Source organism: Schistocerca piceifrons, chromosome 1 (assembly GCF_021461385.2).
Source record: "Schistocerca piceifrons isolate TAMUIC-IGC-003096 chromosome 1, iqSchPice1.1, whole genome shotgun sequence".
Classification (NCBI taxonomy): domain Eukaryota; kingdom Metazoa; phylum Arthropoda; class Insecta; order Orthoptera; family Acrididae; genus Schistocerca; species Schistocerca piceifrons.
The window spans coordinates 612391545-612463633 of NC_060138.1; positions in this window are offsets into that span (position 1 = coordinate 612391545).

Here is a 72089-nt window from a genome sequence, read left to right on the forward strand (position 1 = left end):
CGAAGTAAATTGGCCGGCCGCGGTGGTCTAGCGGTTCTAGGCGCTCAGTCCGGAACCGCGCGACTGCTACGGTCGCAGGTTCGAATCCTGCCTCGGGCATAGATGTGTGTGATGTCCTTAGATTAGTTAGGTTTAAGTAGTTCTAAGTTCTAGGGGACTGATGACCGCAGATGTTAATTCCCATAGTGCTCGGAGCAATTTGAACCATTTTGAAGTAAATTGTGAACGTTGCGTGATATGAAGTGCGATGTTCCACTTGAAATATCCACAAAAATAAATTGCTGCTCTTTTCGGAAGAAAATAACTGTTCACTGAAAATTATTCTGCTTCCTAGCACACCTGACAATCCCTACTACAGATTGTTTGCTTAAGAATAGAAGGTGAGATCTCTCTTAAATGCTGTTTTTTGCGATTGGAGTATTGCCGTTCTCGAAAGAAAATACAAATCAGCAGATGCAGTAGCTAAAGATAAATAACTACTCCAAATTTTTTGCTTGTCAGATATAGTTTGTGTCTTTGTGTGGCGCAAGGTGAAACACACACAACAAATTCTTTACAACTTTGCTAAAATCATGGAGCTGGGTTTTTCTTGAAAGAAAATTGTTCTGGAGAAATCATACTTTGATTATGAAGGAAAAGAAAGGACATCGAAAGATTAACAATTATAAATTCTCTCATTACAAAAATTACAAACCAACTTTTAAAATTCCTCCAAAATCTTCTCCTTCAATACAAAGAACAAGAAAGTAGTATAAATGAGTTTTCGTCTCCACAATAAATTATTCCAGATAGTTTCTCTCAGATTCATAAATAACAGACGTCTTTCTCTGACAAACTCAACTGCTCGATGCTTAGCCTCAAATAACTATGACCCAGCGTTGCACAACTGACTGAACAGCAAGTCTACCACAGATAAAGCCAAACTCGGATACGAGGGTATTATTCACTACTTATGCAGTGCGCTCATTCATTTTTGTCCTAGTACAGTAAAGGTGGATTATTTACAATAGCAGGAAACATATATTAGCCTAACTCTATCTATCTGCACTAGACCTCCTCCAGTCTTTGGCCCCCCCCCCCTCCCCCCTCGCACCCGCGATTTCTCGTCTCCGGTCTCCGTTAACTCAAAACTAGCGTAAGATATTGTGTATCCTACGAACGACACCCTTACTCTGCCGGAAACGGTACATGGTGAGGCACTAATCTATCACTGAGTTTAGTAAAGCACGACAAGTACGCATTTTCATATCCCGTGCTACAGTCATATATTTCTTAAAAGACAGTTGCATTTTCCAACTCGGCTGTATTATAATCAGTCATGTGCTTCAACGATCAGCTAACTTCAAGAATGTGCCATTTTGAAGTACTTACTAATATCATTATATTTCATACAGTCACCCTATGTGAGTGCGTAAGTGTATCGTATATGTATGTATGACAGACATCAACTATATGCGCTCATTCACGGTGACTTCATAAAACACGAATATATTAGTAAGTACCTGGAAATGGCACATTGACGAAATCGGCTAATAATGCGAAATAAATTGTGATCCTAACACAGCCGAAGTGGAAAATGGAACTGTATTTTAATTAAACAGGATCAGTCTAAGGTATTCCTTTTGGTCAAGCATGATTCCTTGGATCAGCCGCGCACAGAGACTGGTATATGTTGAAAAAGAAAAGGAAATGCAGCAACCAACCGCAAATCCAGTCTATATGGCGTTGCAGATCTACATTTCAGCTATTGAATAGCTATCTTCAGAGAGTGTAAAGCGAGTCATATAGACGCGCTAAGCTTGTGACAACACACTTTAGTATACAACTGGCTATGTATATCTGAAAGTCGTATAGCATGTGTTGTCACAAGCTTGTCGAGTCTGTATGATTGAGCATAAACGCACTGAAGATAGCTGTTCAACAGTTGATATCTAAATGTGAAATGAAATACACATTGGATTTTCGACTGATTGCTGAATTCCTTTTCTTTCCGTGAGTTTCGTTTTACTGTTTCTTAATTTTCATAATTATACTCCAATAAGGTGTTGTTCTTTGTGAGATGAATATGGAGTCCGCATTCCAGATTCTCCACCCATCTGAAAAAAGGGAACGATGTTTATGTGAAACAAATAATAAACGAGCAACGAAGGGTAATTAACGACCGAAAAAAACACTGTTCATTACTGTTTTCTAGGGAGGTTGTGGTCAGATGCACTTTATTATAGGCCTATATCGCTGTCAGTCTCTTAGAGATTTGTTTATCATGTTTATCCTCAAGTATTATGACATTCCTGGAAAACAATCCACTCTTTAAAAGTAACTTGGATTCAGCAAAGAGAGATTTTGTGGTATTCAGCTGGTTCTCTCTGTTCGTCCTCGAGATCCACAATGCTGTAGACAGCGGCACTTTCGTGTTCCTCAACTTCAGGAAGGAATTTGAAATAGTCCCGCAGTGTCATTTAGTGGAACAAATACGAGCTTACCGAGTATCGGACCAGATTAGTGGTTGAACTCAAGACTTCGTTGTAGACTGTACTCTACACGTTGCTCTTAACGAAAGAAATTTGACATATGTAAAGGTAATTTTTGTGGAGTCCTCTGAGGAAACGAAATACGATTGTTTACACTATATACACGTTGCAGTTCCTTAACGTGACCACCTGTCAAAAGCTAGAATAACCAAATTTTCATCGCGGACATGCATGAAGAGTCAGTGAGGTTCTGGAAGGTACCGACAATTGGAGTTGAAGCTGAGGAGTTTGGTGTCCAGTGAAGTGCAGTAAACTCTTCCTTGCGCTCTTCGAACCACCCATATACCCTTTGAGTTGTGTGACAAGCTGTATTGTTCTGCTGGTTGAAGCCTTTGTGTCGAGGGAAAACAAAATGCATGTATGGCTAAACATAGTCCCCAATGATAGATGCATACCTGTGGTGATCCGTTGTGACTTCCAGAATGACTATATCACCAAGTGAACGCCACTCCCAAGACCATAAGTTCCCTTCTTTCACCTGGACTCTTACGACAGTTCATACAGGGCCACGTTCACTAGCAGCCAAATGCCCGATGGACCTGATTCATCTGAAAAGGCCAGCTGTCGTCACTTAATGGGCAACCTGTTGAGGTACTGGTGTGCAAATTCCACCCTTCGTCGCCGATGACGTTGGCATGGTCGCATGAGCCAGGTACCTGCTGCGGAGGCCCATACGGTGTAACATTCGCTGGACGGTCGTTCAAGAGACATTGTTGACACCCGCTTGGGTACTAACTTGCGCAACAGTTGCATATCTATTCGCCGCTACACATCTCCGCAGCCGTCGTTCACCATTCTCATCGACGGCCAGTGCTGCACTACAGCTGCCTCGGCGTCGGTGTTGGGCAGCATCCTGTTGCCATGCACAGTGTACTTTAATCACGGTAGTACACGAACAGGTTACAAACGTGTTCGTTTCGGAAATCCTTCCATCCTTTGTCCGAAAACCGAAGACAATGCTCTGTCAGACGTCAGATAAATCGCAAATTTTCCACATTAAGATGACTACACTGTTTTCCTAGACCGTTACACGTTTTATGGAATCTCCACTGCCAATGGTGCAGCGTACCGTCTGTGAGTGGTTACAGCACGTTGACATCGAACACAGCCGCTGGTGAAATTAATACGACTGTACATTATGGACATCATGTGTTCTCGTCTGTTTTCCTTCATGTGAAAGTACAGTGGTGCTCAACAGGACACTGATCATCCACACATGTCTCTACGAACTGCTGTGTAATGCAGAGGTATTCCTTTGGGTCAGCAAAATACACGCACCTGTGTGCAGCAGAACAAGTATGAAACCAGCTCGGACATCTGCTCCCTTCCCCCAGGATACTGAAGACCAGTTACATCTGTGGATCTGCATTCCTCCAGTGAGGACACAATTCTTTATGACACTCTTCCCAACCAATTCGCTGTATGCATCCAGACCGGAGATGGTGAAGCATCATACTGATAGTGGGCTCATAAAAAATTGTTCAAATGGCTCTGAGCACTATGGGACTTAACATCTGTGGTCATCAGTCCCCTAGAACTTAGAACTACTTAAACCTAACTAACCTAAGGACATCACAAACATCCATGCCCGAGGCAGGATTCGAACCTGCGACCGTAGCGGTCACGCGGTTAGAGACTGAAGCGCCTAGAACCGCACGGTCACACCAGCCGGCGTAGGCTCATACAGCAAGTTCTTTGTCAATCTGACTCGATTTTGCAATGACTACAGTAACATTAGGGACGCTCTCAACACGTTTCGTTTTCCATTCCCCTTCTGGGGAAGCCTGGAAGCTTTAGAGTTCCCTCACGCTGTGTATAAGTCTTCATCACTTTTAAGGAGGCACGAGTTTTTTTGTGTCTTTTAATCTCATGTTTTCTTTGTGTAGGAAATTATTGCCGGTTTCATTATTTCATAGCCCATTGAGCAGAACATGGAGATACAGTCGAATTGAGGTCATAATCAAGGTTAGAGATGGTGTGTCATGCAGGTAACTAATTTTACGTTCAGTGAGCTTACATTTGGGAGCTACTTTTAGCAGGCCGGCCGTAAGTAGCCGTGGGTCGCCATAGGGGGAGTCGCCTCCCTGCGGAATCCGGTGCCCATGTGAGCAGGGGTCTCCGTTTGCTTTCACATCCGGCCGTCTGGCTCATCAGCCTCCCCCTTGTGTCTCTGCCCGGAGGAGGGGTGGAGGTGGGTGGAGGAGGTAGCGGTCAGTCGTGGGGCCGAAGAGGGATCTCTGCCCTCCAACCGCCACATTCGCCCCCTTCTTCCACCTACACAAAAGGGGACCTGACGGGAAAAAGAAATTTTTCACCGGCGCGTCGGATGAATACCTGGCATACATTTTTTATTCGCACGAGAGCGCCTCGGAATGACCGCGCAAAGCTGCTAACGAACCGCTATTTCATTCGCTGAGCCCATTGTGCCGGCATTGGTGCCGCGTGCTCGCACCTATTCTGCCTCCCCCGACCTCCACACGGGCGCAGGGTTTGACACTCCTCGCGTGTACGCAAATACGCCGCGCAGCAGCGCATTTCTCGGTTCAGCGATAGGGACAGCGCTTACTGAACTGGAAATTTTCCTCGCAGGCGAATGCTAACGTGGAGATGCGGAGGTGTATTTTGAATAAAATCATGGTTTTCATTCCATGTTGTGGGTGTACTTACAAAGCTTAACTACAAAAGACATCAAAAGTACCGTAATAGTACATTTTCTAAACGTCGTGAATGATTTCGAACATTGAGGTCTGTGACTAGTAAGTGGAAACGATGTTCAGTTCTTTCGCTTTACTTCTTACTAAGTAGTTCTTTGGTATTAATTTTATACTTCACATATTCATATTGATGAATCGCAAGCCACTTGACGTTGTGTGACGGACGGTACTATCTGATCCTCACTCCACTGTTCTACACAAATCACGCGTGGGAAGAATAATTGTTGGTAGCCCATGGCATTAACTCTAATAGCTAGGATTTTCTTGTTATGCTATTTGCGAGAGACAGATGTGAATGGAGGTAATACACATAAAAATGCTTTGCATCACCCCGGTTTCCAGAACTCCTGAAGACAGACGTTGATTGTGTATATTGTATCACAGACACAGTCCTTTTGACTGTTCAGAGATGTCACCAAACCCGCCCAAAGATGTAAACAACCATGCATGGGCAGCGTTTATTAGACGGAGGGGGCCCGACAGCCGATCAGTTCCAGGTATTCCACCAGGAAGGAAGTATACGACTCGTGTTGTCTGCAGTTCAACCATGCCTAGACGGTCAATATCGCAGTCCGATTGCGCCCACATTGTTACTTTGTACCAGGAAGGGCTCTCAACAAGGGAAGTGCCCAGGCGTCTCGGAGTGAACCAAAGCGATGTTGGCCGGCCTGGTGGCCGAGCGGTTCTAGGAGCTACAGTCTGGAGCCACGCGACCGCTATGGTCGCAGGTTCGAATCCTGCATCGGGCACAGATGTGTGTGATGTCCTTTGGTTAGTTAGGTTTAAGTAGTTCTAAGTTCTAGGGGACTGATGACCTCAGAATTTAAGTCCCATAGTGCTCAGAGCCATTTGAACCAAAGTGATGTTGTTCGGACATTAAGGATATACAGAGAGACACGAACTGTCGATGACATGCCTCGGTCAGACCGCCCGAGAGCTACTACTGCAGAAGATGACCGCTACCTACGGGTTATGGCTCGGAGGAGCCCTGACAGCACAGTCATCGTGTTGAATAATGCTTTTCGTGCAGCCACAGGACGTCGTGTTATGACTCAAACCGTGCGCAATAGGTCCCATGATGCGCAACTTCACTCCCGACGTTCATGGCGAAGTCCATTTTTGCAACCACGACACCATGCAGCGTGGTACAGATGGCCCCAACACATGCCCAAATGACGGCTCGGGATTGGCATCACATTCTCTTCACCGATGAGTGTCGCATATGCCTTCAACCAGACAATCGTCGGAGACGTGTTTGGAGGCAACCCGGTCAGGCTGAACGCCTTAGACCCACTGTCCAACGAGTGCAGCAAGTTAGAGGTTCCTTGCTGTTTTGAGGTGGCATTATGTGGGGCCGACGTACGCCGCTGGTGGTAGTGGAATGCGCCGAACGGTTGTACGATACGTGAATGCCATCCTCCGACCGATAGTGCAAACATACCGGCACCGTATTGGCGAGTTATTTGTCTTCACTGACGACAGTTCGCGCCCCCATCGTGCACATCTTGTGAATGACTTCCTTCAGGATAACGACATCGCTTGACTAGAGTGGCCAGTATATTCTCCAGATATGAACCCTATAGAACATTCTTGCGATAGGTTGAAAAGGGCTATTTATGGACGACGTGACCCACCAACCAGTCTGAGGGAGTGGACAATCTGGACCAACAGTGCCTTGATGAACTTGTGGATAGTATGCCACAACGAATACAGGCATGCATCAATGGAAGAGAAGTGCTACTGGGTATTATGGGTACCGGCGTGTGCACCGATCTGGACCACTACCTCTGAAGGTCTCGCTGTATGGTGGTACAACATGCAATATGTGGTTTTCATGAGCAATAAAAAATGGGGAAATGATGTTTGTGTTGATTTCTATTCCAATTTTCCGTACAGGTTCCGGAATTATCAGAACCGAGGTGTGTAAAACTTTTTTTGATGTGTGTGTGTGTTATTGACACTTCCCGGAACGTGCTGTTTCCGAATTTCAATAGTAAACATCCCCATGAAGCACGGTTAGAGTTTTTTCAGCATCCCCGTAATGCTTTCGTGCCGATTTAAATATCTTGTAACGAAACCCACAGCTCCTCATTGGATGTTGTCTATCTCTTCTTCTAATATTGACTGATAACGGTCTCAGACTAATGAGAAATACACAAGAATCAGATCAACGAATAAATTGTAAGGCATTTCTTTCGCGGTGCATTACATCTTCTTACGCTTTTTCCAATGACGCTCAGTTTCACACACGTTTTTCCTTCAGCTTGGTTTATTCAGTCATTTAACTTTACGTCGCTCCTAAATATTTTACTGCAGTTACAGTTTCCAGCAATTTATCACCAATAGCGTCGTTGTGTACTAGTGGATTTACTCTCCTTTTTAGGCGCAGTAGGCTACATTTATTTGCGCTCAGTGTCACCAGCCAGGCCCTGCACCATTCATCAATTCTCTGAAGGTCTTTTGCAGTTCATTACAGTAGTTTAGCGTTGCTGTCTCCATATAGACGACTGCATCACATGCCTAATGGAGCTTCAGACTTTATTAACCACTGTACTTTCACATGAAGGATAACAGATGAGAACACATTATGTCTATAGTGTACTGTACCTTCAGAGTTTCCCGCAGTCAGTACCTGCCAAGTTGTACCCGATGGGTTTCCACATCATAGCGTCAGCTCTGGTGTGTTTCTCCAAAACTTTGGATGCTGTACTCGGCAGCGGTGGTCATTCATAGTAATGCAATAATGCAGTCCACTACTGAACACAATGTGCCGTCATTCAAAGCCGTCCTTGCTTCTTGGTCATGACACCACTTCAAATTGTTGTTTGTGCTGGGACGATAACGACGGTCTATGCATGAGACGGTAATTCCCTAGACTGACTGCTGATAACCCTAGCCTATGATGTGGCATGACACAGAAAGTAGCAGGAAATCGATTACTTTATCCTCCATACCAGGGGCAGACGTGAAGCGATTACGATGTGCTTCGTGTTCAGTTTGGGGATTCCCACATGTAATGGTCGCTCGTGGTCGGCCGAAATTGTCCCATGTAGTCCAACATCGGGCCACTATCACATCTAACTGCCCCACATATCTGGATATTGCATCATTCGACCAGCTGGCCATACGAAGATCCACAATAAAGCTCCTTTAAAACTCTGTTTAGTTACTGAAAATACTGTATCACTCCAGTATATGAAGCCACTGTGTACTTCACAGCGATCATTCCACATCTGACGCTGTTAGCGCCTTTCATACACCCACACCAGGCATTGTGATAACAGACGAACAACACTGATGTACTCTGGTGACCGTTCGATCTGTCACATAGGTTTTCAGCTTTAATTATTTACATATGCAGTGATTACATGAATGTGTATGAATTTATATTGACATCTGACTATATATTTCTGGTGCTTCTCTTTTTTTCTTAGGCAGTATAGTTTGCTAATATGATTAACATGAGTAACAGTGGCAGAACATATAAACAAAACTAGCGGAGAAACCCGGCGCTGCCCTAGCATTTATATAATACTGCATGTCCACGCCCATAACAAACAGCGTCTGGCCTTCTGCTTAATGTTAATGTACTTAATGTTTACCTCCTGAACTTTATGTCGCAAAATTATATAATTTTGTAGGTACATTCAGCGGCATATGGGGATACTGCCTGAGAAATTTATTGCGAATAGAGTTAGTAGCAAAGAACCAATAAATTTAATGCCATGCACGATGCGACAGTTTTTCACGCACCTGATAGTTTATGGTGTCATATCGTACAGTAATATAAATCTCGCACTTGCATTCAGTGATATATGTTCATACAGTCCGTAAAATGTGTCGTGAATACAGATAGTAGTAAAGAAGTAATTAGTATGTACGGAGTGCTTTTGAAGACATGAGGGCTGGGAAGTTTTACCCTCTAGAAATATCTAGAACATTCTAGAACATTCGAGAGAACATTCCAGACAAATCTATAGTATTCGAGAGAATTCCACAGCACTCAAGAATGTTCCGGGATGTCCTGGAATGTTTGGGAATGGTATGGAACGTTCAGGAAAATTCCAGAATGTTCAGAAATATCCAGGAACATCCCAGATTATGTTGAACAGTTCAGAACACTATCGAATATTGTGCAATTATCTGGAACGTTTTGGACGATACATAGCCTTTTTGGTATGCTCTGGAATTCGCCATTGGTGGGGCCACCTATTGGTAGGATCTTACTATATATACTCATACCAATTTGTTGCCCCGCCAGTGGCAAATTCCAAAACATACAAAAAGGCTTCGAGTGGTCCACAGTGTTCCAGAGCATTCCACAACGTTTTAGATGACCTAGAATGTTCCACAATGATCTGGGATGTTCCCAAACATTCTGAAATCTTCTCGAATGTTTCAGACTATGCCGGAAGATTCCAGAACACCCCAGATCATTGTGGAACATTCCGGAACTGTTTTGGATGTTGTGAAATGCTCCCGAATACTCTCGAACATTCTGGTATGTTCTCGAATAATCTCGAGTGTTCTGGAATGTTTCAGTAATTTCTAGAGTGCGAAACTCCCCACCCCTTATTTCTTCAAAAGCACGCCCATCAAGTAAAAACCATATAACGCTCTTGAACGTACCGGGACTCATTTCTGAATTTTAGCGGCATGCACATTGCATTCTTACTTTCATAATATATAATGATTAGCTTGACATCGTCATATAGATGTAATAATAATAATAATAATAACGGATATAAAAAAATAAAGCGGGCTACGGTGCCGACAGGGATATTATGTGAACGGCACTAGAGTTCTCAGAAAACTGAGTTGCAGCTACGACGTAATACATGTTTCTGCCGTAAATTCATCAGGTGTGGCTACTGTATATATTTCTGACATACGTTTGTGTAAAATTAAGTGAAAACGTAGAATTAGGTAACAAAGTATTCTAGATCTAAAGTGTGTTTTAAATTCTAGAGTGATAAAATGAAATACGGTACATTAAAAAAACATAATTGTGATTTAATTATTAAAAATGAAATGGATAAGTCAGAATATGTGATGCCAAGGAATTTAGCGGTAGTTTCAGGTAAAAGCCAAAACACACTCTAAGTAAAAGAAAAAAAAAACAGAAAGGAAACAAAAAAAAAAGAACGACGCATCACGAAAGAATTATCGGAATGGGTCGGCTGATTACAGTTTCAGAAACAACGGTTGATTTATGCAAGAGAAAGAGCTTCACAAACTCAGAAGTCAATGACGTGTTGATTCAACTCTGACCCTTAATCAAGCATTTATTCGGCTTGCCAGTGATTGACAGAGTTGTTGGATGTCCTCCTGAGGGGTATCGTGTCAAATTTTGTCTAACTGGCGCGTTAGATCATCACAATTGCGAACTGGTTGGAGGATTCATCCCATAATGCTCTTAACATTCCCAGTAATGTAGAGATCCGACGACCTTGCTGATAAAGGTAGGATTTGGTAAGCAAAAGCGGTAAGCCCAGGATGGACTGCCATGAAGGCTAACAAAAGCGGGACATAGAAAATCGTCGACGTACCGCTCTACTTTAAGGGTGACGCGAATGACAACCAAAGCTGACCTGCTGTAAAGTGAAATGGAACCGTAGTCCATCATTCCTGGTTATAGGGCCGAATGACTGACGACAGTCAGGTTGGTGACCCAGTGACGCCTCCAAACACGCCTTCACTGGTCATCTGGTCTTCAGTGATGAGTCCCACTTTGAGTCCTGATTGCCAGCGAAGACGTGTGGGAAAACACTTTGAACTGCGGTAAGATACTAGGTTGAGTGTTGCCCGCCAAACAGTGGAGATGGCAAAAGCCTTTTGGTTGTCATTCGCGGCACCCCTACAACACAACAGTACTTCGACGATATTGCAAGTCCAGATTTGTTGCTCTTCGAGGTGAGTCATCCTGGGCTTACATTTCAGCAAGGTAATACCCACCCGTACACACGCCGTTTAATCATGCTGCTTTTATTCATACTTTCCAGACCCTACGTTGGCCAGCAAGGTCATCTGATCTCTTAACAACTGAGAACGTTTGGAGTATTATGGGCGAGGCCCTCCAACCAGCTCGGCATTTTGACGATCCAACGCGCCAGTTCGACATACCTTAGCACTTTATCCCTCAACCAGTGTCAAGCCGAATAACTGCTTGCATAAGAGCCAGAGGTGGACCAGCTCGTCATTGACGTGCTCAATTCGTGAAGGTCCTTCTCTCGTACAAATCATCCAGTTTTTTCTGAAACTGTAATTATTTGTTCGTCTGTAGATGTCGACACATCTCTTGTCTCAGTGTGTATATCCATGAATGAAACGTAAGGCGCTAACTGAATTACATGAAAACGGTAAAATAATAAAAGAAACTGGACGGATAAAACATACACCAGCTGGAGCCAGCCATTCATCACTTGATCCTATGGAGTTACCAAATTTAGGGACTGTTCACTGCTACGTTTCACCCATCGTAGCAAATTTTCACAGATACGAGTTCATTCTACAGAAATGATATCGAGTGAGTTTGAGGGTAGACGACGTGCGGCAGGGTTTCTGAGTGTTCTTCAAATCAGGAACGTAAGTGTGCGTTCGTGAGAACAGAGCTGTTGTCATCCTGAAAGACGTGAGTATACTCACAGTAAACTCATAAAGAAAATGCAGAATAAAGGGCAACGTGTGATCTCCGAGAGTTTTGGAAGGAACCGCCTGGTTTCTGTTACGGTATCAGGAATAAATAAGCCCAAGCTTTGTTACGGAAGACACCCGCAAAATAGGACAGAATCACCTCTAGCCTGAGCTGCACCTCTACACATTGCGGGGTTCACACACACTGAGCCGCCAGTGCCCTCGGTGTCTTTCATCATTTGAAAAGAGGCAAAACCACGACTCGTCGGGCTACGCTATACGACTGCACTCACCTACGTCCAGTTTCTGTGTTTTTAGGCCCACTGAAGAGGAGCAGCTATATGCGCCGCCACCAGCAATAGCGAGGTACTGACGTGTCCGTTCAGTGGGGTTTGTGTTGTTCGCCCCTAAACTGGTTGTGACGGACATGTATTCACTGACATCAGGAATTCCTTTTGATATACAGACTTACAGTCGTTGACAGAGTATAATACAAGTTCTGTCCCCTGTCGCTTAGAGCGTTCCGCGACAAGCCTGTTTATAGTGCGTTACATGCTTTCCAGGGGTGTATCACTCTTAGAAACAATATTGGGCAGTCGCCGTCGACACCAAAGGATCGGGCAACTTCATTCACGCTGTGGTCATGGGTATGTCCAAACAGGTTCGTAGGCTTTTGCTATTCTACCATTTCGTCTCAACTACCCACCATACAGCACTGATCCTATACAATAGACAGGAACATACCACTTCACAGTCACGTGAAAGGGGGTACGTCCGTCTGGTACCAGCTCTACTGAAAGACGTACATTTATTTTAGTACATCTTTCATTAGAGAATATACATTATGCGATCAAAAGTATCCGGACACCTCCAAAAATATACGTTTTTCATATTAAGTGCATTGTGCTGCCACCTACTGGAAGGTACCTCAGTAGTCATTAGACATATTGAGAGAGCAGAATGAGGCGCTCCGCGGAACTCACGGACTTTGTACGTGGTCAGGGGATTGGGTGTCACTTGTGTCACACGTCTGTATGCGAGATTTTCACACTCCTAAACATCCCTAGATGCACTGTTTCAGATGTGACAGTGAAGTGGAAACGTGAAGGGACACGTACAGCATAAAAGCGTACAGGCCGACCTCGTCTGTTGACTGACGGAGATCGCCGACAGTTGAAGAGGTTGTAATGTGTAATAGACAGACATCTAGCCAGACCATCACACAGGAATTCCAAACTGCATCAGGATACACTGAAAGTACGATGAGAGTTAGGCGGGAGGTGAGAAAACTTGGATTTCATGGTCGAGCGGCTGCTAATAAGCCACACATCACGCCCGTAAATGACAAACGACGCATCGCTTGGTGTAAGGAGCGTGAACACTGGACGATTGAACAGTGGTAAAACGTTGTGTGGAATGACGAATCACTGCACACAATGTGGCGATCCGATGGCAATGTGCAGGTATGGCGAATGCCCGGTGAACGTCATGTGAGATCATGTGTAGTGACAACAGTAAAATTCGGAGGCGGTGGTGTTTCGGTGTGGGGGTGTTTTTCATGGAGGGTGCTTGAACCGTTGTTGTTTTGCGTGGCACTATCACAGTACAGGCCTGTATTGTTGTTTTAAGCGCTTTCTTGCTTCCTACTCTTGAAGAGTAATTCGGGGATGGCGATTGCATCTTTCTACACGACCGAGCACCTGTTCATAACGCACGACCTGCGGCGGAGTGGCTACACAATAACATGCCTGTAATGGACTGGCCTTCTCAGAGACCTGATCTGAATCCTACAGAACACCTTTGGGATGTTTTGGAACGCCGACTTCGTGCCAGGCGTCACCGACTGACATCGATACCTCTCCTCAGTGCAGCAGTCCATGAAGAATGGGCTGCCATTTTCCAAGAAACCTTCCAACACCTGATTGAACGTATGCCTGCGAGAGTATAAGCTGTCAACAAGGCTAAGGGTGGGCCAACACCATAATGAATTCCACCATTACCGATTGAGGGCTCCAAGAACTTGTACGTTATTTTCAGTCAAGTGTCCGGATACTTTTGATCACATAATGTATTGTCAACTAGGTACTGTATTATATTATTTTTATGTGTCATATTATCGTATTCTAGTTAGATCAATGCCTGTGGGAATTGATCTGTTGGGTATGTATTTTATTTTATCCTATCTTTCTCTTTATTATCAGCAGCTTCTATTTCATGAACACTTCCTTTCTTGCATGAAATCCATTCAGTTAGTTTGGCTGTGAGCTGAGGCGAATTTTCTGCACTCTCCGAGACTAGAAGTGCGGGGCTGAATGTATGGAATGCACAGGACAATAGCAGGACGTGTGGGGATCGAAGAACAAGAAAAAGTATAAAAAGATGGTGACGGAAGACCCCAGCTCTCTGTCTTGGCGTACGTGAGTTGGAGTGCGTAGGTGGAACGATATGTCCCGTTGAATTTGTGGCCGTTTGTTCCTTTGGTTGCTGGAAGTTTTCGGTAGAGGCTTACAGCGCGCTTTTGACGCGACCGATTGAGCTTTTTCTTTGCGCACGAAAGCTATGCCTATGATTGGGCGGAATATACAAGAAGAAGTGCTTAGTGCAGAGGGTGTTGCGGAGGAAACGGTGAGCTGCCGTATGGAAGCGTTCGAGATGCTGTTGGCCGGTGGGGTCATGCTGAGCTTCTGCACCACGAGGCTATGACGGTGATGCGCAATGCAACTGCTTTCGGGTATGTTGTGAGTTGCGTCGCGATCAGCGCTTATTAGCAGTCACAGTTCTGTGTATCAAACTCTTTGCGAATTGCTGAAATCTTTGCCACGTGCATCATAAGCTAAGTTCCTCACATCGCCCCGATTTAGGTTGACCAGAGTGTTCGTCCTTTTGCTTCAATAACTGTAACTAACATTAATTTTTTTCTCGCGTTGCAATTGTGCCGCGCAAATCGATTAACGAAATTGTAAGTTTATCAGCACCGCGATTCTCTGTAAATTAGTAATAGCAACTTCCACTCTTGTTCCTTGTGCTCAGCAAAGCTCAGCTCTGTCGCAGCATACTGAATCACGCACAGGCTCATAAAATCCTTTCCCCTGTGGCCACAGAGGCACCTCCCCTCTCCGTTCCCAATCACTTTGCCTACCAAATTAATATAAAGTCTTCGTTTCGTAAAGGACAGTAGCATTTAAGAACGGTGTCTGGCGCAATTCAAATTTCCTACACGTAAAACTAAACTAAACTCCGCCATAACACGCCATGAAGGCCCAAGGGTACCGACCGGCCGCCGTATCATCCTCCGCCCACAGGAATCACTGGATGCGGAGATGGAGGGGTGTGTGGTCAGCACACCGCTCCCGGCCGTATGTCAGTTTTCGAGACCGATACCGAGGTAAATGCTTGGAGAAATCTAAGGTCTTTATGTTCTATCTTGCGATAAAAATCAATCTAGGCGCTCAGTCCGGACCCGCGCGACTGCTACGGTCGCAGGTTCGAATCCTGCCTCGGGCATGAATGTGTGTAATGTCCTTAGTTTAGTTAGGTTTAAGTAGTTCTAAGTTCTAGGGGACTAATGACCACAGCAGTTAAGTCCCATAGTGCTCAGAGCCAATAAAAATCAAGTTCTTCAAGCTGCAAAATAGCGCAGACCGTGTACTCGAAGCTTTTTCATTTTCCAATTTTCTTGTCCTACGAATCCTCATTTATTTCCCAACAAGACTAGCGTTCTTTCTGTAGACGCACAAACTAATAAATTTCATGAAGAACGTAAATTTTTTTACGGGTACTTCAATGATGCTAAGAATTTTACATCCAGCTGTGTGCGTATTCTGTCCGAAGATGACATAAATGTTCAGCTGCAAGTAAGAAGTACACTTTCATCAAATCAGCATCCGTGAAACAGAGCACGGACTATGCTAAAAGTAGTGTAATTTTGTTGCTCATTCTAACGAATACTCACTTCATTTTCCTCCCTCTTATTGCTGGTCTTTAGAGAGCTCCTTATTAAGTTACAAAATCACTTGTACTCCTTTTGGTTCTTTAATATTTTCGTTTCCGTTTTCTCTGAAGTGAAAAGAGACGTAGTGCTTTCACAAATTCAATTTCTTGAAAATATTTACTGCCTAGTTAAAAACATTTTGTGCACTCATATTTCTGCTTAAAAAGATAAGATACCTCTCACTGCTGATTCAAAGGCGAAAGCATTGTCGCTGATGTACAGTGCCGATTAGCGATTGATTCTATTAGATGGCACTGCTGCTAAAAGTGACACTCCCTATTTCGCAGTCGGCATTTGCCCCGTGTTGTTTCGACCACATCATGCGCGCACATTTCCCTACTCCCCATCACGCCACAACTGCTCTGATCACGAGCAAAGAGCCTGAGCTGACACGAGTGCTCACGTTCACAGGTAGCGAGTAGTTAAGCCCTGTTCTACAGCGTGTTTCTAAAAGCAAAAGATTTTGGGGTGGATTTAAAATAAAAGTTTACCTTGGTGTCACCTGTAGGTTGGCAGTCGTTGTTCTTGTCGACAGTAGTGTGTCTCGGTCACTCGTTAATCACCCGAAGTTCTTAGAGTCAAGAGCGCAATAACACAGCAATAAAATACGTCTTGCGTTCTCCATTTCATATGGTGGAGTTCAGTTACAATAATAAGGCGTGATTTTCAACAATAGTAAGGCATTGCACCTTTTACAGCTCAAGATATTAGATGCAAGTACCAGCAGTTTCAAGACACAGTTTACGTAAAGGGAAATCGACAGATTGCCTCCTTGTAGTAATTCAAAACATAGATCAAATTCAACACACTATTAGTCAGCCATTCTGCGTTTGTCGGGCGTGTCTCGTGTCGATTTTTCTGTTTGATACCATATAGGGGTCATATCAAACTGTAGAATATGGTGAATTTATTCTGCACATGGAGATAGAAGATAACTATCTAACGCATTTAATACCTAGCTATTTCAGTGGAAAAGTGAACTGTCACTATTTAAGAGTATGGGAAACACAGTACCTACATGAAATAGCCGAGCATGGAAGAGACTCTGCAAAGCTCCGGGAATTTTGCGCCTTTTGGCGAGGAACACTACCCTTTCAGTTTTGCGGGAAGGATGTACCCGGCAGTGTTGGAGATATGGCTTCTTCCACAATTGCGGGAAAGTCCCAGAAATTTCGTGTTTCAACGGGACGGAGCACCTCTGCAGTGACACATACAAGTGAGAGCTTTCCTTGGCAGCGACTGCCTCGACGCTAGATCGTGCCACGGATCTTGCATTGCACCATCGGCTTCCTAGATTGCTTCATATGACGGTACATGATTTTTTCATGTGTGTGGGATACTTTGAAAGACTCTGTCTTTGTAAATCGCTTTCCATCGAGTTTGCGGCAACCGCGTCACCGCTGATCAAACGCAGTGCTTGCTCGCATAAGTATGGGACAAGGTTGACTACAGTGTGGATGTTTGTCGAGCTTCCGGTGGCGAGTGTTCTAAACATTTCTGAAACGCAAATTAACCTTTAACCTTACACATAACTGTAAAAATCTACCGCGAATTTGCGTGTCCATGAATGTGAAATACACCGAGGAGCCAAAGAAACTGGCACACCTGCCTAATATAGTATAGGGGCCTCACGAGCACGCAGAAGAGCTGCAACGGGACATGGCATGGACTCGACTAATGTCTGAAGTAGTACTGGATGGAATTGACAGCATGAATCATGCAGGGCTGTCCATAAATCCTTAAGAGAACCAAGGGGTGGAGATCTCTTCTGAACAGCACGTTCAAACGAATTCCAGATATACTCAATAATGTTCATGTCTGGGGAGTCTGGTGGCCAACGGAAGTAATTCAACTCAGAAGAATGTTCCTGGAGCCACTTGTAGCAAATCTCAATGTGTGGGACGTCGCACTGTCCTGCTGGAATTGTCCAAGCCCGTCGGAATGTACAATGGACATGAATGTATGCAGGTGATCAGATAGGATGCTTACATACGTGTCAGCTGGATGAGTCGTACCTAGACGTATCAGGGATCCCATATCGCTCCCACTGAACAAGCTCCACACCGTTACAGAGAATCAACCAACTTGAACAGTCCCCTGCTGACAAGTAGGATCCATGATTTCAGGAGGTTGTCTAAAAATCCATACGCGTCCATCCACTCGATACAATTTGAAACGAGACTCGTCGTACCAGGCAACATGTTTCCAGTCATCAACAGTGAAATATCGGTGTTGAAAGGCCTAAGCGAAGCATAAAGCTTTGTGTCGTGCAGTCATCAAGGGTACACAAGTAGGTCTTCGGCTCCGAGAGCCCATATCTACAATATTTCATTGGATGGTTCGCACGCCGATACCTGTTGATGGCCCAGCATTGAAATCCGCAGCAATTTGCGGAAGGGTTGCACTTCTGTCACGCTGGACGATCCTCTTCAGTCGTCGTTTGTCCCGTTCTTACACGATCTTTTTCCGGCCACAGCGCTGTCGGAAATTTGATGTTTTACCGCATTCGTGATAGTCACATTAAACTCATGAAGAAAATCCCCACTTCATCGCTATCTCGGATGTGTCCCATCGCTCGTGCGCCGACTATAACACCTCGTTCAATCTCACTTAAATCTTGATAACCTGCCATTGCAGCAGCAGAAACCAATCTAACAACTGTGTCAGACAGTTGTGTTATAAAGGCGTTGCCGAACGCAGCGCCGTATTCTATCTGTTTACTTATCTCTGTATTTGATTCGCATGCTTATACCAGAGCCTTTGGCGCTTTAGTGTGTAAACTCATGTTTTAAAAACAAACAAACAAAACTTGTATTTCTTTGTGTAAGTTAAAATCGCCTCAGCTATCTCTCTCCATTCATAGCTTCACATGTCACACGTATCAAATGTCAATCATTTCTATTACACTGGCTTCATCAGCGGTAACGAAGTTGTTGAAGTTTCAGCACAGTTAACCGGAACTGTACGGGAGAGTGTTTTACCTGAAGGATAGTGTACCGAGGAACACGTGGTGTTTCCAGGCCAGCATTTCAATCTAGTGGCTGATTTTAGAATCACACGAGTTAGAGACGACAATAAACTGTTTTCGGCATTTTCTACAGTTTATTTTGTTGTGCGACATGCTGGTGTGTTTGCGCGGCGTTTGTATATATTACACGTTCGATATATTTAAATGTTGTGCAATATATTGAAGCTCTTTGGAGGATACCACTAAATCTTCGGTTACAGAGTTTTATTGTGAATAAAATTCTGTACATTTTTAAAACTAGTTATATAACGTGTGGACAGTTAGGCCAAACTGCGTTAGCCGTGTACCGTCTTGTACTCGTACTTTGAAACAGAACGTCTTCTGCCATGGAACATGTTATATCTGCAAATGAACTTACTTTATTTAATGACTTAATACTTTCCCTTATCTTGAAAAAGGAAATTTGTGTTGGTTGCCAATAGTTTCTAATTTAGTGTTGTATTTAATTTGTATCTCGTTTTTGATCATGCTTCCTCTTGATTTCATTTCATTTACCGATATAAGTGCGTAGCAGAGTAATAATGTGATAGGCAGATTATTAAATACAGTACTGAAAAGATTTTTTCGATTACAACATCTTTAAATTTGAATGTTACGTTTATTCCTAGGTAGATAACCATGTTGTAAGTCGGGAAAGTTTTTCACATTTGGGAAAACCTTACTCGTTTTCTCCGTGAGATCAGTAGCACTGTAGACAGTAGCATTCGGGTTGATGCTGTGTTTCTTGATTTCAGGAAGGCATTTGTCTTCGTCTCGCTCTGCCGTTTAATGGAAAAGAGATATGAGCTTAACAAATATCGGGCCGACTTGCCACTGGATTCAAAACTTCCTTGTAGACAGAATTCAACGTGCCGTTCTTGACGGAACAGAGTCGACAAACACACAGGGTAACTTCCGGAGCACCCCAAGGAAGTGTGGTAAGACGATTACCGTTTACAGTGTATATAAATGCATAGAATCTGTCGGAAACTCTTTAAGACTGTTCGAGATAATGCGCTTATCAATAAAGAAGCAATGCCGGAAGAGATTATCGATTTGCAGAATGGCCTGCAGAGGATCAATGAATGGTGCGGGCTCTGGCAGTTGACCCTGAACGTAAATAAATGTAACATATTGCGTGTACATTGTAAAAGTCCACTATTGTACAGCTACACTACTGAAGACAAATTGGTGGAAACAGTATCTATTGTAAAATATCTAGGAATTACTGTTATTTAAGTAATTTTAAAGATCTGTTCTGAAATTATTTCCTGCATATGTTAATTATTTAATAGTTATATCTCTAGCATTACAAATAAATTCATATTTGACAACACCATGTAAAAAAAAAAATCTGTGAAGTGTTTACAAACATGTGTGTGCAAATGTGCCTTTTGAGTGAAGTGACTTGTACGAAAACGGCGGAGAAAAGAATGTTTGCCTTTGCTAAAATGTTAAACACGCTTCCCTCGGATTGTATGGTAAGTTTACATTGTTCATCTTTTCCACTATTTTGCACATATTTTCCGCATTCGACTTACGAAATTCATAACCTGACATTAAACCTTTTTGTGACAGCAATATGCATTTCGACTCATTCAAGAGAAAAAATAAAACATTTATTATGACAAATTACACCTGATGATAGACCCATCAGGTCCAAAATGCATCGTGTATTTAATAAAACGAGTCAAGTTGTGACCGAAGGTGTTTTTTAATTCAATACCCCCAATGTATTGAATACAGTCACGTTTTGAAGCTGCAAAATATGGAGAAAATTAAAAAGAAACCATGCTTACCTGTCGCCTGCTTGCTATTTGCTGTTGTTCTTTTGAGAAATCTGTATCAACGCTGTCAAGACGCCAAGTACGTGGATATTTTGTTCAGAGCCAAATGTTTTCCTGCAATTGTGCATTTATTATAAAGTCAAGTTATATCCAGACCAGTTACAGTTCAGTTCAAATTATATCCTGTTTAGTCAAAGGTTAGCATACGAAGTTAAGATGGATAACAGTTTATGGAGTGATAGTTTTGGTAAAATGTAGATTTTTTATAGAGTGGAAAGTAAATTTGGACTAAATTTCATACACAAACATATAGTGTGGAACTTACAATTCTTTTAAGTTATATAAATACATCTGTTCCTTTGTCTGTTACAATCTCTCCATAATTTTAAAATGTTTAAAGCTTTTTTTTGTTATTACTCTGAGAAGTAGTTTATACTCTAACATTTGAAACCATTTTACTCATGTTATTGATTTATCAGGTATGGATAATTATTGGAGTAGCTTAGTGATTAAAATTGTACTTAACCGAGGTAATAAAAGGTTAAGTATAATGGCTAATGTGTAATAAACATTTTTTTGAAATTCTCTATGTCGTATTTATGCAGGGTGCTGTGAGCACCACACCTTCCTAGTCATGAATGCTCACCTCACCATTAAAGATTAAACCAGTGGCAGTCAAATTGATCTATATGGCCAACTAGTGGGCCTTCTAAATATCGTGGTGAGTGGTGGCTGGACGGGGTTATAAAAATTTGGTCACTAGATTTTCATAAAATTTTGACATAAAGCATTCTGATAAGTAATTATTGTTATATGCCTTAACGTGCTGTAACTCTCTATTATAATTTTTATAAAGTACTTTTTCCTTTATAAATCTTCATTACCGTGGCACCGGCGGACGGTTAGAAAATTTTACTGGTAACAGAGATACAAAAGTGGGTGGTAGGGTGAAAAGGTTGACTACGCCTTCTGTAAAGATGCGTGAGTGGTGAGAGAAGAACAGTAAATAAGTGCGTTTACCACGAAAGGCAAGGCCAGACCGACGCACTGTTTCAGTCTGTGTGGAGGTTTAGCAAGACGCTGCAGAGATTCATTCTGGAAACAATAAAACTTTACCTTTATACTGGTACACGCTTGATAAATTCAATATAGGGAAACCGGAAAATGAAAATGCCAAATTCAACTGTGCATAAAATCCAAAACAATATTTCTCTTTCGAAAATATTTATCTTACATGGAGCTCGATAAGATAAATTTTTGTCATATTCATCATCCTAACCTAGGATAATTGAGTTTCAGGGGACAGAATTACAGAAATCATGTCTCAGCTTTCCCTTAGAAGAAATATGCTGCTAAATTTTCGGTGTTGTTCATGTCCAACAATGCTCGCGGATAGCCTTTATTCTCGTACAGACCTAGAGTAATTTCATAGTATATGGCATCATTCCTAGCCAAACGTATCTAGATTTGCTGAACTTCCAGACACGTCGCCCTCGAGACGATGCCCATTTTACTGTAGTGGGAAGGCATTTTTACTGGTCACATATAGCTCGTAGAGGAGATTCTGTAATATGTAATCCAAGATTCAAAAATCATATTACAATTATTCTCACCCCCTGGATTTCATTTTTTCACTTTGATTATTTCGTGAAAATATTCATCGACTGCGCTGTCTCTCTGGAATTAGGAACTGGGACTGCACGTCTTCGACTTGACTTATCAGAAGCACACTTTACCCAACAACTAGGGCGGATCTAAATTTTCCTTTTAAAAGGCTTTAGCTAATTGTAGATTTATTGGCCGAAGAAAACACGTCCTATCTTATGAACTTCTGCACATGGGGCCGCAGTTGGAGGCCTTTGGTCACTCGTTTACATGGTTCAAACGATTGTAGAGCTACTAAATACTTTACGAATTGAGGACGGAGGCGAATTGTTGAAGGAAGGGGTTATTTTGAGGTTGAAACACGTTTCAAATACTCGTCCTGCCATCTTGTTTTATTAATTATGATTTCTGTGGTTTCCTTAACGCCTGTTCCAGGCGTATCCTGCCATCACTCCGCTATTGTTGTGTAAATGAGCTAGCGCTCCCTATTCTAAGACATCGATGTACACGGGACTTTACATTTTAACCTTCTTCCCCTATGTTGTTTTGTAGCTCTATGTTACTGTTTCGTTTAAAATTTATTTTTATAAACAACTTCTAAACAGCAACGGAGACACAAATCTGTTTCCGTAATTCGAGAGGTTGGTGGATTTTTTTCCTAGCCTTCACGTTCCAGGTGATTGTAAAATGTATACACTTTTGCGTCAGTTGTTGTTTTCTTTGGCCTTCATTAAAGTTAATTAGGTTGAAAAGCGGAGTCGCTGTTGCATTGCAAAGGCAGTCACATGACATATTGTTTTTATATACCCCGTTCTTTGAGATGATAAGGAACGGTGCGAACCTGTGACCCGGGCCTGCCTTTGATGTTAAAGTCGCCTCTGTTCTTTCAGAAACAATGCTGGTGCGTGACACACACAGAGAAAATTTCATTTTCCAAGTAACCCAGTCTGTGATGCTCTCGAGTTAAGACTAAAAACAACAAAGCCAACAGTTTTTTCTTCTTTATGTATCCTTCACTCATTATGTTTTCGATGATACATTGTTGTTTACATGATGTGGAAATGCAGACAAACCAAAGAGGAATAAGGATTATATCTGGCTGAAATATAAGCATTTAGCCACGAAACTTTTGATCAAATTACTTAGGGGTGGAAATTCGAACCGTTAGAGGAAGCTTTCAAGGAATCGTCTCGTATTTCGCCAGAAATGACTCGGGAATCTCACAGACAACATAAATTTGAACAGTAAGACACGATATCAGATAAACACGTCGCACATAAAAGCGAACTCAAAGCGAAGGGCCCACAAGTAATGACGTTTCCGTCGATCAATGTGGTATCTCAGCTCTTTGCAGCCATTAAAAGAATTACATTGACACAGAACCTGTGTAGTTAACATCACGCATTTTTCGTAAAATAAAGTGATATAATGAAATTGATTCATTTAAGTCAAGAAATTAGATGGAGATCTGCCTCACCTTATGGAAAGCAGCAAACACCGTGGATGAAAAATAATACGAAATAAATAGACTTTGATTACGTTTTCAGTTTACCGGTGGAGGTATAACAAGGGAACTGTCCTCTCGTCACATACTTGAAGCCGACATCCGCCATGTTAGTAGCCTCAAACATTAGCTTCTTGTAAAAGTGTTTTGATAAAAAAGTATGCCAGCTTGCTTGATTTACGGATTATTAGTCGTTCGGAAAATAGTCTAAAGTGTAAAGGAATCACAATTCATTCGTAAGTGTACTCGTTCAAGTGATATTTTCTTTTACATACATGAAATTGAATTGCGCTGGTTACTTTTACTTAGTGGTTTTACTTCTGTATTTTGTCTATTTTGTCTATTTTCTATCTATAAAACTCTAAGACTACTCTGGCTGAACGCTGTGATAAGGAAATGTTGCCAACCATCCAGACATAGCAGTCAGCATTTTCGGGTAAAGAACATAGACGGAACATCAGTTTTGTCGAGCTGTATTAGGGTAAATTCCAAATCACGATAGTATCCTCTTCACATCACATGCTTAGCTTCTTGATTATTACAAAAGTGTAACAAAGAAGAAGTTACATTAAGGGGGCCAAATGCATAGTGTTACGGGTTTTAATATTCGTTTAAGAGAAGAAAACCCTCTTAAAATGCTTTCCTGGCACTGTATTATTCAAGAAGGCACTTGAATATTTACTATTTAAAACAATCGTTGCATAGACACGACAGAAATTAAGAACAAGAAGCAGCTGTAAATAGTAGTTTTCTAATGTTTCGGGGCTAGTATCATGGTGACACCGGTTTCAGTGCAATGTACAGCGTTAAGTATGTAGCACCAAATCCATAACTTGACCGATAGTCAGGGACAATCTAAGATCGAGCGCGGCCCGTAGCATTACTTAACTGCGAGGCTTCTGTTGAGATATAAGTACTCATTTTTTAAATGTATAATGTAGCTGCACATAAATTGTCAACGTTTCATATGACTAATTTAAACATTGGCTTGCATTTTACGAATTATAAGTCTGTCCGTTCGAGGCATCATCAAAAAGCAAAACGGGATTTTGTAACTTCGAATGTATTTTTTGTTGCTGTATTGGTAAAACTCTCGGAAAAGTATCTGCACCGTTTTAGACATTTTGGGTATATAGTCTGTTATGAGATTTCAAAAAGAATTCATTTTCTTTCACTGTGCGACCAATTACTTATTTAATAGAAAGTCAAATCAGAGAGTTTCTATTAAATTTTGCTACAAGAACGAAATAAAATGCAGAAAAGCTTTAGAAATGTTTAGTATTGGTTTGAAGTCTGCATGAGTAAAAAAAGAGTTTGGGAGCGGTCCAAGCGCTTCGGACGAGGCCTTGGAGACGATGAAGATGAAGAGCACCGCAATATATTATCAACTGATGAACTAAATCTGCCAGGAAGTTTCATATCAGCGCACACTCCGCTGTAGAGTGAAAATTTCATTCTAGAAACTGATGAAATAGTTGAAAAAGTGAAAAAATTATAATGAACGATTGCCGAATTATAATCAGTGAAGTCTCTGAATTTCGGTCTTATAAAAATGGGAAAATGGGACTGCAGCTGGTCAATGAGTTGCAAAAAACAAATATCCAACAGCCGTGAATTTCTGGAATAATTTTTTTACACTACCAGTTCCGGGGCCTGAAGACAGTGCAAATGAGGCACCGAAAATGATAGCGTCGGTGATGTTGCTGGTAGATCAGTAGGCTCGAGCAGTTAAATTTTTTTCGGGTGTTTTGGGTATGAAACGGGGTCAACAAAATTTTTTCCAAGTTTGTTGAAATTCGAACAAAAGCCCTAGATAATGCAAGTTGCTCTGGACTCACTAGATGAACAAGATGCAGAACTACTGAAACGTATGGTAACAGATGATAAGACATGGTTTATAAATATCATTTTGTAACTAAATCTCAAACGTCCCAGTGAAAGCATTCTGGATACCCAAGCTCGAAGAAAGCTCAACAAGTGGTATCAAATGTGAAGTTTATTCTCACTGTGTCCTTCCATTTTAACGGCATGCACCATGATTTCTTACCAAAAGATCGAATGAATAGTAAGGAGTACTATTTACAAGTGTAATGCCATTTGCGTAAAGTAACCCGAAAAAAATTACTCGCGGATATGTGGCGAAACAACTCATGTCTTTGGCACCACAATAATTTACCTATTCTGATTTCGTTGCTTGTTCGTCCAATTTTGCACCGGTGGCCATATTTTTCTTCGCAAAAATAAAGAAAACCTTATGGGGCCTTTACAAGCATAGATGAGATTAAAAAAACATGACTAAGAGAGTTAACATCCTAAAGATCGAGTTCGATAAGTATTTCGGGGATTGGGAATTGAACTGACACAATTAATGTTGTCTAGTGGGCACTATTTTCAAGAGGATGATTTGTGTTCTAGGCGCTACAGTCTGGAACCGAGCGACCGCTACGGTCGCAGGTTCGAATCCTGCCTCGGGCATGAATGTGTGTGATGTCCTTAGGTTAGTTAGGTTTAAGTAACTCTAAGTTCTAGGAGACTGATGACCTCAGCAGTTCAGTCCCATAGTGCTCAGAGCCATTTTATGACGCTCATTTAGACGGATTCAACATTTGTCCATAAAAAAATTCTCGTTATTTTTTCAAAAGACACCGTACGTCGAAACAGACTAAGTGACGAGGATACTGTTACTCGGTTTCCACTAACCGGGAAGAATACTCTAATCATGACTTCACAATCTTACCGTCGTTCGAAGCTGAAAGGGCAGTGTTTCCCACTTCGATAGCGCTCGTGTGTAAATTGTGGCACGATTGTGTGTCAGCAGTTACTGCTTATAATTTTGTGTCGATGTAACTTGATCACCCAGCTATGGTCACGTGTCTCTTTATTTGTTTACCCAGTGCAGTCGGTTTTCCTTCCTTCATTCCTTTCTGTATGAGAGCGAATCAAATAATCAAGTTTGCAAGTGTGTTTCAAATACGGTACACCTGTGCCAGAGAATAGTGTAGTACCGTAGGCCAGGGGTACCAACTTGACTTCTTGTAGTCTTGAGATTCAGAAAGGTTGCTTCGATACAGAGCATGGCCTCCTACCTTCGTGTACATCTCAGACATGGCAGGTACTGCTATTTCTCCCCCTACCTCGTGGAATCTGGGTGCACTAGGACTCAAAGCGCAGGGGGCTCTGGTGTGGAACGTGCGCCATTAGCATGCTCCGCTATGTGTAATTCTAAAACAAGTTCATTTTCTTCCGCAATTAGACTCAGTTATTCCGCAATGAAGTGAACATGTGTTAAATCAATTTATTTAATCAATCCTTGTGTAAATTTCGCGTGGGAGTGCGCTTCTAAACTTGGCTCTGTTCACGCCGCTTGCCCCCGCCACCATGTGGTTTCGAGGTCAGTGTTATATCGTTTTAGATTAAGAATATACCGAATTGCTCGTTCACTAAGCTCGATGACACACCAAGAACAGTATGTACGAGGAAATTCTGTGTAATTAATGCTCATTTGTAAATTGATTAGTGAGTGACATTATACCGCCAAGTGTTTGTGAATTCTATGCATGTTCATTTTAACCAAGTTACGTACCCGGGTTTTAATGATCCCGCGTGTGGTTATGTAAGTATGAACCTTAGACTTCCTAAGCTTTCGAGTGATAGAGATTTTTGGCGAACATCCTGGATTTGGTTCATTGTCAGCACACGTCAGTATCAGTAGCATGATCGAATTAAACGTACCCGTTGTTGTTAATTGGGTTGACAGCAAATAAATAACAATATCTTTTCGTGGAACAGATTTATCAGTCCGTGAGAAATAAGATTCAAACAAAATGATATGCTACTCCCTTATCATGTGTATGGTAACGGAAACTTGGTAAAGCCATGATGATATGCACATAGCAGAAGTTAATCCTTTCTGTCTGTAGCGTTTGTGAATGGAACTGAATAACACTGCCTTGCCCCCCCCCCCCCCCCCCCCCCATCGCCAATGTGATGGATTGCGGACTGCTTTAGGATCTTCGGTGGTGTACCGTACGCTGTTAATGACATATAATTTAATGTGGAATTTGTCTATTGTTAAGAAAGTTAGAAGGTCATCCAGAAACTATGACAATATAGAAATTAAAACAATGGAAAATCCAGGAAGGAATGTAACAATATTATGAAAAGCAAAGTTGCCACTCATGATACAGCGGAGATGTTGAGTTGCAGATAGACACAACAAAAAGACTGTCTCAAACAAGCATTCAACGAGCAAGCCCTTCGTCAAAAATAGACGACAGACACACACGCGCACTCACGCAAACGCACCTCTTACGTATATGAATGCAGTCTCTGATAACTGAATCCACATTCAGAGTGTGTCTCCTTCCATTTTTAATCTTTTAAAGCAAATGGTGCATTGTACTTCACTGATACCGCACTTCGTAAAATTTCCAGACTAGGGATGGTGACAATCTGTAATATAACTTAGTAATACAACTTACATGAATGACAGCAGTGAGAAACTACTATATGGAGTAGATGGGGCAAGTTTTGCACACTGCATGTACACGTGTACCATCTAATAGCCAAGCCACATGATAACTCGTACGCTACTGTGTCAGTAAGGCTGTACCAATTTTACAACATGTGTTTTTTGCTCGTTTCTGTTGTCATTGTTATTAAAATAGTATTTATCGCTTTTCCCATTTTTTAAAATAACGCAATATTTGAAAGCAATGCAAATTTTACGAATAAATATTACTCGTTCTTTGAAAAAAGATTACTTAAAAACGAAAATTTCATGCAGTGCTGCTATGGCTAATTGAATTTTCAATTTTTTACCCGATTACTAGTAACAAATAAAAGTACCTTTCATAAACGACACAAGAGAAATATCGGCTATTCAGAATAAAATACCGATATCGGCTTTAACCAGTCGGTTTTTCCCACCTCTAATTAGAACACAGTAACTATCAAACTGCAGATGATTTATAATGTCTTAATTGCAACCAGTTGCTTTTGTAGATGTTTATTTTTCCATGATGACGTTTCAGGATGGTTGGCACCCCATCGGCACATGTCTACATCTATTTACATGCCCTGAACATTGTTTCGTTACTGACAGAGTTGCAGAATTTTGCACTGTAGATTTTTGGGACAGATGTTATATAATGTCCTAACGAGGGAAATAATGTTCGCGACGAGTACTGTAATAAATGTAAACATCTGAAAATGAGGTGAACATAAAATCAACAGCTCCCAAAAACAGGCGTTTTGAGGGGTAAGCCGCGCGGGATTAGCCGAGCGGTCTGGGGCGCTACAGTCACGGACTGTGTGGCTGGTCCCGGCGGAGGTTCGAGTCGTCCCTCGGGCATGGGTGTGTGTATTTGTCCTTAGGATGATTTAGGTTAAGTAGTGTGTAAGCTTAGGGACTGATGACCTTAGAAGTTAAGTTCCATAAGATTTCACACGCATATGAACATTTGTGGGGTAATTTATTGGAGTGGCACGTTGGGGAAGGGTTGTCATTAACGTGGATGCGTTATCCCATAACCATTAATGCGCCAAACGCTATAGTTGTGACTTTATCCGATAGGAACGCTGCTGTCTCCAAGTTGCGAGGCGGTCCACGAACTTATGTATTTGATTCAGGCCCATGGATGACCAAAGGTTGCCCATACCAGCTGTTAAATATAGCAGAACTGGTCGTCACTGCAAGCAATGATCACTGACATTAACCGCACGTAGTTCCCGAGGTTTGAAGGGCACTCGTTTCTAATAACAAAACAACATGGAAGTTAGAAGAGAGGAGTTGTAGCTACTCAAAGTACCGGCAAGCAGAACTGACAACACCTCCCTGTTGCAGATGCTTTTATGGAGTGTCTAGAAAATGATTGTATAGTACATAAGTACACATTAAAAACTGAAATGCGTTATTTTACAAACTTGTAGAGTTTAGACCTCTTCTTGGATCAAAATTTCGCAATACAATCCACAGGAGTACACCGGTAGTACAGTATGGCAACACTGTGTTAATTAATGGAACCTGGAACCCTAGTTCTATGACATTCAGCGGTAGAGAATGAACACAATGGTGCATCTGAATTGGCTCAGCATTAAAAGCATCCACGAAGACTTAGCAGGCTACAACTGAAACACTGTCTGAAATTTAGGTTAGTAAAAGGAAAGTAAATCACCATAGCAAAAACAGCACCAAGTGAGGAAAACTGTGACTAACTCTAAAACAACCCAGTTGTGGTTGTTCGACTATTTCCCTTCGCAGCGTATCTCGTTTGGCGGCAGTTACACGAAAAAATCATATGCTAACAGCGAAAAGTAGTTACGTGTGCTTCATTAACAAACTAGTTGAAATAAACTATTCCGGGAAAAGAACTGTTCGGAGCGATCTTTCTTTTACTGAATAATGCGTATGCACGAATATCCTCTCCCGCTATCACTCTCACGACCTAGGCTTACGTAGTTCTGAACTCTTAACAATGAACTCTACGAAATGCGTATGATCGGAAGACCGAAACCGTCCCGTTCAATCCAGACTCCAGTTCTGAAACGTAAAGGTTTGGATTAAAGCTGAATGCCCTCAGACCGTCCTAACCGAAAGGTTGCATTAAGAAAAATTTCTTAGAAAGATGCAAACTGAGATTGTTCCTAAAGTTCATTCCATGTTTGTAAGCAGTAAAATTTTGCTTCTTATTTATTAATTTAAGGGTTTTTGAAGTGCTCTTATTTATTGGTACTTCAGCAATAGAAACGACCTATTCAGTTCATTTGATCCAATCCACTGAACCAGGTCAGTAAGGACAACTATCTGAAACGGAGTGTTTCCGTAAAAAAAAAACGACTTTTTCCATCTCTAACAAAAACTAAACGAACTCTGTCGGCAATATTGCAGCGCAAGTTCGTAATATCACAGTTGTGTCTGTTACGTTATCGTTGTGGTCTTGAGTCCGAAAATTTTTTTGATGCAGCTCACCACGTCAATCTATTCTCTGCAAAGCTCTCAACTCAGCATAGCTAGTGCAACCAACATCCATTTAAACATGGTTAATGCATTCATACCTTGGTCTCACTCTACAAATTTTGGCCGTGACACTTGTTGTCATTATGAAATTGTCGATTACACCATGCCTAAAATCGTATCTTACCAACTGATTCTTTTTTTTTGTCACATTGTGCTACACCCCATAATTCGATTCAGTTATTCCTAATAAGTTGTATGATCTACCCAACTAATCTTCTGCATTCTTCTGCAGCAATATGTTTCAAAAGCTTCTATTCTCAACTTGTCTGACCTGCTTTTCATTCAAGTTTCACAACAATATATTTTGCAGCCTTTTGTTGCCAGTTTCTTAAGACCTCTTTTCTCAGGAACGGGTAGAGGTGTCAAGCTGATGTGTATGCCGAATACTAAGATCTACTGTCACTTGGCGGTGTATGAAAATCGGGTGTCTAAATGAATGCAATCGAAAGATACGGGTGTTTATGTCACATATTCTGATACTCGCTGTTTCACTCGTGAAAACTTATTGCTGAACTATCTACTGTGTAGACATAATTGGGTTTGTACGGAACCCACAAAGCATGAGTCCTACTTGCACTTGCTCTCTCTCTCTCTCTTTTTTTTTTTTTTTTGAGACTAAAAAAGACAAACCTTAGATCAATTCCTGCCCAATTTTCTCCACAAGCAAACTGCAGTTCCCCACTTATCTCCCTCTTGTACTGTCCCATGTCGAGACCAGTTAGCTTCACCCATATCCATGATCGCCTTTAATAGTGCAGTACAGTAGCGTGGTTCCCGAATTTACACATTGTTAGCTCACAGAACATCAGTCACTTTAAGTCCGACGTGGTAAATTTTTATCGTGCAGTTGGAACGTTTGGTGCCTATTTATGCGGCGTTTTCCTTACATACATTGCTATTTAGCAGACTTTAGATAACAGAGCGAAGATGCAGCTGCTACTTTTGAGTAATGTGCTTCGAACGGATAGTCAGTAGATAAACAGAAACCTTCGCAGATAGCGCACACCATTCATTCTACATCCCTATCACAACTCTCTCTCTCTCTAACTTTTTTGAAAATGTGCACACGCACGCACACACACACACACACACACACACACACACACACACACACACGAATCACATGAATCACACGCCACAAACGTCAGCAACACATTTAATCCGCGTGCCACATTCCAGACAAACATTCCAGGAAACAAATGAACAATACACAGTCACAACAAAATGTAACGGCGGCAAAAACTCTGTGCTTGGCAAGATATTTTATAAAATGAATGTTTAACGACAAAAACGAAATAAATATTTGTAAGATTGTTACATCGACACTAAAAAGTAAAAACACCACCGCATAAAAAAAAAGAAACCGTAACACGCCAAACAATACGATACGTAGTGGTTCTCGGCCGGAAACGCAAAATCAACAGAAAAATCGGAAGACCTTTTTCTTGTTTGCAGACGAAATTCTGTAAATTTTGTACTAGACCTAAAGCTAATTGCAGAAATATTGAGTAGCTCATTGTGAGGTATGTAAATAAATGCATAAATCCACTCTATTTCCAAATGTGCTATAAAACTGGGGAGACACCAAAGAAATCAGTTCTGCGGGAAGCCAAGATCCCCAACGAGACGGCGTGCACATCAGCACAGAATTGACACAATCAGCCGGGCACTGCTGGCTTGCGGAAAAATCCTGCTACGTGGACACTATAAAGCCCTGCGCTGGTCGATATTTTTCTGTCAACTACTTTATACCTGATTGCCTTCTCATTTAATGGTAGATACCGACACTGATGTTTTTCTGTACGGGTTACCAATCATAGGCTGGAAATTTAAATTCGATAGCATTTTTACTTCAGTTTTCCGTCAGTTTAATATATGTTTTTGTTGTCTTTGTCATATTCTTCCCCAGAATGTTTAGTTTATGTAACTGAATTCACATGATGAAATCCGTTTGGGACATGTTGCACGTTTATAGGCTGATTCACACTGCCTAGAGTAATTTCACTTAGCAAGTGAGATGTTAGGCTGTTGAATGGTCTTTTCCATAATTTGTACATTGAACATAAAAATAAGGCTTTAGACTTTATGCTAACATTCACGAAGCTGCCATGTTGAAGAATTGGGTTCCTGCCGGTTATTTCCGTCTTTATTAAACGATATTTCAACTGCGTGAGTCACAGTCCTCTTGAGGTGCTGTATGATGCTGATGCCAGTGTTCGGCGAGTCCGATATTTATGCCTGTGTTGTACTTATATATATATATATATATATATATATATATATATATATATATACATATATATTGTTCGACATTGTTCATTTCTTTTGGTCTGGGCGGACGTCACATGACATCTGTTCAAGTTGATCGTTGATTCTTTCAGTCAGTGTGTTTATTACAGAGGACAATCAGCGCTCCGTCCGGACACACTGAACTACCATGCCAGCGAGCTAGGCGCTCCGTCTTCGGTCCCTGTCGTGTGAGGCGCACTGCCCGTGGTATGCGCAGATCAACAGCAGCGACTGTAATTTTCTTCTACTCGTGGCTGTTCCTAACGCTGTGGGCGTTCGTATTGGTTATCATCCGTTGTCAGTCTGGTTGGACAAAGTTCTGAAAGACGTCCAAGTCGTGCTAGCCATTTTATCTACTGATGGTCGTCAATTAAGCCCTCCTGTGATCTAGGGCTCTCTGTTACCATGGCGTCCATGTCAGGCGTTCAGCCCGGTGTCTGCGCCCGCGCACAGCGTTCGGGCAGCCGCGGCCGAAATTTTTCATGAAAATTTTCTCAGTAAGTTACGACAAGGATACAATGTGGTTATTAAAGGACTGATCAAAGTGTTTTATCGTGACGAGCGAGAGAAACGTCGAAAGACGGCAAATTTGATCCAAACTCTAGGCAAACGTAATTAACAATTGCTATCAAAAGATGATTATTAACAATTCACGTAGTATTTCAGGTTGACAACTGCTGATTTTGTTGAGGCACGATACTTCAAGCCAGTGAAAAGATTGTCGGAGCCATTTTTTGAAGATAACTGACCGATCACGAGAAGCGTTCTTTCTTTATATCTTCGAAAAATTCATCACCAACACTTTCTATACAGCTTCTGAAAAAAAAGTCCAAAAACGCTCATACGATATCATAGTTATCAAAAGATTACGTAGATTTTGTTTCAGTAATCTTGGTTCCTTTGTTAGGGCTGAGTGTCTGACGAAATATACATATTTTGGGTTTAAAGACAAAGTGTATCACTCATACAACCGAACGGAAATTCACATGCACAACACCATTGATATATGTTCAAATAACTTACGGGTTTGCTGCCGGGTGACGTCGTCGACCGCCGCCGATATTTCGACAGCAGCACACCCTGCCATTCTCAAGGCACAACTGCAAGGAGCAAGGAGCAAGCAATGTGCAAGGGAATTTAATAGCTCGGTTCACACAAGAGAAACAAGTAACCGCTCAGTCAACACACGAACAAAGATAAACAACATCAGAAATATCGATAGTGACTATTAATCAACAGCTGAGGTAGCACTAATTCTGTCCCTCTGATTTTTGATGAGACACATAGCCGGATTCCAAGACCATCCAGCTCAGCTTGAAAGAGTACTTCGTACCTTAGTTCACAGGCCCCACATTATCTCAGACCCTGAAAGTTTGGCAGCTGAGCTATCACATTTCGCAGGCACCTTTCGTCAGAATGGTTATAGTGAGAGGCAGATCAAACGTGGGTTGCGCTATCAGCCTTCTGTGCAACGGGTGAGTGACGATGGCAACAAAGTGGCACCTAAGTCTACGGCCTCTTTGCCTTACGCAGGAAGCATTTCCAACAGGATTGGCCGTATTTCGCGGAAATATGATGTGAAATGCGTTTTTCGACCACCTTCTAAAATTAAGGCTCTGTTGGCGTCCGTAAAAGATCTTGGTTTGCGTAAGGCTGGTGTCTATCGTATTCCCTGCAGTTGTGGCATGTAATATGTTGGTCAGCCTATCAGGACTGTGGAAGACCGGTGTATTGAACATAAGCATCACACACGATTACAACAGCCGAGAAAATCCGCTATTGCAGAACATTGCCTTGACACCGGTCATCCTATGGAATACAACAACACGAGATTCTGGTTTGCACTTCCAGCTATTGGGATAGTTTTATTAAGGAAGCTGTTGAAATCAAACTATCAAGCTACCTTATGAACAGAAATGGTGGATTTTGTTTAAATGCTGCTTGGAATCCGACTAGTGTCTCATCAAAAACAGAGGGACAGAATTAGTGATATCTCACCTGTTGATTAATAGTCACTATCGATATTTCTGATGTTGGTTATTTTTGTTCGTGTGTTGACTCTGCGGTTACATGTTCTGTGTGTGGTATCTTCCTTATTTCTACTCTGTGAGCCGAGCTATTAAATTCCCTTGCACATTGCTTCCTCCTTGCAGTTGTGCCTTGAGAATGGCAGGGTGTGCTCCTGTCGATATATCGGCGGTGGTCGACGACATCACCCGGCAGCAAACCCGTAAGTTATTTGAACATTCAATTCGCCGGGAAAGGTTAAGGTCTCACAGCATCGATACATCCTTATCGGTATTATTTTATGATTTACACTTTTTCGTGACTATGTGGGAGGGGCTGCATAAATATATCCCGAGAATAACAGATATACTGTTTTAATGGTTACGTAATGCTGTATATCTTATTGAACGATGGAAACTCTCGAGACACATAAAAACTCTCACAGTAACAAAACGCTACTCATAGAAATTTTACAGGCACCTTTATGCAGCCTGATCGTTACACGTAACGTTTTATAGCCTGCCCGCTGTTAACGCCGTCAATAATAATTTCGCTGCGTGTTTAACAGCTTGAACCGTGGATAACGCGCCCTAAATGTAACTGCATGTTGGGCCCCACTGTGAACGGCTAGTGTACTAGTTCGGCGGCTCCCGTACTGAACTCGTTCGTCGCAGCCAGCGCTGCGGTCTCGTAAAAGCGAATTAAAGTAAACATAAGCCAAATGAGTAGTGCGCCCCCCAACGGCGAAAAGCGCATCACAGGGAACGGTTATGGGGGCCAAGTGCTTTGACGTCGGCCTGCGGGCGTTTGCAGCTGCGGCCATCACCGTTCCGCCCACGCCACCTGCCCCTGCCGCGTGTGGGACTGCAGCGCGCTGTTTAGCGTAAATTGTATCAAATAACGCGACTCTTTTATCCCTATCGCTGTAACGGCGGTTGGTTTTAACTTCGTTATGGAGCAGTTCTAGCGGAGCAAATTAAACTCTCCGTTATAGCACAGGTAGAGAGTAGCAAGAGTGTTTCACGAACATATTACTTTATCGAGTCAACAGAATATTCCACTTAATTTTATTGTAATTTCATTTAGTTCGATTCTTGTTGTTACTGCAGAATAATCCACTTAGTGCTTCATGTAAAACTCTTACTGTATCTTATTACTCGAAACCCGCAGCTCATGGACTGCAGAGGCTTTAGCACTGATGCTCTAAACGTTTATTTTTTCGCTATGGGTACGGAGTCAGTTCTATGTACGAAATACTAAAGAATTTATCGTCATCATCAGGTATGTCGTGTATCAGACAGCCCTTCGGTTTTAACTGCTTCGTTGCACCTTCGCTATGTTTAATTCTCCAAGAATGGCTTTCGGTATCCATAAAGTGACTTAACGCCATGATTGCCGTCTTCAGTTTTATTACGCACGAAATAGATCTCCATTGCTCTTGGACAGCATCATTTTCGATGTATCTCTGCATGCAGAATTCTCTTATTAAACTACTATATGGCTGGTGTTTCTCATTTAAACCCCACAGTCAAATTGGTTTTTCTGCAGTATTGTACATCTCTTTAGAAAAAGATTAACAATTTAGTCATTTTCATTTGTAAACCGTTACCGTAGGTGTGTAGAATGTACCCTCTTCACTATCGTTGAATTATTAACTGCGAATTTTACGATTGGTTACACAATGGTTAGTTGACACAATCAAGTGAAAATGGAACTTTATAACAAATTATTTTACAGAGTTCCCACACAGCAAGTAAGTGTTAACGTTGTCATGTGATCTCTACATTACAGCCGGCCGGTGTGGCCGTGCGGTTCTAGGCGCTTCAGTCTGGAACCGCGTGACCGCTACGGTCGCAGGTTCGAATCCTGCCTCGGGCATGGATGTGTGTGATGTCTTTAGGTTAGTTAGGTTGAAGTACTTCTAAGTTCTAGGGGACTGATAACCACAGATGTTAAGTGCCATAGTGCTGAGAGCCATTTGAACCATTTTTCTACATTACAGTAACACAGAACGAGCACAACGAATAACTCTTCATCATAGATAGCATCGACAATTGGACACACAAGTGTATCAATGGAAAGCAGCATCGTAATTATCAGAGAGTGTTTGTACTAAATGCATAAGTCATATCGTACAACTGACATTGTATCTTTTAGTGTAACAAAATATGAACTATGGTAATTTCTCCCGCTTCAGCAAAACGCGATAACGACACAAATAATATGTATTTAGTAATATTGTTCATCGCTGTAATGCTTAAGAACTGATTTGAAGACTACAACTGTATAGAGTTATTGCAGCTAAAACATGGTAAGTGATGTCCTTTATTCATATTGATTGGCAGTTCCACGATAAACAGAGAAATGGCAGATACACCAGTAATGTAAGAGTCTTGCTAATGGCAACTTTGTCACGGTGGGTGCAGGGAAACAGTGGTAAGTACCAAATGTGGCTACCAGTAGTAGCGACACCGTGCGTTGTTTGTGGCAAGAAACTGGTTTTCAGGAACGGTTTGACGAATCTTGAGGATGATGATAACTACGACTCATATAAATACACCGAATATGTTCCTGAAAGCAAATGTAAATCAAACTTTGCTGCTATTCACGTAAGCATGAATATTTTTTCTAAGGCAGTAAAGAATATTACGTTTGCCTGCCCGGTTGGCCGTGCGGTCTAACGCACGGCTTTCCGGGCGGGAAGGAGCGCCTGGTCCCCGGCACGAATCCGCCCGGCGGCCAGTTTTTAGGCGGTTTTCCATCTGCCACGGCGAATGCGGGCTGGTTCTTCTTATTCCGCCTCAGTTACAGTACGTCGGCGATTGCGCAAAGAAATTCTCCACGTACGCGTACACCACCGTTACTCTACCACGCAAACATAGGGGTTACACTCGTCTGTGGGGTGAGACGTTTCCTGGGGGGGGGGGGGGGGAGGGGGCCAGGGTCCACCGGGGGCTGAACCGCACAATAACCCTGGGTTCGGTGTGGGGCGGCGGAGGGGTGAAGTGGACTGCGGTAGTCGTCGTGGGGTTGTGGACCACTGAGGGTGCGGCAGGGACGGAGCCTCTCCGTTGTTTCTAGGCCCCCGGTTAACGTACAATACAATACAATATTGAGAGTGGTAATGATGTTCAGTCCCAATGGGGCACTGTTAAATGGGGCGTTCCCCAAGGGTCGGTGCTGGGGCCACTGCTGTTCCTTATTTATGTAAATGATATGCCTTCTAGTATTACAGGTGATTCAAAAATATTTCTGTTTGCTGATGATACCACCTTGGTAGTGAAGGATCTTGTGTGTAATATTGAAACATTATCAAATAATGTAGTTCATGAAGTAAGTTCGTGGCTTGTGGAAAATAATTTGATGCTAAATCACAGTAAGACTCAGTTTTTACAGTTTCTAACCCACAATTCAACAAGAACTGACATTTTAATCAGACAGAATGGGCATGTTATAAGCGAGACGGAACAGTTCAAGTTCCTAGGCGTACGGATAGATAGTAAGCTGTTGTGGAAAGCCCATGTTCAGGATCTTGTTCAGAAACTAAATGCCGCTTTATTTACCATTAGAACAGTATCTGAAATAAGTGACATTTCAACACGAAAAGTAGTATACTTCGCATATTTTCATACGCTTATGTCATATGGTATTATTTTTTGGGGTAATTCTTCTGATTCAAAAAGGGTATTTTTGGCTCAAAAACGGGCTGTTCGAGCTATGTATGGTGTAAGTTCGAAAACCTCTTGTCGACCCCTATTCAATAGTCTGGGAATTTTGACATTGCCCTCACAGTATGTATTTTCTTTAATGTCGTTTGTTGTTAGCAATATTAGCTTATTCCCAAGAGTTAGCAGCTTTCACTCAGTTAATACTAGGCAGAAATCAAATCTGCATGTGGAATGCACTTCCTTGACTCTTGTGCAGAAAGGAGTGCAGTATTCTGCTGCATCCATTTTCAATAAGCTACCACAAGAACTCAAAAATCTTAGCAGTAGCCCAAACACTTTTAAGTCTAAACTGAAGAGTTTCCTCATGGCTCACTCCTTCTATTCTGTCGAGGAGCTCCTGGAAGAGATAAAAAATTAAGCAAATTCCAGTGTTACATTCTTGATTTTCTTTATTTAAACTAACGACTTGTTTCATTTTATGTGTTTCTACAATCGTGTTATAATTTCATGTATTGACTCGTTCCATGACCATGGAGACTTCTCCTAAATGTGGTCCCACGGAACAATAAATAAATAAATAAATAAATAAATAAACAATGTTACGTTTTGTTCTTTATCATAGCGTACGTGAATTTACATGACGAGCGTTAACAGAAATGCTAGCGGACATCCTTAACGTGGTTCACGTGATGTAGGAAGAGGCTACCAATTTTTACTTTATATTGTGCTAAATCATATATTAATTTGTGAAGTTATTATACGGAGTGTATCATAATTAATGGCTTAAATGCATACAGTTGAAAGTACACGATACTAGAAGCAAAAAAGTCTCAGTAAACGTAGGGTCGAAAATGCATACCTTAAGAGCTACTAGCAATTTTCATCTTCGATACTGTGAAGCAAATCTCTTCTACTGCAAGCTCTTTGCTTCCCACATTTTAAGAAGTGGTAGTATGGACCAATATAAGAAAAGAATGTCCAGCAAACATGTGCTTTATAACGCACACTTTAAAAGTTACGAGCACTTGATCATTAGAAGAGTTGTGTTTCAAAGTAGCAAAGATCAACAAGTGCTCGTAGCTGTTAAGGGATGAATTTTAGAGCACATGTTTAATAGACATTTTTTTCTTGTTTTGGTCCACACTACCTCTTCCCAAAATATGGAAAGCAAAGAACTTGCAGCAGAAAGAATTTGTTTTACAGTATCGAAGATGAAAAATTGATCGAAGCTCTTAAGAAACGTATTTTCGACCCTATAATTACTGAGACATTTTTGCTTCTAGTATCGTGTACTTTCAACTTTATGCTTTTACGCCATTAATTATGATACACCCTGTATCTTACTACTAAAAATTGTAAATGAAAATCTTGGTACTAAGAACTGAAACAATTAGGACTTTTTAATTTGTATTTTTGAGAGATTTCACGCTAATGTCTCGTTAATTCGCACAGCAAGGGTTAAGTCAATACTTATTCATGTTAAATACACTAAGTGTGCAAGTAAACAATGTTAATTAAGTACCCATGGGCTAATATTTAAGAATAAAATTTTGAGTAGAGTTAAAAATTTTAAAAATATGTCGCTACGGTGGAATATTTGGAAAGGATAACTCACCTGAATAGAAAAAATCACAGTGCACGTAATTGAAATAAACGTGATTATGTAATGAAATGATATAGTCATGCTCTCTAGGAGCCCAGAAGATGTACAATCAGCCATGGAGACTGCCAGAAATTGGGCACTAGAAAACTCGATGGAAATAAAGATTTCAAAGATGAAAGCAATGAAATTTATAAGATGAGGATGAACATTAGAATTCATATCTAGCTTTAAATGCTTGGGAACAACGTTAGAGATACAAGAGCGAGCGACAGCCGTAGCAAAAGCCATTTTCGACATCGTCAGGCTACAAAATTTGTCTCTGCCAATTGTAATGTCGCTGCTCAAGCTCAATGTTATGTCAGCTGCTGCATAAGGAAATCTGCTGATTTGTATCGGTCTGATGGTGGAAAAGAAACTTCTAGAAAATGTTTGAAATCTCAGTGGACGCCCCAGGATACGACAGCATAACGAGCGGGTGGAAGGTGCAGGCTGAGTTCGCCGAGGGCCTCTTGTTGCAGCACCATTGTTGATAATCCTTTATTTAATACGCATTTAATATACATTTTAACATGCATAAAAATACAGCTGGAACGCCGTTTAGACATCCCTAAGCTTACAGCCAGGCAAATACGATTTCACTACAATTACAGACAGCACATTACCATAAGAATTTGTAAACCACTCGTTAGACAGTAAACTTCGAACAAGGAACGTATATCTTATTCAGAAAAATTTTAACAGCTTCAAGATTACCATTAAAAAAATATGAGGGCGCTTTTGGCACTAGCAATTTAGCAAATTTTCAAAGCGGAAAGTAACAATATTAAAAATTTTGTAAGTTCAGGGTTTGACAATATTTTAAAATATACATGTCCCGTATAATAACAAAGATTTCGAACGCCCTTTGGTCACTAACAATTTTGGAACAGAAGTTAACAACGATTTTAAAATTTACGACAATTCACAATTAATAATTGAAAGATGCTGAAATCAAGCAACAATACAAGGCCGGTCTGGACAGGAAAACGGACCGGAAAACGAGTCGCCACGGCTCAAGTGTTAGAGCTAGATTCCTGAGAAGAGTTCTGTCAGTCTCAATATTCAGAAAAAGTAGCTACACTTACATAACAGCGCAAGAATCTTTCTTCACAGACGATATGACACTGTACCTAGATCTTCTATAAACACAAGGACACAAAACCGTCATGTAGGAGAGAAAGAACCAAGCCAGGAAGGTGACGAAAGAACTCATCGAAAGAGAAGTGATGAATTCAGTTACCTGGTAAGATCCGAACTTCCAACTCCGTCGCCTGAGCTCGCGTCTGCTGCCCTCGGTTTCCACGTGACGACATGCCAGCAGGGATGGTATTACAAGCGCAACGAAGATTGCATCGGTAAACTATATGACAAGCGACGCTCCGATACCATTTAGTGAAGTGTGAAATCACAGCTCAGCCATTAAGCACATTAAAAAACACTGGTGAAAGCACAACCCAAATACGTACACACTGTAATTAATCAATGACGGGTCCGACATTTTGCAAGTTTATACTGATTGTTTTGTTGTAATATCCATTTCCAAAATTCCAATGAGATAATGTACAAGTTGTGTTTAATAAAGTTATTATTATTTTATTATTATAAATATATAGTAGGAATTTCCCATTAATTAGATATTTTTGAAACTTTCCTGCGCAGTTTTCTCAAAAAACCAACTTATCTCCTCCCATTGCTTACAGCTGAAGCCTTCATTTATTGCTTTCTTTTTCTGTGTTTCATATCCACTGAGCGATACTGCCGCCTACTAAAGTCTATCCTTCGCTAATCAAAGACGGTTCGCGGACTTGGTCGTTAAAATACGAACGCGTTGTGCGAGTCTTCGAACTTTAGGTGATCGATTTCTATCTGCCTAAACTTCAGCCGACTGCGCCATCATTGGACACTATTATTAAGTTGTTACAGAAATGAATTAAAATGGTTTATTAACACGTTTTATTAGGTCCTTTTGTTGCCAGTTAGTCTTTCCGGTATATTTTTTCCCATTTGATGTTTTAGTAACTATTCGATGAGCTAGACACCAAAAATTTTGAAAATACCTCAGAAATAGATGACAATGCAAAATAAACAAACTTGCTTGTCTGGGGTAAGGCAGAGGATACTTCATTTGTCGGTCTGTCTTCTAGGTACAAATTTTGCAATTTATTTCAAACTAGCTTCCCGGTGAGGTACAGACCTGAAACATTCAAAATAGCTCATAACAGGATGACAATGAAATATTAATTCGCTTTCTTTCCTGGTGTGTTTCGATGGTATTTTGATTTTCTATCTGTCTGTCTGTTCGGTACACAATTTGCAATCAATTTTAAACTAACTTCCGATGAGCTCCAGCCATGAAAGTTTTAATGTAGCTAAGAACTGGGCGACTGTGCGATATTAACTTACTTTCGTTTCTGGCGGGTGGCGGAGGGTATTTTGTGTACTACTGCTGTTTCCCCCTTTTCCTGTTCCAGCTTCGCGGGAGGAACGATTGCTTGTAAGCTTCCGTGTGAGTCCAATTCTCTCTAACTTTTTTTTACCTTGACGGTCTTTCAGCGAGGTGTACTTAGGAAGAAGCAAAATATTGGTTGATTCAGATGAAAAGAAACAGAGCGAAACTTGAAATTTATCAAATGGCTCTATTCTCACCACATCAAAATGTTGAAAGCGATTGAAAATTTCCCCCACAAAAGATTAAAAAGATGAAAATAATTTTTAATTAAACTTTTTAATGTAATCCTAGCCCCATATTGATTCCTATCTCCATACAGATAATACTGAAAATTTGTGCTTGTAAATTTATAATAACTATGACTGTACTCGTTTAGTTTAGAACGAAACGAAGAACGCATGTAGTATATAATAGTAAGGAGCGGATGCCGTTGAGAATAATCACACAACTATTCATGTCATTTAGCAGTGCAATACAATTTTTACTGACTTAGGTGAACTATTCATGCGTCATTTATCGTTTTACAAGTACTGTCACAGCTATGAGAAATTCACAAGCACAATTTTTCAGGGCTATCCGTTTACAGTTAGGAAACTGTATAGGGCTAGGGGAAATTATTTTATACTTTTTAGTAAGTTTTAAGAAAGTATTACAGCAGAAAGTTTCTATTTAACTACTTGTATTCGCGTTTAATGTCTGTTTCTTTTGCTTTTAAGTTAGTGTTGAGATGTTGTTGTAATCAGATTCTGTACGGTATACTCGAGATTACGATGTACTGGTAGTGCAACTACAGTTGAAGCTTTATTCTGTAAAAGCGATTTTTCATTAGTTTAGAACGTGTATACACAGAATGTTTGACGTCATAGCTACAGACGAAGGGGTCGAGTACAGGACAATAAACAAGCAAACAGTCCTAACAAACGTAGAACTAGAAACTAGTCACAAATGCCGTAATGCCAGTGTCACAATACTGTTGGTATCTAAGGATAGTTTATACTGGCTCTAGCTTCGTTGCTGACACATCACTGTCGGTTAGCTGATAGTGCACCAAGACGCTGTTCGGAAATATGGAGCACGAGTCCCCAACAACAAGCATATCGGTTGTGGTTCACCATTACCATGGCCTCCCACGTCCTCCGAATCAAAGCCCACGATTTTTTTTAATATTTGGAAGCTGTGTTGTATTCTACCCATGTTGATAGTGTCGAGGAACTCTTGGCCGTTATACGGATGCTAGTTGGTGCATTCGGAAGAAGTCTGGAATCTCTAAAGAGAAAGAGCTTCACAAATTGAACAAATCGACAACGCTTTGGTCGTCCTTTGGTCTTGATGCTAGTGTTTATTCGGCTTGATAGAACTGAAGGATGATTTCCTGAGGGATTTAGGGCCAAATTGTGTCCAGTTGGCAAGTTATATCGCCAAAAAGCTATTAGGTATAGATTTAAATATTGACACTGAACCATCTTTAACATTTTCTAAATTTTTTTGATATTTGATGATGACAGAAGTAAAAAATTTGTAGTAAAAAAAGTCATTTTATGTGGCAGTCTAGACTATTTTATCCATAAAAAACGTTCAGTTAAGGATGCGGTCGCGTACATGATATCGAAAGAAGCGCTCGTCCAAATTTGGTTAATGATGCATTGGTTTGTGTAGCTGAAGAACTTGTAGAGAAAAAGGGTAAGCTTACAGGATACGTTCTTTCTAACAAGTTTCCGAAAATTTGAGTATCACTTCTTCATGAAACTGTTGAAAGAATACAGCTCTTGGCATTGCACTTGACTATTTGACATATCATGATAAATAAAGACTGTGATGGTTTTCTAAGGAAAATGGCTGGATTTGAGACTTAGGGCGCTTATGAAAATACCTCAGTCGAAACGTCGGTCACTGAAAGGGACGTAGCAAAACAGATGATGGCACTTCAGAAAATGTAGTGCACACTCTTTTCTGATTGACGAGGCATTTTACTGTGGATTTCTCCCCGCGAGGTTAAACAGCTGATCGCCGGGCAATATAGAATCTGTTTGGCCATATTTTGTAGAGCCTCACACGGAATCCAGTGACTACAATCTCTTGTGAAAAGTTACCTGGTGGTCAAAAATTCACCGCGATGACAAACGCGAAGGACGTTTTACTTCATAGTTGACAAGACGACAACGTTCTTTGAGGAAAGCATACAAAGGTTGTGCCGCGTTGTGACAATTGCCATGAAATGGTGCGAGCTACATAGAAAGGTAGTATAAGATTTGTATCTCTGACACCAATTGTATTGTGTTCTTGAAGTGGCAGGGACAGGTCCCTCAGGTAGTTTCAGCAACTCTGACAGATTTTTCGCCACACTACAGGTTGGAGGTTTTTCGCTATACTATAGGTTGGAGGATTTGTGGTATCCATCATTGGCTAATGGGCGGCCACAAAGACGAGGCGGTTCCGGTGTTTTTGTGTACAGTTCTCTAACCACCTCCTCATCTAATCTCAAATTATTCAGGAGTGAGATGGTCTTCCTGCTGCAGGATCTTTCTTGAATTCTTTGTGAGCTGGGTGTTGTAGTAGGTTTTCAGGGAAAGGAGTGTGTTCGGAGGCACAGAGGGACATCATTTTGAACTTGTGTAAGGACTCTGACGGAGTCGTTCTCTATGTAGATGCCCAGCTCGAATTAAATTGATATAGTGTTGTGATATGTTACGAGAAAACGGCTGTTTGATTAATAGTAGATGGGTATGGGCCAGCGTTACTTCTTCGGTTCTTAGGGGGTCTTTTGGCCAGAAAGAACCCTGGACGATTCTTTTGTAGCAAAAGCAGCAGCAATAATTTTGGTAAGAACTTTTTTTACTCCAGTGATACCACAATGAACGAACAAGTAACGGTTTTCAGTGAATTGAAAAAGGATATGTTACGCACTACGCATCTACAGCAGGTCCCTAAAATTTTTTGATACAATAATCGCTGAACAAGGGTACAATAAGCGAATTGCGTATCCCGTGGATTTAGGTCTGCAATTATTATGAAGCTGAGATAGTGCCAATATATCGAGAGATTGCTGCAGTTAATAAATCATAGAAATACTATGTACCAAGGACCATGCTTTGGTGGGACAGCCGTACCATAGGTGCAGTCACAACAAAGGGGTACCTGTTGAGAGGCCACACAAACGTGTGCTTCCAGATGAGAGACAACAACCTTTTGTTACACGGGAAAAGTCTGAAAGATTGACTTGTATGACCTTTTAACAGTACCCAACATGCCCTTTCTGAGCTGGTAGTGCAACCAACTGAAAGCAAGCGATAACTATAGCCGTAATTTTCACGAGGGCCTGCAGCTCTACTGTATTTTATATGATGAAGGAATCCTTTTGCGCAAAATATTCCAGAGGTAAAATAGTATACAACTTGGACATTGGATGGGGACTACTCAGAAGGATCTGGTCATCAGGCGAACTAAACCCCTTCTATGAGTCATTGTCTGGAATGTTATATCCCTTAATTGGGTAGGTAGGTTATAAAATTTACAAACGGCAATAGATAACCTGAAGTTATAGTGCGGATTAATGAAGTTCGGTGACAAGACTTCTAGTCAGTGAGTACAATGTATTAAACAGAAAATCAGAGAGGGGTAATGCAGGAGTAGAGAATAAAAATCCTGGTAAGCTAATAGGAATAGTGTAGTGAACGCGTTATTATAGGCAAGGCAGAGACAAAGCCACCACAGTAGCATAAGTACGTCGAACAGACTAGGTCTGTTTTATGCTGAAGTGCTCCGCCGTTTGAAGGATCGACTTCGCCGCGTCAGCCCGAAGATCAAAGATGAAACCGTTCCTCACCACAACAATGCTCACTCTCACACACCGCTCGCCGCGGGCGAATTTTTGTCCGCGTTCAACGTGGGAAACACCGTCGCAGCCACTCTAAAGCACCCACCTAGCTTGCATCGACTTCTTTTTATTCTTCCGAATCAAGAGAGGCCTGATACTGAAGCGATTTGACACTGTTTCAGCAGTTCAGGCAGCCTCTAAGAGGTCCCTTTTCGCACGAAGAGCTCCAGATAACCTATGAACAATAGAAAAAAGCGCTGCCAACGGTGTGCTGATGCCCAATGGCCATATTTCGAAAATATTTAGTTCACTGAACAAAAGTATATAATTTATTTTGTTCTGAGACCGATATTGAAACTTTATGAACGCACCCTGTACAATGCAAATTAGCTCCGTAGATGATGAAGACGTTGAGATTTATAATGAGATAAAAGAAGTTGTTGGGATAATTAGTGGAGACGAAAATTTGTGACTAGGGACTGGAGTTCCAGAGCAGGAAAACGAAGAGAAGGAAATATAGTTGGAGAATGTGGACTGGAAGAAAGACATGGAAGAGGAAGAGGTCTGGTAGTTTCGCAAAGAGCATAATTTAACTATCGCTAACATTTGGTTTAATAATCATAAAAGAAGGTAACGTACATGGAAGAGATCTGGAGACACCGGAATGTTTCAGATTGATTATACAGTGGTAAGAAAGAGATTTAGGAACAGATTTGAAACTGTAAGACATTTTTACATGCAGATGTGGGCCCTGATCACAATTTATTGGTTATGAACTGTAGATTAAGACTGTTGATATTGAAAAACGGTAGGAAATTTAGGAGAAGAGACGCGGATAATTTGAGAGAACCAGAGGTTGCTGAGATTTCAGGGGGAGCAATAGGCAACGGTTGACTAGAAGAGGGGAAAGGAGTACACTAGAAGACGAATGGATTGCTTTAAGAGATGGAACAGTGAAGCGAGCGGAGTAGAGATTTTTGGATGAGACAAGACATATTCAAAATTAATTGATGAAAGGAGAAAATATAAAAATACAGCAAATGATGCAGGAGGAAGGGAATGAAAACGTCTAAAATGAGGTTGACAGGAACTGCAGAATGGCTAGGTAGGAATGGCTAGATGACAAATGTAAGGATGTAGAAATCACCGGAGGAAAGAGAGATACCATCTATAAGAAAATTAAAGAGACTTTTGGAGAGAAGAGAAGTAGCTGTATAAGTATAATGAAGCAGTAGTAAGAAAAAAAGGGAGAATTGAAAGGTGGACTATTCCACTTGGTAAGCAGGATATATGAGACAGGCGAAATACCGTGAAATTTCAAGAAGATCGGAATATGCCTAATTCCAAACAAAGCAGGTGCTACAGGTGTGAAAGTTACCGAACTGTCAGTTTAATAAGTCATGGTGGCAAAAAACTAACACGGATTCAGGGCTGGAAAAAATGGTAGAAGCTGACGTCGGGAAGATCTGTTTGGATATGAAGGAACAAGCGAAGCAATACTGACCCTAAGACTTCTCATAGAACATTGGTTAAGGAAATGCAAATTTACCTTTGTACCATTTATAGATTTAGAGAAAGCTTTTTACAGTGCTGGCTGGAATGCTTTCTCTGAATTTCTGAAGGTAATAGAGGTAAAAGACAGAGAACGAAAGGTTATTTATAACTTGTATACAGACCAGACGGCAGTTTTAAGAGTCGACAGAATGAAAGACATGCAGTGGTTGAGAAGGAATGAGACAGGGTTATTGCCTATTCCTGATGTTATTCAATTTGTACATTGAGTAAGCAATATAGGATACCAAAGAAAAGTTAGGAGAAGGGATTTCAATTCAGAAAGAAGAAATGAAAGCCTTGAGGTATTGTAATCGTATCAAAGGCAGCTAAATGCTTAGAAGAGCAACTGAATGTTATTGAAAGTCTTAAGGGGAGAGGATATAATTTGAACACAAACAAAATCAAAACAAGAGTAGTGGAATGAAATCGAATTAAATCAGGAAGTGCTAAGGAATTAGATTAAGAAATGAGACAAAGTAGTAAATGCGTTTCGCTATTTGGGCAATAAATAACTGATGATGGCCGAAGTAGAGATGATATAAAATGTAGACTGGCAATGGCAAGATGAACATTTGTGAAGAAGAGAGATTTGTTAACAATGAATATAGATTTGAATATTAGGAAGTCTTTTCTGTAGGTATTAGTATGGAGTAAAGCCATGTATGGAGGATAAACAGTTTAGACAAGAAGACAATAGAAGCTCTTGAAAATGTAGTCCTATAGAAGAATGCTGAAGATTAGATGGGTAGATTGCGTAATTAGTGAAGAGGTATGGAATAGAACTGGGGATAAAAGGAATTTGTGGCATAACTTGCCTAAATAAGGGAACGGTTAGTAGGGCACAGTCTGAGACAACAAAGGATCACCAATTTAGTTGTGGTGAGAAGTGTGGGGATTAAAATGGTAGAGGGAGATCGGAAGATGAATACACCAAACAGATTCCTGAGACTGTAGGTTTCAGTAGTTATTCAGAGATGAAGATGTTTGCACAGAATAAAGTAGCAAGGGGAACTGCATCAGACCACTCTTCCGACTAAAGACCACAACAACAACGACGACGACAACATAAAGACAGTATTTCGAGAACGAGTGCGTAATAGTGCTATGTCCATCTCGTGTCTATGAGTTTGAAAAGTGAAATCACTCACAAGTGTGGTTAACGATAAATGTTTCACATGCTATGATCAGTGAGCATTACCGGATTTCGTTTTGAAGATAAATTTGTCAGTTTTCAAAAAGGAGGTTGTGGTTTCATTTTCATGGCGGCGCCTCTGGATAGCGTTATATACAAATAACTTCCAGCTGCGATAACAGTAATTAAAGAGAAGCGGGCTGAATGCAGCAGAGCGAAAGCGCACATTTTTCTCTCTGGTAATAAATAAATATTTCTCGACAAAGACAAGGACAAATTTATCGACTCACCAGCAGCAAGGCTGACAAAAGTTGTGACGTTATTTATTGCGTCGACGGTAATGCCTACCCCGTCCTGTACCGGCGTTTTATTCCATTCACTGAGAGCTTAAAAAGATATGACAGCTGCCTCCTTTTGAAAACGACCGCGTTGTGGACTAATTACTGGTTTTGGAATAGCTTGAAAAAGCAGAAGACAAAAAACTCTTAAAAACGCATGGTTCCACAAAATAATCGCATAATCGTAGTTCCACTTCGGAAACAGTGATTAACAGAGACGAGACAAATGAAATGAGCTTCAAGGCAATGTTATTAAACGTATACTGCGAACTGCGAACACAGCTCACTGCTGTACAATTTCCGCTCTCGGCGTTTCCAAGAATAAAATGTTTGCTTTTAGCCATTTGGTTCGCAGAAATGCTTCAGGTTTTAAACAATAGTTTCAACTGTTGTGCTAGGAGCGCATATTTTCCGAAATAGAATGTAGTAGATTAGAGCACAATATGTGTGTTTTTGGCGTTTTAATAACTACATTGAAGAATGTCTTTACTGATGCTCTTCTTGAAACGGATATCGTACTTTATCCAGAAGTTCAGAAGCCTGACTTGAATTGTAACTACACTCTCAGTTTTGAAACCGTATGGTGTTTGAAATGAAAGAAAAACTATTTTCGTCATTTAATTGCTGAATTTCGTAGTTGTGCTTCACACCTACATCTACATCCGTACTCCGCAAGCCACCTGACGGTGTGTGGCGGAGGGTACCCTGAGTACCTCTATCGGTTCTCCCTTCTATTCCAGTCTCGTATTGTTCGTGGAAAGAAAGATTGTCGGTATGCCTCTGTGTGGGCTCTAATCTCTCTGATTTTATCCTCATGGGCTCTTCGCGAGATATACGTGGGAGGGAGCAATATACTACTTGACTCCTCGGTGAAGGTTTGTTCTCGAAACTTCAACAAAAGCCGGTACCGAGCTACTGAGAGTCTCCCTTGCAGAGTCCTCCACTGGAGTCTATCTATCATCCCCGTAACTCTTTCGCGATTACTAAATGATCCTATAACGTACCGCGCTGCTCTCCGTTGCAACTTCTCTATCTCTTCTATCAACCCTATCTGGTACGGATCCCACACCGGTGAGTAGTATTCAAGCAGTGGGTGAACAAGTGTACTGTAACTTACTTCCTTTGTTTTCGGACTGCATTTCCTTAGGATTCTTCCAATAAATCTCACTCTAGCATCTACTTTACCGAAGATTAATTTTATATGATCATTCCATTTTAGATCACTCCTAATACCTACTCCCAGATAATTTATGGAATTAACTGCTTCCAGTTGCTGACCTGCTATATTGTAGCTAAATGATAAAGGATTTTTCTTTCTATGTATTCGCATCACATTACACTTGTCTACATTGAGATTCAGTCACCATTCCCTGCACCATGCGTCAATTCGTTGCAGATCCTCCTGCATTTCAGTACAATTTTCCATTGCTACAACCTCTCGATGTACTACGGCTTCATCCGAAAAAAGCCTCAGTGAACTTCTGATGTTATCCACAAGGTCATTTATATACATTGTGAATAGCAACGGTCCTACGACACTCCCCTGAGTCACACCTGAAAGCACTCTTACTTCGAAGACTTCTGTCCATTGAGAATGACATGCTGCGTTCTGTTATCTAGGAACTCTTTAATCCAATCACACAATTGGTCTGATAGCCCATATACTCTTACTTTTTTCATTAAACGACTGTGGCGAACTGTATAAAACGCCTTGCGGAAGTCAAGAAACACGGCATCTACCTGTGAACCCGTGTCTATGGCCCTCTGAGTCTCATGGTCGAATAGCGCAAGCTAGGTTTCTCACGATCGTCTTTTTCGAAACGCGTACTGATTCCTACAGAGTAGATTCCTAGTCTTCAGAAAAGTCATTATACTCGAACATAATACGTGTTCCAAAATTCTACAACTGATCGACGTTAGAGATATGGGTCTATAGTTCTGCACATCCGTTCGACGTTCCTTCTTGATGATGAGGATGACCTGTGCCCTTTAATTTATGATATTACTTAACGTGGAGCAGAAAACGTATTTCAATTACGTTTGCATCATTGCAGTTTCCAGTAGAATGCGTGTATTTTCATTGAATCTCTCGTTTACGACAAGTTTAACAATATCACGTACAAGACTCTGATAAGGAGCTAGGACAAATCATTAACGTGTGAAGTAAGCCATAATAAAACTTCTTCACATGACTGCAATTGCGAAACTAGAGCCTTGATGTTTATATAGGTTTGACGTGAATTCTCGATACAGAACACAGAGCAAGCGAGAAAAGTTTTTTTTGTTTTGTTTTTTTTTTTTTTTTTAATGTATGGTTTTTCGTTTTCTAAACCGGAATCAAACACTTCAGTGTGAGCTCCAATCAACTAAGTGCGTTTGGGCTGCTTAAAAGACAAATTTACTGTTTCACTAGAAAAGAAATTTGTTTATAGTTCTGCAGAACATTAGTTTACAGACTACATAGCATCTCTATCCGACGAAAGTTACTTCCCTTTTGGTCGTAGAAAATCTCACCAGGGGCTAAATTCAGGTAGTATATACTGGCTCAGCTGATGCCCCTTTGCCATCTGAAGTGGCGTTATTTATGCATGTTCACTATCCTGGTGCAAAAGTGCGAGGGTCGCTCAATAAGTAATGCCCCACATCTTTTTTTCTCAGAACATATTTATTCTTAAGAGTCAGAATCTGGTGAGATACATCAACATATCTTGTCCATGTCATATATTTCTACGCACTCTCCATCACGTTCTATGGTCGTACGCTAACGTTGTGGAAGAGCATGTATTCCATGCTGGTAAAAGCTCTTGTCCTGTAGGCGAAAGTAGCAGACTGTTGAGTAAATTGTCGAGCTGTGACGCGCCGGTAGGCACGAATAATGGCATCCGCACGATTCAGCATGTCTGGAGCAGTAACTATGACAAGACATCCCGATGCGTGGCTGATCACGTAGCTCTGTTTCTGCATTTCCTGGGGCTGTAACTTTCTTTATCCATCGCCCAACTATACTCCTTGCTGCTTATTTGTAGTGAGTCTTCGTAAACTTGAAGGAATTCCAGTTAAGTAAATCGTCTGTTTGTTGTGTTAACTTGTTCGTTAATCATTCCTGCTTGTGTAAGCTAACCTAGGAGGACAGTTGCCGGACCACTCTGTAGCCTACCTCACTTTAGCGTTGGTATTTCTCCTCCACAGTTCCACTGCAGTGACGAAACAGGTGCTGGTACTAGCGCTAAAGAAACAACTCCAGTGTGCTGCATTCCACTGTCCAAAACTATGCGATCTTCTATAATTCCATTACACTGTTACCAGGTAATTACGATCTAAAATGTTTTATTTATTTTCATGTTGCTGCTGAATCATCAGCGGAACTCGACTGATATCCTTCTTTAGGTTTGAGCCTAAGAAATGTAAGTGGAAAAATCGTATAAAAGAATAGCTGGTTGGTTCTGGCTGACGGAGAGGAATCTCTCGGCGGGAGCATCCGGCCAAATGCGGCCGCTATTGTTTCTAAAATTCGGCGGCCTGATAAGTGATGAGCCGAGTGCTGGTCGGCACTCGCTGGCTCCCCTCCCCTCCCCTTCCCTACCCCCCCCCCCTCCCTCTCGCTGGACAGACAGCCCCATTTGTCATCTGGCACGGAGAGACCAGCTTCTCTTCTTCCCGAAGCCGCCTGCGGTTCCTCCCTATCTGTTTCCCCAGGCCCGTCCGTCTTCCGTATCAATCACTCCCGCTTATTGAGTTACAATATCCGAACCAGTAAGCACGCACATAAATAATGCAACCGCCGGGGGCTGTCTGGCGGCGAATACGCCGCGCCGTCTGAACTTGGCGGCCATCTTGATAATGTATGAAAGCGAAGAACGGGAATCCTGACGTACAGAGCCATTTATTTCGTAACGGGGCTGCATCCCCGCACTCGCGAATGCGATACAGTAAGAAGCCGGCAGATAACCGAAGGAAATTTATTTACAACAAGTACGAAATAACCTGTTTTTCAGAGCAGATGGATGTGTAACGTGAATCACGACAAACATCCCAAGTATCTAGGGCAGACACTCGACCTCACCCTTACGTACAAGAAACACCTCGAGAATACCTCAGCAAAAGTATCAACACGAAGTAACATAATTCAGAAACTGTGGAACTAGTTGAGGAGCAACTGCTGATACTCTCCACATCTCATCGCATGCTCAGGTATTCTCTGTTGGTTGAAAATTATGCCCTAGTATGTATCAACAGTGGTCATTTCAAATTCATTTGTGAGCAACTGAAGACCACCATGAGGTTAATCTCTGGAACCATCGTATACGCGCCTATTTTTTGGCTTCCGGTGTAGTGTAACTTCTTACCTGCAAAAGTATGGAGAAAAGTGGCTTACGCGAATTTAGAAAACTTCTTGAAACTGCAGGCACACCAGTCCATGAAAATCTCCCACATCTAATCAGCAGGCGCCTGAAGTCCCTGCTAACATCGCTACGTCTGGCTATACAACTTAGAAACGACTGTTACAAATCAAGAGCTCAATGGACGCGTGGCTGAAAAAAAAAGTAGAACCGGTACAACAATGCTTCCAGAGCTACAATCTCAACATTCTTGGAACTGAGTTAAACCGAAGGCAATGACCGGCACTAAACAGGATATGTACTGGCCGCGGCAAATGTGCAGATTCACTATGTAAATGGCCAAAAATAGCATCTCTGGACTGTGAATGTGGCGCACCGAAAAAGTTCATCCAACACCTACGCAGTAAATGTCCTTTGATCTTTGACAAGGAAAACTCCATTGAAATTTCGGAGGTATCTGCATCGCCGCTAGAATGGACTGAAGATATAATTTCTTTTATGTCTATATTGTTTCAGAAAACTGTTAATTCTCTTATTTGTGCGGTTCCTGCCTATTATGTCTGGATCGCTATTTTCCTGTAATGCTAGGTCCCTACTCAAAGGAGCAGTTAACTTACGATCACAGTTGTCGTTTTGAGAAGTTACGAAAACGTTAGTACGAGTAGTTTGATGATGATACCTTTCACTGCATGCTAGCGAGGTCCTTACCTACCTTCTGACCTTCCGCCACATTTCCTAGCCCCCTCCCCCCAGCCCCATAACAATGTTAGTAAACCGTTATTACAGTGATAAAAGAGCACCATAATTAAGCTGCTTTTCTAATTCACATGCACACACGGTTGTGCAGAACAATTCACACACACACACACACACACACACACACACACACACACAAACACACACACACACACTGCTTTTGTGGCATTGAGTCTGGTAACTGATTAAAGCAACTCTCTGCAAAAGTCTACATAATAAAAGACTTACCATGTTCCACGTGATAAAGTGAAACACTTTCAGCCGTCACTCCGATCATTCCGATGTCACCATATAATAAAAAAAATAACATATAAAACGGCGGCTCCATGTGTTTCTTTTTATTACGTAAGTGAACAGCCGAAGTCAAGCGGGCCATCGATCACAAGGATGTCCCTACAAAAACTAACATGTTTCGTGCCCTCCACAATGTATAACCTTTTTAACCTGCTAACTGCTCTGGAGTCTTGCTCTCCCTTTAGAAGTTTCACCCCCTCCCCTCCCATAATTCCCTCCATTACGAAATTGACGCTTCCTAAATGACTCACAATTTGTACTATCAAAAAATCCTTTCCTTTATTCAAGTATTTCGATACATTTCTTTTATCCTCAATTCGATTCAATGCCTCCTCGTTAGCGACTTGATCTACGCATCTAATGTTTAGCATTCTTCTGTTGCACCAAGTTTCAGAAGCTTCTATTCTCTACCTGTTTGAACCACATTTCCCTTCCGTACTAACTATAGTCCACAGAAATTCCTTCAGGAAACACATCTTAACACTTAAATTTATATTAGATGCTAAAAAATTTCCTCCTTTACAAAAAGGCTTTTCTTGCTGTTGTCAATCTGAATTTTAGATCCTCTGTACTTCGTGCATCTTGAGTTACTTTGTTACCAAATAGCAATTCATCTACTACTTTTAGCGTCTCATTTCCTGATCTAATTTCCTCAGCACCATCTGACTTAATTTAGTAACTTTCTTTTACTTTTCTTGATGTTCGTCTTAAAGCATTGTCCATTCAATTGATTTATTTCTTCTCCCTCATCTTCATTTCTCTTTTCACACACACTCTGTTTTCCTTTACTTTTTGCTCAACGCACAGATTGAATAACACTGTGAGACAGGCTATATCCCAATCTAATTTTCCTCTACACTCTAGTCACCTTAATATAGTTCGTATCTCATAGTAATGGCAGTTTGTTTTTGGTACATGTTGTAAATAAACTTCCGCTTTCTGTAGTCTATCTCTGCTGACTTCAAATTTTAAAAAGGGTATTCCATTCAACATTATCAAAAACTTTATCTAAATATACAAATACTGTAACCGTAGGTTTGCCATTCTTCAATCTATCTTCTAGGATAAGTGGTAGCGTCAGTATCCTTGCGTGTTCCTACATTCCTTCGAATCGCTGAAGTTGACGTTTGCCAGTTTTTCCATTGTTCCATTATTCTGTAAATAATTCGCTCGGTACTCACCTGAGACTCCTATTTACACATTCGCGCACTAATAATTACAAGCCTTAAATAATAAAATATGGCCAGTTAGTATTTTTTGTGATCCTTTGAAGGTGTTTGATTGTGTATATCTTAGACTCTTTTTTGTGATTAATGACTTGCAATGATGTAGCTAGTAAGGAGCTGGCAGCGTTAAGATACCAAGTTCAAAAAAATAACATTTGCAACAGAGAAGACAATTTATTTATAAAAATGATACCACAAATATTTATATCTTTCTATAACACGTTTTTATTTAAGTCGGAGAAACTTCAATAAAAGCTAGCAAAAGGACAATAAAGTTTTAGAAGTAGAAATTGAACTGTTCAATGTAACCTGTGTTCCAACAGAGGATGAAAGTAGTGAATCTGAACTAAAACAGAGTGAAAAGAATTTCAATTAACAAATATTACACACGTAATATTACATTACACTAGAATCACGTCCGACTGGATATTTGGGTATCAGCCTGCAAGAGACAATGAGCCACTATAAAGAACACTAAAAAGCAAACGCGCTAAGATTAAATATGTGTAAATAAAATTTAAAACAAGACTCCCAGTTGGCATCAGCGACAAATAATACATATAACCCTGCGTACTCAAGTCAGCATAACTGAGCCCACTCTCAATACAGAAAAATTCGTAACGTGAACAGATATTGTTAGCAAAGCACGTGGCTTTATTTCAAATTCCACCAATAGTAATTAAATATAATTAGAACCAAAGCAGCCACACGGCTTGAAATAAGACGGAACATTGATCTTGCCTTTATGCTGAGTACACATTTCACATACCATTCGAGTATTCATAAATTATCAAGAGCACACGAGGCAACAGGAGGACATAATGGGAAGTTTATCAACATACCTAGCAATACACTGCTCTTTACCTACACTGGCGGTAAATGAAGCTTAAAACACACAGTATAAGGACTTGACGGCACAGAAGATAACTCCAAATAGCTTCACATACAGTCTCCACATTAAGATGCTCGAAACAAATCCACATCGCTCAGGCAGTCAGCTCTGACTGTAATTTGTGTAGATACGACACAGCAGACACAATACCAAGCTTGTCTTTTATCGAGTTGGAACGTCTACTTTCTCAGACTCGTAACGGACAGACTGCCAATGTAAACTTGCGCTCAAAGTGCTGCTCAGTTACAGGACTTAAGTGAATCGTTCATGTTCCGCGTGACGCAAGGAGGTGCTGTTGGATGGCCGTTCTCCCGTTATGGGTGAGCAACATCTGAGAAAGAGCTGAGTTGCGGCGGCATTGAGTGGACGCGCCTGTGTCCCTGGTGGGACGTTAAGCCCACCTTTGCTTGGCAACAAGCAAAAATGCTAAATCTTATTTTTGACTCCTATCGAAAGCACACGTTGCTCACACTCACTGTTTTGAATCATTCTTAGCTAATAGAAAGCAAAAAGTTGTGCTTCGTAATTCAGTCTATGCTGGAAAGGCAGAAAATTGTAGTGACGGTGGAGAAATGCGAAAAGAGACACAGAGATTTTAATTTTTCGTCCACTACTATTCCTTGTACATGTGAATGACCTTCCACTTAACAGTGAACAAACAGGATTGATACTTTTTGCCACCGATGCTCATTAGAGAAAAACAGTAGAGATTGTCAATGATGTTTTTCAAAGAATTATTAAATGGGTCTCTGAAAATGGTCTCTCTCTAATATTCAGTTTTGTTCTGCAGATAGTCACGCAAACAACTGTTGCAGCACATGAACAGGAGTTACTAGATATGATAGTACGCACCAGATTTTTGAATGTATATGTTGAAGAAAACTTTAACTAGAAGAAGCATATTACTGAGCTTCTCTATCAATGAAGTTCAGCTATTTTTGCATGTTTACACCAAGCAATGTGTTATGGATTCATTTTTGTGGGGTAACTCATGACTTAGAAAGAAAGTGCTGACTGTACAAAAGCGATCATTAAGAATAATATGTGGTGTTCATCTGTAGTCTCCATTTAGATACCACTTCAAGAAGCAACACCACAACACAAATATTCGCTAATGAAAGTCAGAAATAAGCCATCACAATTTGAGGATAGTGATATCCAGACGTACCGCACCAGAGGAAAAAAATTACCTTTGTTATTCATTATCAAAACAGTCATCGGATCAGAAAGGAGTGCAATATGCAGGAACAAAATTTTTGATCAGTTGTCAAAGACCATAAAATTTGTGGCAGGCAGAGTAACTAGTTTTACGCTTAAATCATTGCTGCTGGACAACTTTTTCTATTCCATGGACGAGTTCCTTTATAGAAACTGGTAGCCTGTAAAAAGAGAAAAACAGGTCAACTGGTTTTTAAGTTTTTTGTCATGAACAGGACAAAAGTATGTTCACTAAGCCTAACACTAATGTTGTGTAGATATCCTGCAAATTGACTCGTTCCCCAACATCTCGATAAAGGAATCGCTCAAATGATCCATGGATCATGTAACTAAGGTAATTAACTTTGACGGTTGATGACCCAGGAAGTTAATCTGATATTTATAGCTGCAGAATTCGTGGGCAATGAGAAATTATTGAATCATAGTCATTGGCACCCTCGGGACGGACTTGGTGAGGACAGTAGTATGCAGGCTGTATGAACTTTCTGAGCCATCAGCTGCATTGTGAGGATCATGATATAAAGCATTTTTCCAAATTATTCGATGAACGGGAATTTCATGACAGCTGCTGCAGAGGATATAGATGTTTTACCCAGTTGTGATATATGAAAATTTGTGCCGGACCAGAAATCGAATCAGATGTCACGCTTATCGTACAAATGTTACTTGTGAAATCATATTTAAGTTTCATAAGCTGAGACGGGGCATACGACATTAAAAATGTCTGACTGAAAGGAAGACGTTCATAAGACCACGATATAAGGAAGTGGCCACTGACGTATGGAGGCATAGAGTAGGCTGGAGGCCTACATTGATGGTTGAAAAGGGTAAGGTGACCACTCGTGATAAGGGGGAGATCTGGGCTCGAGTCCTAGTCCGGCATATGATTTCATGTGGCACAACTGGGCAATAAATCTATATCCATTTCAGTTGATGTGCTGAAAGTCGCATTCAGCGAATAATTTGGAATATTTCATAGGGCTGCTGAATGTCTAATTATATATAAATATTACATGTTTTTGGTTTTAGCTGTTTGAGTCCTTAACTGTGGTTAACCTACATTGCTAATTGATGAAAGTCGCATTCAGTGAACAATTTGGAATAATGTTTCATAGAGCTGCTGAGTGTCTAATTATATATAAATATGACATGTGTTTGGTTTTACCTAGTTTGATTCTTTAACTGTGGTTAACCTACATTGCTAAAGCTTCCTGTCTGTTGAAGGCACATTCATTCTTCTTTAGCGAGCTAGAGTTCGGTTTTTAATAGATAAATATTTATGCTTCCTTTGTATCATGTGATTTGCTACTCAGGACTGATGTAATAACTTGTGGTTTTAGTGGAGGCCTTGTTCTCACTGTTGTTTGAATTTTGTTTATAAGTTCTACTTTGCAGTAGGCCTGAATCAGTTCTGTCTTACCTAAGCAGTTCAAGTTTTATTTTTTTCGATTCAGCTAAGAACTGTATGTTATGGCTGCCATCTGCTCTTTGATTTGCTGGGCTTGCAGGTCTCAGTTGTGTTGAGTAGTGATGTATTTTTTCTTTATTACATGTGTTAACTGAAAATTTCTGTGTATTCTAGTACTGGTTGAATTATGAGACTGGCGTCGTCTACGTTGACGAATACCTGAGAAATAGTCCAAATTTTCCTAGGCTGAGAATACCTGCAGCCACACAGAGATTTGGATGGTACATAGCCAGACTCATTTCGGACATTGAGCGGCATTTTGTGCTCTTTAGTGATCGGACCAGTTTATATCTGTGGTGGTGAGATTGACCTCAATGTATCCGTAGAGAGCCTGGTGAAAGGTGACAGGAAACAGTGATTTTCGAGACCCATACTTCTTCAATCCCAGAAATAATTTTGCGCGAAGCTATTTGATATTAAAATAGGATTTATAAATTGTCAAAGGGGTGCTCAACGATTGACAGTATTCCACAAAAATTGTAAAACCAGTTGTCATATCCTTTGCGAACGGCGTAGCAAGTGGCATATTACAGCAGGATAATGAAAGACACCACACCGAAGTTCACAGCACAAACGCCTTGGGGAAAGTATGGATCGTTGGCTAACGTGCACGATACTCCGACTTGTCACCCACAGAATGCCTCTGCAATAATATACTAGCCTGTGCCCAGAAATGTTCGTGTACCATTAGAGAATGTTTTTCAGGTACGCCAATATATTCCGCAACGTTTCATTGCAGACCGATGTTTACTGGAAAAAGTTTGTTTCTGTTACCGTATGTCCCACACATGTCTGTGTGATTTTTCGATTACTTTCGTGTGTTTCCATATAACACTGACGTCCAATCCTAACACATTCAGTGTTGTGCGTACCTCCGAGAAGTGACTGAAAAAAATGAGAGTGGCTGTGAAATTTAAGAACTGTAAGTGTGAAGCGCGTCATCCAAATGTTGGGCTGATACTTTTCACGTTTCTATTTTATAGTGCGATTTATAGACATTTGTTTGTGTAGCGATAATACTTGCACCTAACTATCTAGTTGCATGTTACCTGTTGAACATCACGGTGAAGGTAATAAATGAGCCACGTAACAGATGGTGTGGAAAGCCGTTTGCGGGTGCCAGACTCATCCGTAGCTATTAAACGAATTCTGAAGGGAAACCACACGTGCAGATGGTAGCGCTCTAAGAGCTCTTCAGCAGGTAGGATCTCTGGCCGTGCCGCTTTGCACACTATGGGGTCGGGCTTTCGCGTGTGTCTCCAAGCTTTAGAATAGCGATCTTCACCCTGTGTGCCAGGGACTACTTTCTAAAAGAACTTGGTTTGGGAGTAATGTAGCGCATCAGGCTAACACAAAGTAAATATTTTTGCGGGCGACCATGCCTGTTAAAGGAATATCTCATTGGTGCGGTTTCGGCCAAAAAGACATCTGAGACGCTGGAGGGAGACTTGCTGAACAAACGATAACTAGCTAACGGTTTTCACTCAGGAAAGTTCTGTGGCAGTTATTGTAAAGTTTTTCTCCTTTTTGTGGAGGAGGAATAGTGTCATCAGGACACAAGGAGACACGGACAACAAAATTGCTCTCTCACACGATACGAGAAAATACCTCATTTGGTGGCTTAAAAGAGTATCTACCAGGTGGGTGGTTGGTGTCTGTAATGAGGAATGTCAAAGGAAAGGAACTCTTAGGTGTTTCGGTTTCGTTTCTTTTAAACTTCATTAGATAGCGCTAATTGATGTTACATATTATAGAAGAGGGATCGTCCATGATCGAATTTAAATAGTTTTATGTGAAATCATTGACTTGTTTCCTGTCGCGATCGGAGCAAGTACCACACACCAAACAGCGATTTTATGTTTGAGGGCAGGATCCGCCGATGTGATCATCACTCTTATTTTATCCTCGCCTTGGGGCCCTGTTAAACAGATTTAAGATGTTCGAGTCGACATCTTGCAGGTTCATCTGAGGAATTTTCGAGAAAGCTGCTGTAATGCATAATATACATATGAACGTTGCTGATTTTCTAGCACAGCATTGAACAGGATCTAATTACTATAAGAACGCCTGCACAGATTTTGTGTCGCTGGAAATTACTACTATTCCATTTCAGTAACGCTATTTTTAACGCCTGTTATAGCGTAACCTTTTTATTTGTATCTAGAAAGCCTTCATGTATCAAAATAAATTAATAATACCTGACCATTTAATTTATAACAGGGATAAGTTTGATAACAGACTGTTTAGGTATAAGAAACCAATGATATGATAAATTTTCCGATTCCACATATAAATAAAGATGTCAGTGCACTACAGTTTTCTCGAATTCCAGAAATGTGGATATTCCGAAGAGAAACGCACAGGCAGCCGTCAGGTTGAAGGAGAGTATTTATAGGCAGCGGGCATCGATCCCTGAGGACCGACTGGTACGGCCAGCGCCTTAATTGGTCACGCCTCCGGTCCGTGACAAGGCTGCGTTTCGGCGATCATTAACACCGAGCGCTCCCTACGCAATTAAGGCTTTACACGTAATATCGGCAAGAAAAGTGTCGGCTTAAAGCTGCTGACTTTGCAAGGGCACAGCTGGAGCCCAACGAAGCAGTCAGATTGTACAGTGTATTATTCAAAGTGAGATAACGTTATTTGTGTCATGGCGGCATTATTTCTTCTTCGGAATCCTGATAATCTTTAGACAAAACACCTTATGAAACGCCGGGCTAGCACTACCTTAATAATGAGAGTGTAATATGTAACAGCAACAGAAACAAGATGCGTATTTTCCCCACCCGTACGTGGTGCGACTTTGATTTACGGAATAGGCCAATTAGTGTCCTTAACTCTGGTTCCACTGACTCGATGCGGTTTATGGATGCTATAAATACACTAATGTGCAAAAGTTAAGCACGAATGTAACTTCCGCAGTATGTGTCACTGCAAAGTAACACTGCTAGATGAAACTTCCACCATACATAGAAAGAACTGCTGCATCGTATTACAAACGGTAATTGAAAGAAGTACGCAATGAGATGGAAAAAAATGACACTTCTATTCAAAGAAGATATATGCACTGAAGTCACTGCGATTTAAAATCGTTCTCTGCACATAAGAAAGAGCGGTACGTCATTCTTAATGGAGTGTGTGGTCACCACGGGCTGCAATGCTTGCTCTGCAACGTACTCCCACGCTGGCCACGAGGTTGGCAAGGAGCCCCTTTGATAGGGCGTTCCATTTCTCACCCCAGTGTGCTAGATGATCGTTGGCGCATGCGGACGCGCTGCAGTACGTCTCCCTAACGCGTTCCATCCCTCGGTGGGATTTAATTCCGGGGGAATGGGCAGGCCAGGTCATTCGCCGAATATTTCCTCGTTCCAAGAGCTCCCCCAAGTGCGCTGTTCGGTGCGGTCGCGGAGTGTCATGTATAAAAATTAAATCAGGACCGAATACACGCCTGAAAGGACGCACATGGAGATCGAATACATTGCCACGATAATGGAGACCAGCGTGTATGTTGTTGTTGTGGTCTTCAGTCCTGAGACTGGTTTGATGCAGCTCTCCATGCCACTGTATCCTGTGCAAGCTTCTTCTTCTACCAGTACCTACTGAAACCTACATCCTTCTGAATCTGTTTAGTGTATTCATCTCTTGGCCCCTCCTCCGACTTTTACCCTCCGCGCTGCCCTCCAATACTAAATTGGTGATCCCTTCATGCCTTAGAATATGTCCTACCAATCGATCCCTTCTTCTAGTCAAGTTGTGCCACAAATTTCTCTTCTCCCCAATTCTAATCGCCGCGCGGGATTAGCCGTGCGGTCTGAGGCGTTGCAGTCATGGCTGTGCTTCTGATCCCGGTAGAGGTTCGAGTCCTCCCTCGGGCATGGGTGTGTGTGTTTGTCCTTAGGATTATTTAGGTTAAGTAGTGTGCAAGCTTAGGGACTGATGACCTTAGCAGTTAAGTCCCATAAGATTTCACAGACACACACAATTCTATTCAGTACTTCCTCATTATCTATGTGATCTACCCATCCAATATTCAGCATCGTTCTGTAGCACCACATTTCTAAAGCTTGTGTTCTCTTTTTGTCCAAACTATCTATCGTCCATGTTTCACATCCATACATGGCTACACTCCATACAAATACTTTCAGAAAAGACTTCCTGACACTTAAATCTATACTCGATGTTAGCAAATTTCTCTTCTTCAGAGATGCTTTCCTTGCCATTCCCAGTCTACATTTTATATCCTCTCTACTTCGACCATCATTAGTTATTAGATTCCCCAAATAGCAAAACTCATTTACTACATTAAGCGTCTCATTTCCTAATCTAATACCCTCAGCATCACCCGTTTTAATTCAACTACATTCCATTAACCTCGTTTTGCTTTTGTTGATGTTCATCTTATATTCTCCTTTCAAGACACTGTCTATTCCATTCTACTGCTCTTCCAGGTCCTTTGCTGTCTCTGACAGAATTACAGTGCAACCAGTGTGTGTAAAACGTTTAAAAATTTTGGGGCTGTAAGTCCACGCAACATTATGCCTCCCAACACCATGACACGTGATCAACAAAAACGATAAAGTTCGACAATATTCCAGGATGCATTGTATGTTCCCGTCGCTCGCCATATAGTGGTGCATCTAAAACTGTCGAACATGTTTGTTTTTGGTGATCCAGGTGTAACGGTGCGGGGACACGTAATGTTGCAAGGGCGCGCTGACCAGACTCCAAATCATTCAACATGGTACTTAAACGACTAACGTCATTGTGACACTGCACTCCTTCCCCAAGCCTGTTTTTTAAGAGGCGGCCTGTGCCGTGACTTCACTTTTACGGATGACAATGCGCGACCACGTGGAACTGTGCAAGTGGACGACCTTTTGGAACGAGAGGATATGCGGCAAAATAAGTGGCCTGGTCGTTGCCCGAACTTCAACCCCGTCCAGCAAGTGCAAGTGTGCATTGAGGAGGGGTGTTTCAGCACTTCAAGATGCACTAACGACGATCAACTAGTTGTTAACCGCTCTATTGGAAGAATGGAAAGCTCTACCTGAAGAGTATGGAAGCATGGGGGCATGTTGCAGAGCGTGCATTATCGCCCATGATGATCGTGTGTCCTATTAAGAGCTATGTGACGCGTTTCGTAACGTCCGTGGAACGATCATAAATCTCGCTGAGTTCAGTGTAATTATTGCCTTCGAATAAACGTGTTATTTCTGTTTGTCTCAGTGCGTGTTTCTTTCGGGAACTTTCTGTGCTATACTATAGACGTTATTTAGTTCAAGTTTCGACAAGCTATTTTCTTTAGCAGTAACACTTTACTTTCTTTCTTAAGGTTTGATCACAAGCGTGTCTCTTGGGTCTACTGTGAGCTATCAAAACTTTTTTAAATCAAAATGATTTTATTACATCATCTACACTCCTGGAAATGGAAAAAAGAACACATTGACACCGGTGTGTCAGACCCACCAAACTTGCTCCGGACACTGCGAGAGGGCTGTACAAGCAATGATCACACGCACGGCACAGCGGACACACCAGGAACCGCGGTGTTGGCCGTCGAATGGCGCTAGCTGCGCAGCATTTGTGCACCGCCGCCGTCAGTGTCAGCCAGTTTGCCGTGGCATACGGAGCTCCATCGCAGTCTTTAACACTGGTAGCATGCCGCGACAGCGTGGACGTGAACCGTATGTGCAGTTGACGGACTTTGAGCGAGGGCGTATAGTGGGCATGCGGGAGGCCGGGTGGACGTACCGCCGAATTGCTCAACACGTGGGGCGTGAGGTCTCCACAGTACATCGATGTTGTCGCCAGTGGTCGGCGGAAGGTGCACGTGCCCGTCGACCTGGGACCGGACCGCAGCGACGCACGGATGCACGCCAAGACCGTAGGATCCTACGCAGTGCCGTAGAGGACCGCACCGCCACTTCCCAGCAAATTAGGGACACTGTTGCTCCTGGGGTATCGGCGAGGACCATTCGCAACCGTCTCCATGAAGCTGGGCTACGGTCCCGCACACCGTTAGGCCGTCTTCCGCTCACGCCCCAACATCGTGCAGCCCGCCTCCAGTGGTGTCGAGACAGGCGTGAATGGAGGGACGAATGGAGACGTGTCGTCTTCAGCGATGAGAGTCGCTTCTGCCTTGGTGCCAATGTTGGTCGTATGCGTGTTTGGCGCCGTGCAGGTGAGCGCCACAATCAGGACTGAATACGACCGAGGCACACAGGGCCAACACCCGGCATCATGGTGTGGGGAGCGATCTCCTACAATGGCCGTACACCACTGGTGATCGTCGAGGGGACACTGAATAGTGCACGGTACATCCAAACCGTCATCGAACCCATCGTTCTACCATTCCTAGACCGGCAAGGGAACTTGCTGTTCCAACAGGACAATGCACGTCTGCATGTATCCTGTTCCACCCAACGTGCTCTAGAAGGTGTAAGTCAACTACCCTGGCCAGCAAGATCTCCGGATCTGTCCCCCATTGAGCATGTTTGGGACTGGATGAAGCGTCGTCTCACGCGGTCTGCACGTCCAGCACGAACGCTGGTCCAACTGAGGCGCCAGGTGGAAATGGCATGGCAAGCCGTTCCCCAGGACTACATCCAGCATCTCTACGATCGTCTCCATGGGAGAATAGCAGCCTGCATTGCTGCGAAAGGTGGATATACACTGCACTAGTGCCGACATTGTGCATGCTCTGTTGCCTGTGTCTATGTGCCTGTGGTTCTGTCAGTGTGATCATGTGATGTATCTGACCCCAGGAATGTGTCAATAAAGTTTCCCCTTCCTGGGACAATGAATTCACGGTGTTCTTATTTCAATTTCCAGGAGTGTATTATACTCGTACTTCTGGCCAGTTTCAGCCCGTTACAATTCTTAAAAGTGTGTAAAATCAAATATCAACGAGCAAATACAATGGAAAATAGTAAAACAGTTTTTTCTTCACATCGCTGCGCTTTGTAAGTTTTAACTTCTGTTACCTTACTTAGTTCTGCATCGGTGAAAATGTATATCGTTATACAACGAAACCATTTTTTGCTACGTGGAAAGAGATCTTTTCCCACACACATGTGGACAATCTGCATATACCGTGTTGAACATCACATGCTGCATGCAGGAACACATTGTGTACTACAATATCTCAGTCAAATGCTGTTGGTTTCTAAGTTATCAGCAGAATGTGTCAATTGCTGTCACAAATTGAAACTCAGTCGTTGCAAAAACGAGAGAATTGCATGGTTCAAAGTATATTCCTATATTGTGATATTTCACAAAGAGGCGATGTATAGGAGCACGGTAAGCTACAGTAGTCTCTTTGAGTGCCTAAGGGCCCTGTCAGTATCCTGCATGAAACGTAATGAACACAGTACAGTATATGTTAGCACTGATAACAATAACGTAGCTAATATGTTACTCATGCATAAAAATAGCATGCCTTCTTTCAGTATGCGCTCGTCTTGAACTAGCAGATTAAGACCGTGTGCCAGACCGGGAGCCGAACGTTTCTTCCGGGACTGCTGGTCTCGCAAAGTATGCAGGAGGACTTCTCCGAAGCTAGGAAGGTACAACATGAGGTATTCTCGGAAATACAACTGTGGGGCTCGTTGTGAGTCGTTCTTGATTAGCTCAGTCTGCAGAGACCTTGCCCGCCGAATGCATAGGTCCTAGTTTCGAGCCCCGTTCCAACGCATAGCTGTAATCTGCCACGATGTTTCACACCATCATTTGGTGGAAATTGATATATTCCAGTGGTAAAAGTGGTCGCGTGTTCATTAGCTTTAAAATAGCCACAAGTGTAAGTGGACCGTTACGCAATACATGAACTAATAAAGTTTATCGGCATACAAAATTTATAACGACCTACGGTGGACGTAAAAATGAATTTAACTTTTAATATTTACACCAGACTAATATTTGGTGCAATTTGTTTCTCATCATCTCTATTAAAGATTTCGAATTTCTCATTGACTCATTTAAATTTTCAGTCTGGACCTTACAAATTACAAACTTTTGCGATGCCATGCTGTATTAGATGGCTTGATTTAGCCTTCCGGTTGCACTCAACTCAGGTAGTATGTGTGGTTGAAGTGAGATCAGATGTGGCCACTTGTTATGAAATCTGTCTGTAGGCATGGTAAATGCTCAAATAAATCATTTCGGTGCTATTAAGAAAGCCTTATTTCCTGTTACTCCGAGTATCCTTTACAAGTGCTTGAGCAAGAAATCTGCTGGAAATCATGTATACACTCTAAGAAAAAAGAGAAAAGGGAAAAAAGGACACACCACGAAGGAGTATGCGAATAGGTCGAAAACTAGTAAATGCACAGACTAATGAACAATCATATTTTTCAAAAAATTGGACGGATTTCTCAAGAGAAAGACCTTCACGAATTGAGAAAGTGAATAACGGGTTAGTCCACCTCTGGCCCTTATGTAAGCGGTTATTCGGCTTGGCACTGACAGATAGAGTTAACGGATGTCCTCCTGAGGGATATTGTCCCAATATTTGTCCAATTGGCACTTCATATCTTTAACATCTGAGCTGGTTGGAGGGCCCCGTCCTAAAGCTCGACACGTTTTCATTTGGGGAGAGGTGCGGAGATCTTGCCGGCCTTGTAGGCATTGACAAGCAAGAAGATAAGCAGTAGAAACTATCGGCGTGTGTGGGTGGCATTATCTTGCTGAAATATAAATCGAGACTGGGTTACCATAAAGGGCAACGAAAAAGGACGTAGAATACCTTCAACATACCGCTGTGCTGTAAGTGTGCCACTAACGATAGGTGTCAGGAAGTCGTTTCCGAAAGTATTTGTATGGAGCGTAGCCATGTATGGAAGTGAAACATGGACGATAACTAGTTTGGACAAGAAGAGAATAGAAGCTTTCGAAATGTGGTGCTACAGAAGAATGCTGGGTACGTCATATAACTAATGAGGAGGTACTGAATAGGATTGAGGAGAAGTTTGTGGCACAACTTAACTAGAAGAAGGGATCGGTTGGTAGGGCATATTCTGAGGCATCAAGGCATCACCAATTTAGTATTGGAGGGCAGCGTGGAGGGTAAAAATCGTAGAGGGAGACCAAGAGATGAATACACTAAACAGATTCAGAAGGATGGAGGTTGCAGTAGGTACTGGGAGATGAAGAAGCTTGCACAGGATAGAGTAGCATGGAGAGCTGCATCAAACCAGTCTCAGGACTGAAGACCACAACAACAACAACAACAACGATAACCAACGGGGTTCTGCAATGAAAGTCAAACGGCACTCCAGTACAGGCCGTATGGTGGGCGACAATATGATTGGTAGTAGCCCACCACTGTCCGGAGCGTCTCCACACAGGTCTTTGCTGGTCACTGAGCCTCAGTTCGAAGCGGACTGGTTCAAATGGCTCTGAGCACTGGGCACTTGTGGCCGAGCGGTTCTATGCGCTTCAGTCTGGTACCACGGGACCGCTACAGTCGCAGGTTCGAATCCTGCGTCGGTCATGGATGTGTGTGTTAGGTTTAAGTAGTTACAAGTTCTAGGGGGCTGATGAGCTCAGATGTTGTCCCATAGTGCTCGGAGACATTTGAACCATTCGGACCTGCGACCGTAGCAGTCGCGCGGTTCCGGACTGAAGCGCCTAGAACCGCTCGGCTACGTCGGACGGCTGAAGCGGACTAATCACTTGACAGTTCTGCTCCAGTCAATGCGAGTCCAGTCCGAATGTGCCCGACACTGCTGCAAACGGGGTTGTCGGTGTCGGCGCAAAGTGTGCTGCTAGTTCAGCTCTCTTTCTATGAGCTCCCTAATTATGGTCCTTGTTGTCACTAAATCACGACCTTCGCGTCAAATCGATGATAAAGACGAATCTGGGGCTGTGAGTACCCCACTGACTATGTCTGTGTCCTCACATTCCGCCGGCTCTCTAGATCACCCTCTTCCTTCTTAACGCTGTGCTCGGCCATGGTTATCCAACTCCTGCCGACAATTTCGAACACTGGCATCGATACTATTAAAATGTCGACCGTTTCGTCTATAACTCCAATCGGCTTCTTTTAGTCCCGCTACATGTCAGCTCTCAAATGTCGACATTTACGTATATTGATCACTTGCATGTCTCTGAGACATAGGTACTGTCCAATTGAGCACACGGAATGAAATTCGCGAGTATCTTGTATCCCAAGGTATCGACATTTACTATCCTTATCGGCTGCGTGTTGAAACAGCGCTGTAGTTTTGCCATGTCATACCTCCCATTCGTCGGCCGCGACTCTTTACAGTTTTGAGTTGTCCGCCGATGCCTATACGAATACCAGTTTGTGACCACTTCGCGTAACTCGTTCCTTTTGTTTCCTCATAGTATATAATCGAACCACTGTATAAATGACAATATTGGGAGAGAATATCTGACGAAATATATTCTATCTAAATTTGATTTCGCTGTAGTATTAGGTAGGCCTAGCTACTACATTTCCCAATGAAATAGAGACATTTGATATAGAGATGCTGTAACAGCATTATCGTAAGTGCCGTATCGTTCCAAGGTTTCTTCTAGAATATTTACTTATGGAAACAACTTCGCGGAAATAATAGCCTTAACGGGTAAGTCCGAGGTTGTTCCAATCTGATTTATGAGGCAACACTGCTCTTAAGTTGTTTTATGTACGAGCACCATACCGTTATGCCCTGTCAGCTCGCTGGAAGAGCCACCATACATTTTGTGACAGACACGGTGCAGCATGAAGCAGTTAACGAACGGATGCACACCAGTAATTTGCCGGCACCCGGCCGGGCCGGGTATTAGTGCAGTCAGCGCCGACATGTATATTTATTTGCACGCTGCATATTTGCAAAAAGCAAAGTTGACGGCATTAAAGCAGCGCATCTGAATATGCAAACCAGGCGCGTGGCTAGCCGCTTCCTTAATTAATTCCGCACTCATTTGAGCAACGTTAGGAGGAGGCTCGCTGTCTGCCCTTTGCTCAGAGGTCGCGAGTACCCTGTCTTCCCTTTGCCGTAGCCCTCTGTCGTCCCTTCATCGTAGCCCTAGTCGTTATACGGCTTTGATGTGCGACCTTCGTGTACGAACGTTATATGTACTTTGGAATGTGCACAATTTACAAAATTTTAAAACGGGTAAATTAACAAAAAGAAATCCGTAAACTCCTCCTGAGTATTTTGTAGACACACAGGTTGGTCACGGAGAAGAGTGATTCGTCATGCAGTATTCAAAAAATTGTAAAATCCAGTGTGGTTTTAATGACAGCCGATGAAACTTACCCCTCCTCCCGTCACCCTTCTCCCCTCTCCCCTGCTCTCGCTTAATTCCTGATTCATAGTGTGTGTGTGTGTGTGTGTGTGTGTGTGTGTGTGTGTGTGTGAGAGAGAGAGAGAGAGAGAGAGAGAGAGAGAGAGAGAGATAGAGAGAGAGAGAGAGGGAGGGAGACAGGGGAGAGAGAGCGAGAGGGAGATTTCCCTGTGTGAATTACCAATCGGAATACGGACTTGAAATAATAAATGTACGGCTTATTGCGGGTATTCAATCATATGGTGCCACATATGTGATTTATAGCCCGTCATTCACATACTGTTCATTCTTGATTGTCTCTGTTTACATTAGATTTCAGTAAATGCTGAGGTTAGCTAGAACGAACTGTGTGTTTTTGTTTTGTTTTGTTATCGACCGGTGAATCGAAATGTCGGGAAACTTTCACTGGACCGAGATTAATGGAAATGAGCGTAGTAATTGACGAATTGCGTTAATCCGTTACGCGAACGCTCATACGCTTGACGTCACGAGATTACTTCGTAGGACTAAGCTGCGTTAGTTCACCATTTTAGTGGTATCGACTTTTATACAGGTTGCTTACTTGACAGATTACTGAGTCTCGTAATTGAGTAGGAATTATAACAAATATTTTTCTTCACATCTTCTACTTCTTCTGTTTCTATCTTCCGAATATTCAAAAATAATTTTATGTGACGGTCTTCCTTACATAAATCAAAATAAGTTGATGGTTTCAAGTGTGTAAGTATTGTCACGTATTTCTGTAATTCTGTAATAGATATGTTATCCACAAAGTTATATGTTTAAAAAATTAAAGACCTAATAAACGATAAGCCTATGTAGTCAGAATAAAGAAATCAAACCGTCACTGGGGAAGTATTCTAGCCTATCGATGAAAGAATCACATGGAAGAACTTACAAAAAACGGTTAAGTAGAG